This window comes from Symphalangus syndactylus, chromosome 8, assembly GCF_028878055.3.
Source record: "Symphalangus syndactylus isolate Jambi chromosome 8, NHGRI_mSymSyn1-v2.1_pri, whole genome shotgun sequence".
In the NCBI taxonomy this organism is placed as follows: Eukaryota; Metazoa; Chordata; class Mammalia; order Primates; family Hylobatidae; genus Symphalangus; species Symphalangus syndactylus.
In genome coordinates, this window is record NC_072430.2 from 56738640 (window position 1) to 56810728 (window position 72089).

Here is a 72089-nt window from a genome sequence, read left to right on the forward strand (position 1 = left end):
AATGAAACGAAGTGAGAAGGGAAGTTTAGAGAAAAAAGAATAAAAAGAAACAAACAAAGCCTCCCAGAAATATGGGACTATGTGAAAAGAGCAAACCTACGTCTGATTGGTGTACCTGAAAGTGATGGGGAGAATGGAACCAAGTTGGAAAACACTCTGCAAGATATTATCCAGGAGAACTTCCCCAATCTAGCAAGTCAGTCCAACATTCAGATTCAAGAAATACAGAGAACGCCACAAAGATACTCCTCGAGAAGAGCAACTCCAAGACACATAATTGTCAGATTCACCAAAGTTGAAATGAGGGAAAAAATGTTAAGGGCAGCCAGAGAGAAAGGTCGGGTTACCCACAAAGGGAAGCCCATCAGACTAACAGCTGATCTCTTGGCAGAAACTCTACAAGCCAGAAGAGAGTGGGGGCCGATATTCAACATTCTTAAAGAAAAGAATTTTCAACCCAGAATTTCATATCCAGCCAAACTAAGCTTCATAAGTGAAGGAGAAATAAAATCCTTTACAGACAAGCAAATGCTGAGTGATTTTGTCACCACCAGGCCTGCCCTAAAAGAGCTCCTGAAGGAAGCACTAAACATGGAAAGGAACAACTGGTACCAGCCACTGCAAAAACATGCCAAATTGTAAAGACCATCAAGGCTAGGAAGAAACTGCATCAACTAACGAGCAAAATAACCAACTAACATCATAATGACAGGATCAAATTCACACACAATAATATTAACTTTAAATGTAAATGGGCTAAATGCTCCAATTAAAAGACACAGACTGGCAAATTGGATAAGGAGTCAAGACCCATCAGTGTGCTGTATTCAGGAAACCCATCTCGTGTGCAGAGACACACATAGACTCAAAATAAAGGGATGGAGGAAGATCTATCAAGCAAATGGAAAACAAAAAAAGGCAGGGGTTGCAATCCTAGTCTCTGATAAAATAGACTTTAAAACAACAAAGATCAAAAGAGACAAAGAAGGCCATTACATAATGGTAAAGGGATCAATTCAACAGGAAGAGCTAACTATCCTAAATATATATGCACCCAATACAAGAGCACCCAGATTCATAAACCAAGTGCTTAGAGACCTAGAAAAAGACTTAGACTCCCACACGATAATAATGGGAGATTTTTACACCCCACTGTCAACATTAGACAGATCAATGAGACAGAAAGTTAACAAGGATATCCAGGAATTGAACTCAGCTCTGCACAAAGTGGACCTAATAGACATCTACAGAACTCTCCACCCCAAATCAACAGAATATACATTTTTTTTAGCACCACACCACACCTATTCCAAAATTGACCACATAGTTGGAAGTAAAGCTCTCCTCAGCAAATGTAAAAGAATGGAAATTATAACAAACTGTCTCTCAGACCACAATGCAATCAAACTAGAACTCAGGATTAAGAAACTCACTCAAAACTGCTCAACTACATGGAAACTGAACAACCTGCTCCTGAGTGACCACTGGGTACATAATGAAATGAAGGCAGAAATAAAGATGTTCTTTGAAACCAACAAGAACAAAGACACAACATACCAGAATCTCTGGGACACATTCAAAGCAGTGTGTAGAGGGAAATTTATGGCACTAAATGCCCACAAGAGAAAGCAGGAAAGATCCAAAATTGACACCCTAACATCACAATTATAAGAACTAGAGAAGCAAGAGCAAACACATTCAAAAGCTAGCAGAAGGCTAGAAATAACGAAAATCAGAGCAGAACTGAAGGAAATAGAGACACAAAAAACTCTTCAAAAAATTAATGAATCCAGGAGCTGGTTTTTTGAAAAGATCAACAAAATTGATGGACTGCTAGCAAGACTAATAAAGAAGAAAAGAGAGAAGAATCAAATAGATGCAATAAAAAATGAAAAAGGGGATATCACCACCGATCCCACAGAAATACAATCTACCATCAGAGAATACTACAAACACCTCTACGCAAATAAACTTGAAAATCTAGAAGAAATGGATAAATTCCTCGACAAATACACCCTCCCAAGACTAAACCAGGAAGAAGTTGAATCTCTGAATAGACCAATAACAGGCTCTGAAATTGTGGCAATAATCAATAGCTTACCAACCAAAAAGAGTCCAGGACCTGATGGATTCACAGCCAAATTCTACCAGAGGTACAAGGAGGAGCTGGTACCATTCCTTCTGAAACTATTCCAATCCATAGAAAAAGAGGGAATCCTCCCTAACACATTTTATGAGGCCAGCATCGTCCTGATACCAAAGCCTGGCAGAGACATAACCAAAAAAGAGAATTTCAGACCAATATCCATGATGAACATTGATACAAAAATCCTCAATAAAATACTGGCAAACCGAATCCAGCAGCACATCACAAAGCTTATCCACCATGATCAAGTGGGCTTCATCCCTGGGATGCAAGGCTGGTTCAACATATGCAAATCAATAAATGTAATCCAGCATATAAACAGAACCAAAGACAAAAACCACATGATTATCTCAATAGATGCAGAAAAGGCCTTTGACAGAATTTAACAACCCTTCATGCTAAAAACTCTCAATAAATTAGGTATTGATGGGACGTATCTCAAAATAATAAGAGCTATCTATGACAAACCCACAGCCAATATCATACTGAATGGGCAAAAACTGGAAGCATTCCCTTTGAAATCTGGCACAAGACAGGGATGCCATCTCTCACCACTCCTATTCAACATAGTGCTGGAAGTTCTGGCCAGGGCAATCAGGCAGGAGAAGGAAATAAAGGGTATTCAATTAGGAAAAGAGGAAGTCAAATTTTCCCTGTTTGCAGATGACATGATTGTATATCTAGAAAACCCCATTGTCTCAGCCCAAAACCTCCTTAAGCTGATTGGCAACTTCAGCAAAGTCTCAGGATACAAAATCAATGTGCAAAAATCAGAAGCATTCTTGTACACCAATCACAGACAAACAGAGAGCCAAATCATGAGTGAACTCCCATTCACAATTGCTTCAAAGAGAATAAAATACCTAGGAATCCAACTTACAAGGGATGTGAAGGACCTCTTCAAGGAGAATTACAAACCACTGCTCAATGAAATAAAAGAGGATACAAACAAATGGAAGAGCATTCCATGCTCATGGGTATGAAGAATCAATATCGTGAAAATGGCCATACTGCCCAAGGTAATTTAGAGATTCAATGCCATCCCCATCAAGCTACCAATGACTTCCTTCACAGAATTGGAAAAAACTACTTTAAAGTTCATATGGAACCAAAAAAGGGCCCGCATCGCCAAGTCAATCCTAAGCCAAAAGAACAAAGCTGGAGGCATCATGCTACCTGACTTCAAACTATACTACAAGGCTACAGTAACCAAAACAGCATGGTACTGGTACCAAAACAGAGACATAGATCAATGGAACAGAACAGAGCCCTCAGAAATAATGCCACATATCTACAACTATCTGATCTTTGACAAACCTGACAAAAACAAGAAATGGGGAAAGGATTCCCTATTTAATAAATGGTGCTGGGAAAACTGGCTAGCCATATGTAGAAAGCTGAAACTGGATCCCTTCCTTACACCTTATACAAAAATTAATTCAAGATGGATTAAAGACTTACATGTTAGACCTAAAACCATAAAAACCCTAGAAGAAAACCTAGGCAATACCATTCAGGACATAGGCATGGGCAAGGACTTCATGTCTAAAACACCAAAAGCAATGGCAACAAAAGCCAAAATTGACAAATGGGATCTAATGAAACTAAAGAGCTTCTGCACAGCAAAAGAAACTACCATCAGAGTGAACAGACAACCTACAAAATGGGAGAAAATTTTTGCAACCTACTCATCTGACAAAGGGCTAATATCCAGAATCTACAGTGAACTCAAACAAATTTACAAGAAAGAGACAAACAACCCCATCAAAAAGTGGGCGAAGGACATGAACAGACACTTCTCAAAAGAAGACATTTATGCAGCCAAAAAACACACGCAAAAATGCTCATCATCATTGGCCGTCAGAGAAAAGCAAATCAAAACCACACTGAGATACCATCTCACGCCAGTTAGAATGGCGATCATTAAAACGTCAGGAAACAACAGGTGCTGGAGAGGATGTGGAGAAATAGGAACACTTTTACACTGTTGGTGGGACTGTAAACTAGTTCAACCATTGTGGAAGTCAGTGTGGCGATTCCTCAGGGATCTAGAACTAGAAATACCATTTGACCCAGCCATCCCATTACTGGGTATATACCCAAAGGACTATAAATCATGCTGTTATAAAGACACATGCACACGTATGTTTATTGTGGCACTATTCACAATAGCAAAGACTTGGAACCAACCCAAATGTCCAACAACGATAGACTGGATTAAGAAAATGTGGCACATATACACCATGGAATACTATGCAGCCATAAAAAATGATGAGTTCATGTCCTTTGTAGGGACATGGATGAAACTGGAAAACATCATTCTCAGTAAACTATCGCAAGGACAAAAAACCAAACACCGCATGTTCTCACTCATAGGTGGGAATTGAACAACGAGATCTCATGGACACAGGAAGGGGAACATCACACTCTGGGGACTGTTGTGGGGTGGCGGGGGAGGGACAGCATTAGGAGATATACCTAATGCTAAATGACGAGTTAATGGGTGCAGCAAACCAACATTGCACATGGATACATATGTAACAAACCTGCACATTGTGCACATGTACCCTAAAACCTAAAGTATGAAAAAAAAAAAAAGAATTGCTCTGTCACAGGATGGATACAGAATGGGCGAGAGGGCTAGAGTAGATATGTGGCAAAACCAGTTTGGAAGCTAGTACAATAATCCAGGTGAGAGAATGGACTTAGATGGCGGCAGCTGAAATAAAGAAAAATGGATGGAAGATATTTAAGAGGAAAAATTGGTAGGATTTATGATGGATTTGATGTGGGGGATGATAGGAGAGGAAGGTTGTCAAGGTCTAGGTTTCTGATACGCACAAATAGATTTTGGTCTCATTAATGAAAAGGATGAAGGAGGTCAGCATTAGTGGGGGAAATACATGAGCTGTGTTTGAGCTTGTGCTGTGGTTTGAATGTTTGTGTCCCGCCACAATTCATGTTCAAACTTAATCCCTAATGTAATAGTATTAAGAGGCATGATGAGGGCTTAGTATTAGTGCCTATAAAAGGGCTTGAGGGAATGACTGTGTCCTCTTCACCATGTTGGGACATAGCATTTGTCCTCTCTGGAGGACAGCAACAAGACACCATTTTGGAAGCAAAGAGTGCGCCCTTACCAGACACTGAATCTGCCAGTGCCTCAGTGTTGGACTTACTGACCTCAGAAACTGAGAAATAAATTTCTATTATTTATGAATTATCTAGTTAGTGGTGTTTTGTTATAGTGCAGGATGGACTAAGATAGCTTATCACGTCGGCATTTAGATACATGGGTCTGGAACTCAGAGGATAGGTGTCATGAACAGTTGCTATTCCTTTTGACTTCCCAGCATTTAAATCCAATTCTTATGTTTGGAAAATATTTTACCCTAACAGTCTGGGAGGAAGAAGAGATTTATGTGTCATAGGCTTCTTTAATGAAATATATCTACCCAAGATTTTGAATTGGAATGAGTGACACCAGCAAGTGTGCCCTAGAAAGAATCCTATCTGTTAACAGGTGACAGTTAAAGTAAGATAGAGTTTGTAGGGCATTTGTTGTAGTGCTCATGATAGTGATGTGAGCTGCAGCCCTCAGTGCTTGGTTGTAGTGATGGTGTCTTGACTACCAAATCTGTGGTATGAGTTTGGTTATTGCTTCTTGCTGTATAGCACATGAGTCTGGTTCTCTAGCTATTCTGGGGAGTTTTGTGTTACACAGTATCATTTTTAAATTTTTTTACTTTATTATTATTTTTTAGAGGCAGGATCTTATTCTATTCCCTAAGCTGGAGCGCAGTGGTGTGATCATAGCTCACCACAGCCTTGAATTCCTGGGCTCAAGTGATCTTCCTGCCCCAGCCTCCCAAGTAGCTAGGACTACAGGTGTGCACCTATTTATTTATTTATTTATTTATTTATTTATGGAGATGGGGTTTCTCTGTGTTTCCCTGGCTGGTCTTGAACTCCTGGGCTCAAGCAATCCTTGTGCCATGACCTCCCAAAGTCCTGGGATTACAGGTGTGAGCCACCATGCCTGGTCGCAGTATTCTTCAAACAAATTTCACCTTTGCTTAAATTAGCCAGAATTAATTTCTGTTGTTTGCAATTACTGACTTGGATTGATACTAGAGGTCTAGGCTAGAGATACACATTGTGAGTCACCTGTATAGTGGTTGCATTAGAAACCATGCACATGGAGTACAGATGAAAAAAGGCCTAGGACTGAATCTGAGATTTACAACATTGAATGGCTGAGTGGAAGGAGAGGAGGCTGAAAGAGAAGATAGAGAAAATTATGAGAGATGGGAGAAAAATCATGTAGCTACTGCGATGTTTTAAGAAGGAAAAGTGATAATGCAGAGGTCAGGTCAGATAATGACTGAAACATGTTCATTGGATTCAGTGTCATGAGGTCATTGTCATCTTAGAACAAATTTTATGGCGTAATGGCGTTGGAAGGCAGGTTGGAGTAAGAAAAGAGTTAGGAGGGAGACTGAGTTTAGACAACTGTTTAGAAATCAGGTTGGCTGTGAGAGAAATATGATGTTTTAATGTCTAGGGAAGATTCTCTCTCTCTCTTTCATTTTCTGGTATAGACTTGACCATGTTTAAAGCTGATGAGAGGGATCCAATTAAATGGAAGAGATTGAATACACATGAGAGAAAAGGCATATTTGATATTTTAACGCTTCTGAGGAGGCAAGAGGAGATGGTACTCAAATACAGGTGGAGGAATTGGCTTTATGTAAGAGGAGAGAGAGCTCCACTATTGTAACAGAACAGAAGGAGGATAGAATAATGAAGATTTAAGTAGGATCATATGTTTGATAGCTGGAATTTGAAGAAGTTTCATTCCAATGTCTTCTATATTTTCTATATACTATGCGCTGGGCATTATATTAGGGGCTTTATAGAAATTATTTTATTTGATCTTCATAACTATTCCATGATGTTGGAGTTATTACAATTTCCACTTTATATGTGAGGAAACGAAAGCTTGGATTAGAAACTTGCCCAAAGTTTTGACTTAACAAATGACAGATCCAGAAGTTAAATCCATATCTGTCTGACTGCAAAGATTGTTTATAGAGTTGACTGGATGCCTACAAAGAATATATCAAAGAAAAAATCAGCAAGACTTTGTGAATAATTATTTATGGGAGATGACTTTGGATTTAGATCAGGTTAAATCAAAATTGATGGAAAGCATTTGGGTAACTCCCTGATAATAGGATAGGACTGGAAGTAAAGATTTGGGAATCATAAGCACAGGTGTGATAATTGAAGTTACTATGGATGCATGACCCCCCAAAAAAGAGAAGGATAGAGTTAAGGAAAAAAATATTGGTTAGAGTCCATGGTGATGGTGAGGTGAAGGAAATAGAAGATGAAATCTGAGGGGCAGATAGGAGAGGTGAGAGAACTAGAAGACAGTAGTGTCTTGGAAGTCAGGATTGCAGAGTTTAAATGGAACCAAATATGGAAGAGAGTTAGAAAAAAAGGAAGGGAGGAGGAGAAGACTGAGAGAAGACCATAAGATTTGGAATTAAAATGTTGTCTTGATTACCTGAGAAAGTAGTTAAATGTGATGGAGATGGTAGTTAAATTGAAAAGGTCAATTAGGAAATGAGTGGAGAGGAATTGTAGGTAGGAGACACAAGCTTCCTATTAGATAAATTAAGCAATAAAAGGAAGAAAAGGAATACCGTGCAATTAGAATGAGCAGCAGGTTTAAGTCATGGATTTCTTCAGATTCTTGATTATGGATCAAGAGGCAAAGGTGTCAATAATAGATAAGGAAAATTTTATCTTATGGGAGTACTTTCTCAGAAAATGATTTGTTAAGATAAATGTTTATCTGAGTCAAAGTTCTATAATTTTTCAAATGGAGCACTATAATTCACTGGAGTGAGAGGGAATAGGGAGAGAGGAAAATAAAATTTATTTAAAACTCTCCAGTAGATGGAGCATCTTCATTGCTTTTCCAGAAGAAAATTTTGGAATGGAATAAGATAGATGGTAGTGGTGTTGGTACAACTTAGGTATATTTTTATGAGGGTAATTAGGATATGTATAGATGTGAATTTAAACGCAAATAAATTGATTTTCAGATCTCAGTAAGGTGGTGTTTCTAGATTTCTACAAATTTTCATAAGAAAATCTAGTGTTAAATTGAAGTAGACTAACTTTTTACCTACTAAATTTTCTTGACAGTCATAGCAATGTAGTGCCAGTAAGACAAAATAGCTTTACACTTTATATTTGCTTTCTTATGTTTTCCTAAAAAGAAGTAGTTAATAAATATAAACAAATGTAATAAGAGTAAATTTGGGTTAATATCTAAATAAAGAACTCAACTAAGCAAGAAAACAAACAATCTGATTAAAAATGGGCAAAGGATCTGAATAGACATTGCTCAAAAGAAGATGTGCAAATGGCCAACAGATATATAAAGAAATGCTGAACGTCAATAATCATAGCGAAATGCAAATCAAAACCACAATAGGATACCTCACACCTGTTAGAATGACTATGATAAAAAAGGCAACAAGTGTTGACAAGGATATGGAAAAAAGGAAAAGTTGTACACTCTTGGCGGGAATGCAAATTGGTACCGCCATTAGGGAAACAGTGAAGAGACTTCTCAAAATTTAAAAATAGAACTATCATAAGACCCAGCAATTCCACTTTTGAATATATATCCAAAGAATATAAAATCACTTTGTGGAACAGATGTCTGTGCTCTCATGTTCACTGCAACATTATTCACAATAGCCAAGATATATATTCAACCTATCCATTCATTTGTCAATGAATGGATAAACACACACACACGCACACACACACACGCACACACACACGGAATTTTATTCAGCTTTAACAGAGAAGGAAATCCTGTTATTTGTGACCACATGGATGATGGATGAACTTGTGGGACATTATGCTAAGTGAAGTAAGTCAGGCACAGAAAGACAAATACTATATGACTTCACTTGTATGTGGAATCTGAAAAAGCTGAGCCCATAGAAGCAGAGAGTAGAATGGCGGTTGCCAGTGGCTGGGGGAGGGAGGGGGTGGGAATGAGGAAATATGTTGGTCAAAGGGTACAAAGTTTCAGTTAGGCAGATTGAATAAGTTCTGGAGATCTAATGTACAGCATGGTGACTATAGTTAATAATACTGTAGTGTGTCGTTGAAATTTGCTAAGAGAGTAGACCTTAAAGGTTCTCACCATACACACTCAAAAATGATTATGAGGTGATGGATGTGTTATACAAATTAACTTGATCGTGGTAATCATTTCACAATGTATGCATATGTCCAAATATCATGTACTTGGTAAATACAATTTTTATTTGTCAATTATGCCTCAATAAAACTGGAAAAACTAAGTAAAAGATTTTTCACACACACACACAAAAGAATAAATCTGCTAAATTATTACATTATCAAAACGTATGTTAGTTTTGTTGAATATTAATACCAACTAGTGAGCAATATGACAGCACACTGTAATAAAATTGGTTATGCATATCTGATCTGAGGCACTTAAGCAAGGAAAACTTCTGAAACCTTCTTTTTCGCTTAAATATTCCGTGAAACAGCTTAGGTTTTGGTGACTTGAGACAATTACTGAGATCATTTAGGGTTAAAAACATTTCTACCAGAAATATACAAAGGATTGAGGCACTTTGGAGAACTGAACTGCTTAATGATTTTATTTACACTCTTTATTTCACTTTGGATAGGCAGACAAAGCCTAAGAGCATAAATTACCTAAAGACAGCATTTTGGACAGAAAATGTACTTTATTTGAAACTGAGCAAATGAGTCAGTCTCAAAATATCCATTCAACTAGTATGTATTTGAATTGTGCTTGCTTTTTAAGATGTTTTGAAAAATGCTGAATTCAGAATTGAATTTTGATTATTGAATCGAGTATTTTTTACTCTTGTTAAAGTTAATATCAATTTTATTGCTGTACTCCAAAATATTTTTAAAAACTTGTTACAAGAGGAATAAACAGGCTTTAAAAAACACTTGTCTTCAAGAAAACAGGAGAGTCCCTGACAGGTCTCTACTTCTTTGAGGGTCCTCTAACTCCAGCATCCACTTCTGTGGTTTTACGGGGCTTGTTCCGCGCTTCCACCCGCGAAAAAGAAGCAGTTACAGCTGCGCAGGTCTCGTCCAGAGCGCGATCTCGCTCCTCTTCAGCGCGATCTGCGGCTCCCGCGGCGTGCTCCGCGGGGTCTCTCAGGGCTGGCACCAGGGGCGTGGGGGCGGGGCTGAGCGAGTCCAGGCCAGGGCTCCGGGGACCGTTTGTAGTCAGGATCCGCTGTGGCGTCCTGAGTGGAGTTTGGGACTCCAGGGAGGGAGGGTGTAGGCGTTCGGGTCCAGAGGGGCTGTTTAGGTGCGTGGGGAAGGGAGCCGCGTGTGGCGGTTTTTCTCTGGGCCGGCGGCTCTGAGGGGGAGCGTGTGAGTGGGTGGGAGGGGGCTGGCTGGCCCTGCCCCTCAGAACGACTGTAGTCGCCTTATCCCGCGGGTTGGTGCGGCCCGAGGCTGAGGGCGCGGCGGGGGATGGGGGGGATGCGGTGTTGCAACCTCGGGCGAGGGGAAGCCAGGACAGGAGGCTGTGAGGGTGGGAGTCGGCCGGCGAACTCCCACTGCGGGAAGCTCACGGGCTGTGGCTCCTGGGCGCTGAGGGGCACGGTAGACAAGAACGCCGCCTCAGGCGTATGCTGTAATGCGAATTGGCTGTCCTGTGAAAACCTCCACTTTTTTGATTCTCCGTGGTAAATTCGTAAATGCGAAATCGCAGTGTTTCTCTAGGGTTACCCGGCTGTTGGGGAAGGGCTTTCATTAGAATTTTGCTGCACGTGGTTGTACACATGCCACCAAGGGACATATTCAGAGCGTTTACTTTAAAGGGCATATCCTGTGGAGAAATCTGGGTGTCCGTGAACCCTGGAAGATCCGGACGCTTGTTGCAATCCCACGCATAAGCGGTTATGCGGGTGCCTCCCACCCCATCCCCAAAACTTCAAGTTGTGCCCCGACTCAACAACGATTTCTGAAGCGCTCGTTGGGCTTGGCCCGGGAAGGGGCTGGGAATGTCGCCATGGGCTCAGGGAGGCCTCTCTCCTTCCAGTTCTGGCTCCGCCCACATGTTCCTGTGAAGAATGCTGTATTGAAAAGGTCGTTACCAACTATATCCTGTTTTGCATATGACTTCAGAAAATCTTATAATTTTTTTTTTCATTTAATATAGTATCCAAGATGAATGACAGCCTCTTTGTCAGTTTGGACAGACTTTTGCTAGAATTTGGTAGGTATAAAGTGAAAAAATAGGTAGCTTTTTGTATGATCATTTGATATTTTAACAATGAATTGAAGTCACAAGAGAATTATTTATTTTAGTCTTCCAGTATGAGCAAGACATAAGTACTAAAGAAGAGATGATTCAAAGAATTAATAGTAAGTAGCTTTGCATGATCAAGATATTTTAGTCTTTTAATTCCTTATGGCATATAACATACAATTGCTCTGTTTAGGGCAACTTACTGTTGGCGTTATAACTTTTGTGTCAGTTCTCTCTAGCGACAAATAAACTATTTACCCTAGACAAAATAGATGTGACTTAACTGTAGTTGTTTGATAATAAACTTCTATATTCAGCATTTAATTATTTTGTGAAGAATTTTGTCTTAAGTAGAAATAACCCCTTAGGTGCAGTGGAAAAGATGTTATTTTTCTCTAATAACAAGTTATTTCAAATAGTTGAGTGAAATTTTTTCATCTTTATAGAAACCACCAGAAATCAGGGATCAAAATTGATAGATGCCACATTTTCAGGAATAATAATTCTGAAAAATAATGTGATCAGAGAAATAGCAAGGCAAATCACACAAGTACTGTATAGTATTTTAAGATCCTGCAAAACAACTATAAAAAATGGAGTTCTAAATTTCTTAATCGTTCTGAAAAGGTAGAGTTTGGTTATATTTTCTGCAATCAAAAAATACAGAATATTAATAATTTAATCTTTTCAAGAAATTATGTACATTTTATCTTGTATTTAATCACTAGTAACAGAAATAAGTGAGTTGAAAGTGCCTTTTTAATAATTGACATAGAATTGATGAATAGAAATTTTACATTTGTCAAAAACAGAAGGCTTGTATTAGTGTCATTAATGAATAAATGTTTGCACGAATTCATAGCATCTTAAGATACGATTGACCTTAGATATCACTGAATCTAGCCCTTTTATGTTAAAGATGAGGTACAAGGGACATTTATTTCTCATCATTCCGAAACTGAAATCCTTCTTAGCTTCTGGCTCTAGGATCAGGCCTGGCCCTGGTTCTCTGCATTTTTGTATACGGTCCCACCCATCTCAAGCCTCATTTCCTCTCCATTCTCTGGCTCTCTTCGTTTTAGGTAAGCTGCCATACCCATTTTTTTCCCCTATTTGTTTATTTTGAACTTATTTCTACATTAAGAAAATAAACATTTTCTCTTTCTAGAATGCTGTGAAGATATTAAGGAAAACAAAGTAACTATTTGTAGGATACACGAAACTATAAATACAACAGATGAGGAAATTGATCATTACTATAAACATAGTGAGGAGATTAAAGACAACTGTAGAAAGTGAGTATTTGAAAGAATCAGTTTTCATTACATTCTTTTATTCAGGGTTTTTGAGCTTACAGTTGAAGATACTTCCTTCAATGTAGTATTCTGTATTAGCTAATGAATCAAGTCTTAATGTGCCTTGTTATGCCACTATATAAAGGGATTATAGGAGGATCAGAAGAGAAATAGAACTAAACAGCTATAAGAGCTCACTAATTCAGATCCACTTAATCTAACTATAAACTTTTGAATAAGCTCAGTATATAAAATTCCTATTAGATAAATTTGAAACGATTTCCATTTTTGAATTTTCAAGATCTTATTTTTGTGTGAGGGAATACAGCCTGAAGTTTTTCAAAATAAAAATATTTAATATGTTAAGAATTCTTTCAACATGGCTTCAGGTTCTGGATTCTACTAGTTAACTCTAGACATTTTGAAACAAATACATAAAAAGGATAAAGACTTACTACAAATATAAATTTTCTGTGCTTAGTTTTATATGGGCATTGTAATAAGTGCTGTACTTTAGGATCATATTTGTTTTGAAATATTTTGTTATTCAAAATTTTAATAAGCCTTTTTGTTTTTCCCCCATTACTTTTTTCCCACTGGTTTTAAGAAATTATAAAAGTAACATATACCAAATACAAAGATTCAAGCAATATACACATATATGGTGTAAATAGTTTTTCCCTGCTTGCAGTTCCCGTCCCCTACTCTGTCATCCTCTGCATAGGTAATCACTCATATCCTTTTAGACCTTGAATAGTCAACATCATTATTACACACCACACACACACACACACGCACGCACACACACACACACACACACCTGTCTATATAGCGATCTTTCCTTTTTTTTTTTGAGACAGAATCTCGCTGTGTCACCCAGGCTGGAATGCAGTGGCACGATCTCTGCTCACTGCAAGCTCTGCCTCCCAGGTTCACGCCATTCTTCTGCCTCAGCCTCCCAAGTAGCTGGGACTACAGGCGCCCGCCACCGTGCCCGGCTAATTTTTTATATTTTTAGTAGAGACGAGGTGTCACCGTGCTAGCCAGGATGGTCTCCATCTCCTGAACTCGTGATCCACCCGCCTCGGCCTCCCAAAGTGCTGGGATTACAGGCGTGAGCCACCGCGCCTGGCCTATCTTTCCTTTTTACAAAAATGGAATCACTTCATTCTGCAACTTGCTTTTTAACATTTAACAATATGTAATGTAAATGGTACTATGCATGTAATTTTATATATATTTCATTCTTTTTAACAGCTCCGTGGTATTTATGGTATTGATGTAGCCTGTTATTTAGCTATTCCCCTATTAATGGAAATTTAGGTTATTTCCAGTCATGTACAGATATACTTCCACATATAGAGATCTATTGCTATAGAATGGGCTCCTAGAAGTGAAATTGCTGAAGAGTATGCACATTTAAACATTGGGTCGATAATACCAAACTGCTCTCCAAAAAGTTTATACTAATTTGTGCTCCCACCAACAATGTATGGGAACAAAATTTTATGTAGTGACAAATTGATTGACTTATTATAAAGACTATTACTTTTATAAATAGAAAATGAATTATTAAAAAAACAGCGTAGGAGAGTTCCTATTTCCTCATACTCTTGCCAACACTGGAATTGTCAGTGTTTAAATATTTTGATAATCTGATCAGCCAAAACTTATATGTTGTTGACCATTTTATTTTGATTTGGGTTTTATTGTAGTAGATTTTACCAGTGGTTTTCCTCAATTAGCTGCATTGGGTTGTGGAAAAGTACTGATAGTTTCCTCTTAGAACCTACCGTGTCGTAGATACACTGTACTTTGTAAAAGCTTAATTTCTGCTGGGTCTGAGGAGAGTCAGTAGGATCTGTTGATTTTAATATGTCTAAATTCATGAATACCTCTAGTTTATGGTTTCAGCATACTGGTTATGAGATTTAAATGTGAAATAAGAATCTATGAAAGTACTAGAAAAATGTAAGTGCTATATAATCTTTGAGAGAGGAAGGCCTTTCTAAATATGTCACCAAAATCAGAAACCACATAGGAAATGATAGATAAATATGACTGCACACAAATTAAAAAGAAAAATACCCTATAATGATGTAAAAGACAAAAGGATAAGCCAGGAAAAGTGTCAAATAAGGATTGTTTAAAAACATAAAGTACTTGTAGAAATTAATAAGAAAAAGCAAAAGTCCTATTAGAAAAATGAGCAAAGAAGGTAAACGGGTAAATACCAAAATGAAAAAATACACAAGTCTAATACATGTGCAGAAATGCTCAATCTTACTAATAGTCAGAAATATCTAAATTAAAGTAATAATTAAATGCTATTATTTTTGTCTCTGAGTTTTGCTGAGATTTAAAAAAATAACATCTAGCACTGGCAAGAAATAAGAATATCAACTCTTGTACACTGTAGGAGTGTAGAGTAGTATAAATCTTTTAGATGACATGCCAGTATATATTTTAAAAGCTTTAAAAATAAGCATGATTTTAAAAAAAAATAGAGATAGAGTCTCACTATGTTGCCCAGGCTGGTCTCAAACTCCTGGACTCAAGTGATCCTCCCACCGTGGCCTCCCAAAGTGCTGGGATTATACATGTGAGCCATCGCGCCTGGCCCAAGCATAGTTTTTGATTAAGTGATTCCATTTCTGAGAATTTTTCATAAGGAAATAGAGATCCTCTCAAAGATGTAATGTACAACCAAATGTTTATGTCACTCTTTTTTCCATACACAGAACATTTTTACAATTTATTTTTAATTGAAAAATAATTATGTATATTTAGGAGGTACAATGTGATATTTTGATCTATGTATACGTTGTTGAAAGAGGCTAATTAAGATATTCATTACCTTACCAACTTATTTTTTTGTGATGAGAATGTTAAAAAGCTCATTTTTCTAGCATTTTTGAAATATATATTATTTAACTGTAGTCACTATACAGTGCAGTAGATCACTAATTTTTTTTCCTCTACTCCAACTTAAACTTTGTGTTCTTTGATCAACATCTTCCCTTTCCCCATTTTTTCTTTACCTCAACCCCATCTCTGGTAACCACCTTTCTACTCTCTGTTTATGAGATTGACTTTTTTAGATTCTATATATAAGTGAGATCATACAGTATTTGCCGTTACCTGCCTGGCTTATTTCACTTAGCATAACATCCTTTAGTTCCATTTATGTTGTCTTGAATGACAGAATTTCCTACCTTTTTTCAGGCTGTATAGTATTTCATAGTGTATCTATGCCACACTTTCATTATCTCTTGTGGGACACTTAGGTTGCTTCCATACCTTGATATTATGAATAATGCTAAAATGAACATGGGAGGGCAGATATCTCTTCAATGTACTGATTTCATTTCCTTTGGACGAATACTCAAAAGTAGGATGGCTGGATCATATGGTAATTCTATTTTTAGTTTTTTGAGGACCTGCCATACTATTTTCTGAAGTAGCTGTACTAATTTACACTTCCACGAACAGTGTCCAAGAGTTTCCTTTTCTCCACATCCTCCCCAAAACTTGTTGTTATTCACCTTTTTTATTTTTTGAGATGGAGTTTCACTCTTGTCACCCAGGCTGGAGTGCAATGGCAGAATCTCGGCTCACGGTGACCTCCACCCTCCGCCTCCCAGGTTTAAGCGATTCTCCTGTCTCAGCCTCCCAAGTAGCTGGGATTACAGGCGTGCACCACCATGCCCAGCTAATTTTTGTATTTTTAATAGAGACAGGGTTTCACCATGTTGGCCAGGCTGGTCTTGAACTCCTGACCTCAGGTGATCTACCTGCCTCACCCTTCCAAAGTAATGGGATTACAGGTGTGGGCCACCGCACCCAGCCTTATTCATCTTTTTGATAACAGCCATTCTAACAGGAGTGAGGTAATATCTTATTTTGATTTTAATTTGAATTCCCTCGATGATTAGAGGCATTGAGCATTTTTTCATATATCTGTTGGCCATTTGTATCTCTTCTTTGAGAAATGTCTATTCGGATCCTTTGCCCATTGAAAATATCAGGTTATTTATTTTTTCTATTAAGTTGAGTTCTATTTCAGCCTTTTTATAATGATAGGAAATATTGGGAGCAACTCTAATGTTCAGCATTAGGGAACTTGTTAAATGAGTTTTGGTGTATCCATATGAATGAACATTAGGCAGCCAATGAAATTGTGATATAGGTGTATATTTATTGACATGGGAAGATGTTAACAGTAAAGGAAGGTTTTTAAAAAGCAAGGTCTGCAACTTGCTTTTTAAAGTTACAAATTGGTCAAAGCAGATTAAAAAACAATATTCATAATATTAAGCTAATTTAGTAATTGTATATTTATATATAATTACAACAAGTCTAGAAGGATGTACATCAGAAGGCTTATAGTGAATACCTTCTCAATGAACATGTATGTTTTATGGAATTTTAAAATAATTCCAATTTTTATTTTAGATTCAGGGGCACATGTGCAAGTTTATGAGATAGGTATATTGTGTGATGCAGAGGTTTAGAGTATGACTGATCCCATCACCCAGGTAGTGAGCATAGTACTCAGTAGTTTTTCACCTCTTCCCCCTCTACTAGTTTCCAGTGTCTACTGTTGCTATGTTTATGGCCATGAGTATTTATGACATTTAAAAATATTGAGAATATATGTGTGTATAATTTTTGATCTTCTAATTTCATTTTGGAGAATATTTTCTAAGGAAATGATCAGAAATTCAGACAAATATTTAATTACAAGTTCTGTTACTAAGTGATAAAGGAGGATAAGCTCTCAATGATGTTAAAATGTATAATTATAGTAACATCTGGAAACAGTTTATTCAAACAATAATAGTCATTATTCAATATTGAGAATATGATTAATAGTTATTTTCTTACATATACTTTTCTGTGCTTCCAAATTGGGCATGTATACTTTTTGAATCTGAAAAAAAGTTAGAAAAAAAGGGAAATATTTGAAAAATACTTAGACTGGAAGCCACCATGGTATATATTAATTTTTATTTTTTTTGTATTGGTAATATTCTTTCAACTTACATAATAAAAAATGTATAAGATGAATATTTGTTATATTCGTATTGTCTGATTTTGTAATTCATTTGCTCTGGTTTCTCTTTTTTTGTAATTCAGGATGATGTGACACCTGTTTTCTAAGTGTTAAAGGAGCAAAAAACCTCTCTTTAGCCATTACTCTAGTTCTTTGAATGCTTACTCCAAAAGAATTTTTTTGACCAAAATCTTAGAAATGTGATGAGAAAGAAAGGCTGATATTGGAGTGTTACAAAATGTATAATAGAAATGCAGTAGCAATATGCAATCCAGCCATGTCACATTTGCTCCTTCCCTAGTAATGGTTCAAAAACAAGTTTAATATAAAAATTCGTGAATATTGATATTTGAGCATAATAGTCCATGAATGGAGGTAGTGGGAGTGATATGAGATGGAAATACTTTTCTTGATGTAGTTTGTTTTCTCCAGGAAGAGAAATATTCATTTCTCTTTAAATGATTATGTTCATTTTTTTATTATCTCTATCAATTTGATTATCATTCTGAGTTGCTAATTACAAATATATTTTTTTCTATAGTTGGAAGCCAACATGTGATGTTTTCCGTAAACATGAAGATTATATGCAGGACCAATTTACTGTTTATCGAGAAACTATTGAAAAAGACAAGTATAGTACATATATAAAGTTTATCAATTCTATAAGTTTGTATTATTAGGACATGGTGTGTAAGAATGTCAATTGAAAAATGTAGACATTGTGTACTCGAGGAGTTTGTTTTTTTTTTTTTCGAGATGGGGTCTCGCTCTGTCCCCAAGGCTGAAGTGCAGTGGCACAATCTCGGCTCACTGCAAGCTCTGCCTCCCAGGTTCATGCCATTCTCCTGCCTCAGCCTCTCCGAGTAGCTGGGACTACAGGCGCCCGCCACTGTGCCTGGCTAATTTTTTGTATTTTTAGTGGAGACGGGGTTTCACCGTGTTAGCCAGGCTGGTCTCAATCTCCTGACCTTGTGATCCACCCGTCTTGGCCTTGGTGCTGGGATTACAGGCGTGAGCCACCACGCCCGTCCAGGAGTTTTTATTTTTAAGTAAATGTAGTATTTTGGACTCCTTGGGTGCAGTGGAAGGTCTACCTACTTGTTATAAAGCTCTCTCTATGTAACAAACCTGCACATTGTGCACATGTACCCTAAAACCTAAAGTATAATAATAATAATAAAGCTCTCTCTAACCCTAGACATATTTACATATGGCCTTAGATATAAACTGTTTCTCAGTAGCAATTATTATAGCAGAGTCCATCAATTGATGGTCTTTATGTGTGAACTGTTTAGGCAAACATCTGGGGGAACAGTTACCTGTAGAATTAGCTTATAACAAATTTGGGATATTGATATTCGAATGGTATTTTATATCAAACTTCTGTTTCTTAGCTGATTTAATGGAGTGGTTATATTCTAATAGAGAAACACCAATAATTGTATGAATTTATTTTATTATATGTATAATCACATTGTCTTGAGGATTAAATGTAATTAGTGAATGTAATGAAACAAGGCAAGAGACTTTGAACACATTATATAGCATAAAAATTTCACCTAATATAAAACATTGAAATGTTTTTATTTTTAATATAATTGGATGAGCACAGTATCTATTTTTATATTGTAACTAAAACATATGTGCAAAATCTAGAATGCAATACTCTATATATTCAAAGACAAGTCTTAAGAAAAGGTAGGGACTAAAGTTATAGATATGGACTTCTTTTTGAAATCATGGAAATACATGAGATTGCCCATGGAAATGTATGGAGCAAAAAGAGGAGAAAGCTGGAGTACACCATCATCTAGAGGGTAGGCAGAGGGTGGGATCAGTGAAGGAGACTTGCCTTGTCATTTATACATCCTGCTTCATTTAAAAAAGGATTTTAGATGATTTGACTAAATAATCATCTTGAAAGGATAGTGTTTAAAGAAACTAGATTAAAAATCAAGGCTGCAGGGAAGTAAGGAAAATACAGGAAGTTGAAGCCTTTGATGAAGTTAGAAATTCATACTATGTATCCCGCACATTTGTTAGATATAGGCATGAATTAAGCTTTCAAATTCCTAGTAGTCAAGGCATTGTGGAAATATAATCAGTGTGGGATTCATAATATTCATTTAAAAAAACAGGTCAATTGCTTAGGATAAGTAGAGACTTTTCCTGAGGTTTGAGAGAAATCTCTGGGTCCTCTAAAGGGGAAATTGTGCAGTGTGCTTCAGTGACCTCCCCCAGCCCCATACACAATATATATAACTGCTTCTTATAACATCTATCAATGTAAGTCATGACTATAAAACATTAATTCTTAAAAATGATTCTGTGAGAGGCTAAAGCAAACCAGTTAAAATATGTGCTTCTCTGACAGCGTTTGTTATAGAGGACTTCTGTGAGCTAACTGAAGGTATTAAAGTGAAAACAGTTGTCTGTTTCTTTTCTTTTTTTTTTTTATTATACTTTAGGTTTTAGGGTAAATGTGCAGGTTTGTTACATATGTATCCATGTGCCATGTTGATTTCCTGCACCCATTAACTCGTCATTCTTTCTTAAACCAGCAACATAGCTTAATTGAATTGATGCTTCAATACCAGGCATTTATAAATGGAAAATAACTCATTTATTGGTTTCATGGATAATGGAGGAAGTAGAGGCACCAGTTAGTTGCTTGTTTCTCCTAATCTCCCATCCCTGTTCAAGTCATTCATGAAAAATAGTATTGCTGGCACAGATGAGATAATAATGACTCTTGTTTAACTATGACTTAGCTATGCTAGGCTCTGCCAGAGTTTCTATATGGAGTATGTTAGAAGAGTGAGCATGAATATACAGTATGAATAGGGTGGATGTGGTATATTCATCTCACCTGGAACTGGTGACCCAGGCTTAATTTTCTTATAGGTATTTCTTCCCTGGACCATTATTCCCAAGCGATTAAATAGTAAGTGGGTCTTAATTAGCAAATATGCATTTAGAGGAATAGGAGCTTGTTTGGGGCTCAACTGCTTTTCCTTGCTAAAGGGGACAGTTTAGTAATATTCAGAAATTAAAACTTTCTTAAGATTCAGACCCACTGACTAGCACAGGGCTGTTATCCTTACTTTTCTTCTCGTGTGTGCAGTTTTTGAAGACTTGCTCTTCTCTAATCTGCTAAGGTGAGATAATCATTAGAGTATCTTTTAAGAAACTCCCCCATAGAGTATACCTTGATCCAAGAAATGAGAAAATCTTGAGGAATGTAAGGACCATATATTTTCAAAAATTTTTCTATGAATTTTTTTGAAACTAAGTATTTGATAAGAATTGGGCAAAAAGAAGATTTAAGAATATATTTTCTATAAAGAACTGGATTTAACATGTTCAATGTTTTTGATTAGAGTTGGCAAGCTTTTTTGGTAAAGGACCAGATAGTAAGTATTAATATTTTAACCTTTGTGGGCCAACATCTGCCATGACTACTCAACTCTGCTATTATGGCACCAGAGAATTTCAGATAATATGTAAATAAATGAGCTATGGTCTAATAAAACTTTATTTATGGACATTGAAGTTTAAATTTCATATAATTTTAATGTGTTATGGAATATTCTTTTGATTTTTTTCAATCATTTAAACATGTAAAAATCATTCATAGTTCGTGGGCTGTACAAAAATAGGTGGCAGATTAGATTTGGCCCATAGACCATCGTAATTTTGATTCCTGTAGAATAGAGCACAGGTCAAATAAGAAAAAAATGTTCTTTGAAGGGTTTTTTTGTGTAGGAGCTGGTTTTTTGAAAAGATAAACAAAATTGATAGACCGCTAGCAAGACTAATAAAGAAGAAAAGAGAGAAGATCAAATAGATGCAATAAAAAATGAAAAAGGGGATATCACCACCGATCCCACAGAAATACAAACTACCATCAGAGAATACTATAAACACCTCTGTGCAAATAAACTAGAAAATCTAGAAGAAATGGATAAATTCCTCGACACATACACTCTCCCAAGACTAAACCAGGAAGAAGTTGAATCTCTGAATAGACCAACAACAGGCTATGAAAATGAGGCAATAATCAATAGCTTACCAACCAAAAAAAGTCCAGAACCAGATGGATTCACAGCCGAATTCTACCAGAGGTACAAGGAGGAGCTGGTACCATTCCTTCTGAAACTATTCCAATCGACAGAAAAAGAGGGAATCCTCCCTAACTCATTTTATGAGGCCAGCATCATCCTGATACCAAAGCCTGGCAGAGACACAACAAAAAAAGACAATTTTAGACCAATATCCATGATGAACATTGATGCAAAAATCCTCAATAAAATACTGGCAAACCAAATCCAGCAGCACATCAAAAAGCTTATCCACCACGATCAAGTGGGCTTCAGCCCTGGGATGCAAGGCTGGTTCAACATATGCAAATCAATAAACATAATCCAGCATATAAACAGAACCAATGACAAAAACCACATGATTATCTCAATATATGCAGAAAAGGCCTTTGACAGAATTCAACAACCCTTCATGCTAAAAACTCTCAATAAATTAGGTAGTGATGGGATGTATCTAAAAATAATAAGAGCTATCTATTACAAACCCACAGCCAATATCATCCTGAATGGGAAAAAACTGGAAGCATTCCCTTTGAAAACTGGCACAAGAAAGGGATGCCATCTCTCACCACTCCTATTCAACATAGTGTTGGAAGTTCTTGGCAGGGCCATCAGGCAGGAGAAGGAAATAAAGGGTATTCAATTAGGAAAAGAGGAAGTCAAATTGTCCCTGTTTGCAGATGACATGATTGTATATCTAGAAAACCCCATCGTCTCAGCCCCAAATCTCCTTAAGCTGATAGGCAACTTCAGCAAAGTCTCAGGATACAAAATCAATGTGCAAAAATCACAAGCATTCCTATACACCAATAACAGACAAACAGAGTCAAATCACGAGTGAACTCCCATTCACAATTGCTTCAAAGAGAATAAAATACCTAGGAATCCAACTTACAAGGGATGTGAAGGACCTCTTCAAGGAGAACTACAGACCACTGCTCAATGAAATAAAAGATGATACAAACAAATGGAAGAACATTCCATGCTCATGGGTAGGAAGAATCAATATCGTGAAAATGGCATACTGCCCAAGGTAATTTATAGATTCAATGCCATCCCCATCAAGCTACCAATGACTTTATCACAGAATTGGAAAAAACTACTTTAAAGTTCATATCCCAAGCCAAAAGAACAAAGCTGGAGGCATCACACTACCTGACTTCAAACTATAATACAAGGCTACAATAACCAAAACAGCATGGTACTGGTACCAAAACAGAGATACAGACCAATGGAACAGAACAGAGTCCTCAGAAATAATGCCACGTATGTACAACTATCTCATCTTTGACAAACCTGATGAAAAGAAATGGGGAAAGGATTCCCTATTTAATAAATGCTACTGGGAAAACTGGCTAGCCATATGTAGAAAGCTGAAACTGGATCCCTTCCTTACACCTTATACAGAAATTAATTCAAGATGGATTAAAGACTTACATGTTAGACCTAAAACCATAAAAACCATGGAAGAAAACCTAGGCATTACCATTCAGGACATAGGCATGGGCAAGGACTTCATGTCTAAAATACCAAAAGCAATGGCAACAAAAGCCAAAATTGACAGTGGAGATCTAATTAAACTAAAGAGCTTCTGCACAGCAAAAGAAACTACCATCAGAGTGAACAGGCAACCTACAGAATGGGAGAAAATTTTTGCAATCTACTCATCTGAGAAAGGGCTGATATCCAGAATCTACAATGAACTCAAACAAATTTACAAGAAAAAAACAAACAACCCCATCAAAAAATGGGCAAAGGATATGAGAACAGACACTTCTCAAAAGAAGACATTTATGTAGCCAAAAGACACATGAAAAAATGCTCATCATTACTGGCCATCAGAGAAATTCAAATCAAAACCACAATGAGATACCATCTCACACCAGTTAGAATGGTGATCATTAAAACGTCAGGAAACAACAGGTGCTGGAGAGGATGTGGAGAAATAGGAACACTTTTACACTGTTGGTGGGACTGTAATCTAGTTCAACCATTGTGGAAGGCAGTGTGGCGATTCCTCAGGGATCTAGAACTAGAATTACCATTTGACCCAGCCATCCCATTACTGAGTCTATACCCAAAGGATTATAAATCATGCTGCTATAAAGACACATGCACATGTATGTTTATTGCGGCACTATTCACAATAGCAAAGACTTGGAACCAACCCAAATGTCCAACAATGATAGACTGGATTAAGAAAATGTGGCACATATACACCATGGAATACTATGCAGCCATAAAAAAGGATGAGTTCATGTCCTTTGTAGGCACATGGATGAAGCTGGAAACCATCATTCTCAACAAACTATTGCAAAGACAAAAAACTAAACACCACATGTTCTCACTCGTAGGTGGGAATTGAACAATGAGAACACATGGACACAGGATGGGGAACATCACACATCGGGTCCTGTTGTGGGGTGGGGGGAGAGGCGAGGGATAGCATTAGGAGATATACCTAATGCTAAATGACGAGTTAATGGGTGCAGCACACCAACATGGCACATGTATACATATATAACAAACCTGCACGTTGTGCACATGTACCCTAAAACTTAAAGTATAATAAAAAAGAAAAAAGTAAAAAAGGTTAATGTCCTTTTGCAAGAATTAACTGTCTCACTCAAGATTTGTGCCTAAATAGATGACCATCCACTACTACTGGAGCTGGACTAGAGGAGTTCTTCTAAGCCGTGATAAAATTTTCTTCATAAAATAGTTACAGGGTATATACATGATGGTGAATACAGAGTTCTAATACATAGAACATGACTTCATGTGATAATTTTAGCTAATGAAAATTGAAGATTAAAAAGATATGGTTATAGAAGTAGCTGAGCTGGGGAGAGTAGAGACTCAGAAGCCAGGGAGGAGAGAGGTTCCACAAGGAGTAAGTCATCAGAATAACCAGGTTCTGCAGTGTCAATTAGGATGAGTACTAAAAAGAGATCATTCAGTTGTACAAATTTGATCATTGGTGACCTTAGGAAGAATAGCGTCATTAAAATGGTGGGAGTAGGAGTTAAATTGAATAGAATCAAGAAGTGAATCACTCAGGTAATGAAGAAAAAGAGTCAATTGAGAAGTGTGGTGGAGTTAAGGAAAGTCTAAAGGGCAGACAATATTGAGGGAAGCAAGAATAAGAAGACATTTGATTTGCCTTTTATGCTTAATTTAGTAGACTTTAACAGTGTATTTACAAAGTTTTTAGATCTGTTGTTGTTATATAGACAGCATTTGTTTTAATTTTACAGAGAAATGTATCATGATTATATATGTCAGTATAAAGAAGTTTTGAAGCAGTACCAACTAAAATACTCAGAAACACCCTTTTCATGTGAATATTATGTGAAGAAAAAAGAACATGAAGAAATTCAAAGCAGAGTGTTGGCATGTACTGAACAATTAAAAATGAATGAAACAATTTTTATGAAATTTCGAGGTATTATTTTTGTTATATTGTTTTAATTATGATATCTTTGTAATGAAAAGAGTATAATAATCAGCTTATGCTGTGACTTTGTTTTTCAGTGCCTGCTCCCTTTCCATCACTTACTAAATGGACATTAAACATGTATCCACAATAGTATTTGTACTTATAATTTTTATTAGATAAGCATTATTTTGTATTTTAATTGTTACTGTGTTTCCTTTGTGAAAATAACATGGATTTGTTTTGTGTTTAATTAAAATATTTTAAAGGTAATTTTAAAGGTCATCTTGGATTCATTTTCATGTATATTTATGTGATCAGAAGCAAGCAACTTTGGTGAAAATAAAATGGCATATGTATTTGGGTTTAAGTGGTGTGTCTTAGGAACCAAACCAATGAAAATGTCATATTGGTCTGTCTTACCAATGAAAATTCCAGTTAAATTGCTTGATTATTACTTGTTAGAATGGAAGGTGCAAAGGAGGTGAGTTACATTTATTCATTCATTTGTCATTGGGAACCTACCTTGTGCCAGGCAATACTGAAGACGATACAGAGCCCTCTTCCAAGGAGCTCAGAGTTTAGTAGGGAAGACAGATATGTAAACAAATAATTCTAATACAGTACCACTGTAATAGTTGCCTAAGTAATTCTTAATTGGTCTAAGTCTCACCTGTTTGTCAGAGAGATCTTCCCTGATGATGAACTTGAAACTTTAATCCTCTTTCAACCTCCACAATCCTTCATATGCTTTCCTATCAGATTATAACTCCACTGTTAGTACTAAGTCTTCTTTATCCCTACATTCTACCTTGCTTTCTGTCTGCTTCATTCTAAACCATCCTTTTAACTCTTCTGCTGCTAGCTTTTTCCATGTTTTGGTTTTAGTCTCTTCTGTTTTTTGTTGTTCATTTGCTGCCCATTTGTGCTTTAACTTCTCAGTGGGAAGGGGCAAAAGTTAGTAGACGCTGAAGGCATAGCAAGGGTTTAGGGAGGTGGATGTGGAATGGGATGAGATATAAGGTTGCATGACAAACAGGAAGAGGTGAATGGAGGCAGGAAGATTTGAAGATTAGGATTTAATTATCTGTATCTAACATTTTAATGGAGACTTGATAACAATAGACTTATAAATCATGATTCACTTGAAATTTTATATTCTAGCATATAAATCATGCATATTTTAAGGCAGAATAGGAAAGCCCTGATTAATTTTCTCTGGAATTCTTGTTAACTGTCACTATTCTATCATTTTCAAATTCTCCTAAATGGATTGTAATTTAGGACATTGTATTAGCTAATAACCACGTGGAATGTCTATTAATAGTTGAGGATTTTTTACTTGAAATTGGGCACAAATCCAGTTCAAGCAGAAAGTCCAAATCGAAGATCTGCCTCTCTTTTGAGTTCTGTAGGGTACACTGATGAGCCTTACAGAGCAAGAAAAGGGAAATTTGGTCGATTTTGTTTTTCTCCAGCATACTGTTGTTGGCTTGAAATGGGTATATTTTTAATATTGTCTTTGAACAAATAAATAATGAAAGCGTAAGAAGTTAAATTTGGGCCTGAATTATGTTTTATTAGTTATGCCAAGTGACACAATGAACTTTGATTTAAAAAGCAAAAAAAAAAAAAAAAAAACCTACCCTGTGAAAATACTTAACTGAAATAATCCTAACAAATATTTTGTATGAAATGTTTTTTTAAGCTCAATATATAACATAAACAATAAATTATCTTTGTTAGTCTGCCAAATGTTTATATTATTTTCCGTTTTCAGATACTGTTTTTAATATTGCTTACTGTTTATATGGTATGTACATATAAATTATGTCACATAGTGTTAATCATTTCTGATATGGTACATATATTATAAATATAAAATTTACTTATATGACATAGTTCCTTAACATAAAAAGTGTTAATTTGAGATGTGAAACACAAGATATTCTTAAACATGCCAGCAGTCTTACCAAAAGTTCATCCGAATTGAAGAAAGAAGTAGATGAAATGGAAATAGAAATTAATTATTTAAACCAGGTATATATTTTGTTATATATTTCTAATATGTGTATTAATGTGTAAGTATAATGGTATGTTAGTTGACAGTTTTAGAAGAGCTATTTTTAAAAGAGCCTCATATGGAGAAAAGTTTAAGATAATTTAGATTACCTTTGGAGCCAAAAGGTATTTTAGGTACTGAATATATTAATTTATATTTTTTATTAATTTTATTAATATATTTTATATTAATTTATATATAATTTAATCTATTTAGGTACTGAATATATCTTGGGGAATAGTTTAGCTTTCTTTGAGGTCTGAGGAGAGAACATGAGGAAGGAATAAGATGCAACATAGTAACAGGATTTTAAAGGCATTAAAAGATCTACGCCAGTGTTTTTTAAAAAGGTAGTAAATAAAGAATTTGAACTTGAAAAATATATGACTATAATCTTTAGCGAGCTAGGCTAGAACTAGTTTAGCCTTTAAAGTTTTCTTGGATACATTTGGATGTCATCCATGAAATTGTGGCTTTTATTTACATAGCTATGATAACCCATCAAAGTCGCTTCCAAATTCTGAGAAAAATTTGAATATAATACGTGATTTTCTAAATTTTTGAAAATTCTGTTAAATATTTTATACTTATCATTCATTAAGTATGAGGTACCAAATAACAGTAATATCATTTTAGTAAACAGAAGAAAGTAGATGCCATTTCCTTTAAAATATATGGTAACTGTGTCCTTATGTAAGGAATCAATGTCTACTTTGCTTATGATTATCTGTTTTTAAAAAGATGGGAGTTCATTAAAATCTACATTTGCCAATGGAATTGTAAGGAGAAGTTAAAAGGGTGTGATTTATTGTTAATTTTGTTTTTGTTTTAATAACAGTAAATAGAAGACAGTAAATACTATAAAAAATATGAATCTTATGATTATATAGAAAAAACATAAGATAAAGCATATCTTTTTTACTGCTTTGCAAGTAATTATTTTGTTTTGTGTTCCCATTTGTCTTTTTAGCAGATATCTAGGCATTATGAAACTAAGGCTCTTTCAGAAACTCTGGAAGAAAAGAACAAAAATACAGAAAACAGAAAAGAACTAAAAGAAAGGTATAGGTTACCTTTAAAATTTTATGTGAACAGATATTTTGCATCTAAAAGTTTGATTCTATATTCCATCCCAAACCACTAATATTTACACAGTATCTGTAAATTTTGTTGTGCAGGCTATTTTCTATTAATTTCTTATGAAAATATTATTAACTTAAATATTATGAGCTCATACTAAAATCTGCTTGTTATTTAGTAAGGCTGAGGATAATGTGTAAAGAGAAATACAGTAGCAGCAGCACATCTGCTGTTCTAGAACCTGTCAGTTGTATAATTCGTCCAGTGTTTTCCATGATGGACCAGCAATAGGAGTAAAACAGAAACAATGGTGGGAATACCAAGGTATTTACTTTTTTATCACCCTGTCCACCTTGACCAATTCTTCCTTTGCTATAGAGTGAAGATGAGTCAAAGCATGCTACTAAATGTGTGGCATCATATTTCCTTGGCTTTCGTTTTAATGGTGATAAAATAGAGATCAGTGATAGAGGCAAAAAAAAAAAAATAGATGGACTCTGCCTGTTATTGTATGACAGAAAAATAGATGTATTACTATTGCTATTTCTGATCAACTTTTACTTCTTCCCCCTACTTAATATCCTTTTTCATTCTTCTGAAACTCCTTTCCTCAAATTGCATGGCCCTTAATCTGATTTTTCAACACACTCTTCTGTCGGGTTAATTTCCCTGATCCTACTTTTTTTGGATGTGTTATTTTCTCGATTCCTCCACTCCTATGTACCACATTCAATGTAAGTGTGTCTTTAATTTTATAGTGAAGTTAATTGAAAAAATAGGTAAATATACAGAATTTTACTTTATTGACCGCCTTTAAGAAAAGTTCCATGTATTGACAGAAACATATAAATATTTAGTCATTTTTAACTCAATATATATTCTGACAGTGTTTATTCTATTTCTTCAATTTAGGTAAAATTTAGTGAAAACTATTCTTTCAGTAAAAAACTTAAAAGACCCATTTATGATTATAATACTGTTTTAACAATTTCTGTATTCATGTTGGTTGATTTATTTCTGAATATATCTTTTTAAAGTTTAAAGTACCATGAAATCTGAAGCATGCTATTTGTAGTTACAAGTTTTGGCTTAAAATGTTTTTGACATGTGTAGAAAGTCTTTTGCAATGATTATATTTTAAAAATAAGAGTGGACTATATTGAGAAGAGCATTGAATTTAATCAGGGGAAGTGTGTTTTTGCTCTGACACCACTACTAAGTAATTCAGTCATTTTGGGCAAGTCTATTAAATTCTTTGGAACTCAGTTTTATTATCTGCAAAATGAGGGGTTTTATTATATAGTATCTAAATATGCCTCCTAGCATTAAAATATGTTAATTTTAACTTATCTAATATTTAATGTAATTCACCTTTCTCTTTAGAATTTTTGAAATAGATGAGCATGTACTTGCATTGAATAAAACTCAAAGCAGTCAATTATTTCTTCCTTATGAATCTCAGAAATTAGTAAGACCAATAAAGATGCATTCTTCAGAACCAAGAGTTGCAGGTATAATATCTGTTTGTTATTCAAAAACATCATTTTTTTTGTAAACACACAGAAGAAATAGAAGGAAGCAATTTTATCATTTGGTGTAGGTAAAAACAATACCGGAGACCTATAAACTCAAGAAAGTACTGCTTTGAATCTTTCTGAGAGCAAACAAAATACGTCTTCTATACCTAACTTTTTTCTCTTTGAGAAAGGAATTATTCACACAATAAATTTCAAAAAAAGTGTTCTGGCCTGGTTGCACAGCTGTTAGAGGAGGATGAAAAGTTACATATTTTTCATTTGAGGAGTTGATTATCAATATGTGTGACTTAGGCAGGTAGAAGACTTATGCTAATAGTACCTGTAACTTAGTCACTGAGTTTTTTTTTTTTAATTTTTTAATTTTTAAAATTTTTTTTTGAGACGGAGTCTCGCTCTGTCGCCCAGGCTGGAGTGCAGTGGCGCAATCTCGGCTCACTGCAAGCTCCGTCTCCCGGGTTCACGCCATTCTCCTGCCTCAGCCTCTCCGAGTAGCTGGGACTACAGGCGCCCGCCACTACGCCTGGCTAATTTTTTTGTATTTTTAGTAGAGACGGGGTTTCACTGTGGTCTCGATCTCCTGACCTCGTGATCCGCCCGCCTCGGCCTCCCAAAGTGCTGGGATTACAAGCGTGAGCCACCGCGCCCGGCCGTCACTGAGATATTTGAATCAAGTTTCATTCAGTGGCTCTGCAGATTAAATTAACTATTAGGTTGGTGCAAATGTAATCACGGTTTTTGCCATTGCTTTTAATTAAAATTTAATGGCATTTACCATTACATAATGGTTTTGGCTTTAAAAGTAATGGCAAAAATCATGATTACTTTTGCACCAACCTAATACATTGTATTAGATTAACTACACTGGCTGGTTTCTTTGTCTCCTCAACCACTCTGCCTTCTTTGGTAACCCATTATGAAGGTACAGTTTTGTCAGTTGGTCTTTTGTCATTTCATCTTCATAGTTATTGTAAAGCTATTATATAGTAAGGAATTAAGAGTTTTAAAATAATTTCATAATTCCGTATTTTAATTTAAACTAAAAATTCATGTACACTTGATTTTCTAAGTTACAAGTTTAGGTTAAATATTGGGGAAGATACTTGATTCTGTTTCCAGAATTGATTTAAAGTAGTACTATTTAACAATCTAGATATAAAAGAAGAAAGTTCTGTGAAGCAGTCAAAGCTTGCCAATATGGACTTTAGACGAAAAGAAAATGATACACAGGTAGGTGTCTCTCTTTTAGTAGTATAAATTAAATACCTGCTTGCATTAAATGTAATAATAAATGTACTACCCTTAAGACACAGAGGTGTGTGTATGTGTGTGTGTGTGTGTGTTATAAATGTATTAAATCAGCCATTAGTGCAAACTCAAGGTCTAAAAAATTTAAAGGTGTTTCAATATGGCATTCTGATTATATACTGTAACCTGTCCCCTTATTCCTAAAAATAATAGAAAAAGATATTTTAAAATACCAAGCCCTGTACATAGTAGATCCAAAACTGTGAGAAATCCCTGAAGGAAAATAACAAGATTGGATTGAAGAGGGAAATTATTGCCCAGGACATGCATAGGAGAATACCGTTCTACAAGATAAAGGTATATGGATGATGAGTAAGGTAATTGGTTGCGTTACCTCAGTGGTAGTTAGTTTACTTAACCCTGTTCATCCTATATCCACTGCATCTTTGGCCAGCCATCAGCAATGGAATGACTGCCTCCAGGTGGAAGCACTGAATATGGAAGTTTAGGTGAGAGAGATAGGCAGGTCCCCTGGGTGGTTCTTGATGCCCATGAAGAACAAGGAGCATCCCACCCAGAGAGCTAACTGCTGGTGGCACACTTTTTTATCTTTCCCCATTCTTCCTGAAAATAGTCCAGAGGGAAAGCCTCAATGAAAAATATAATTGTTCTTCCACTGGTAGTGGTGACCAAAGTAATTAGTGAAACTCAAGTATAAATATGTATAACTTATAAAAATTTTAAAATCTTGTACTGAAATTCCAGATGATGTCAATATGGGATAAGGGTGGAAAGATAAATGAGAAAAATAAAAGTTTACTAGAGTTCTATTTTTTATTTAAGGATAGAGGTAGGGAGAAGATATGAACACTGATGAACTCTATACGTTGTTGGAAAAATGTAAATTTACGCATACATATTAAACATTTAAGGGTAACCACCAGAAGAGAAATGGAATGTGTTAGTTTTAAAACAGTAGAAGAAAAAAGATAAAACAAAATTAATTAGACCAACAAAAGACAGTAATGGAGGTAAAAATAAAACAGCTAGAAAGCATCGTAAATAGAAAACGAATAAGGTGCCAGAAATAGTTCTGAACAAATTAGTAACCACAAAAATGTGACTGGGTTAAACTCCCATTAAAAGACAGAACTACTTCTATGGGATATATAAACAAAATACAGGTATATGCTATTAAAGCAGAAGAGTGGAAACAACTTGACATTGAGGCTGAAAAAAAAGGAAAATGTATCAGGCAAATGCAAACGAAAACAAGGCAGATGTAACAGTGTACAAAATAGAGTTCAGGGTGAAAAGCATTAATGGGGTAAATATACTTCATATTTTTAAAAAGAACAATTTACCAAGAAATTATAAAAACCATGATACACTAAATTATTTCAGGTTTCAAAATATGTAAAGCAGAATTTGACGGACTTTCAAAGAAATGGTTGAATACACAGTTAAAACAAGAAGCTGAATATAGCTCTCTCCAAAAAAAGTACTGATTGTGAGTTTAGGGGTTGAGTTTGGCTACATGTGAAACAATACAAAACCAAACCAGTGAAATAATAGCATCTTAAACAAGATAAACATTTATTTTTCTCTTACTTGCCATAAAATTCTAAAGTAGGTCATTCAGATTCAGGACTGATAGCATCATCTCAACAATGTCATTATTTCTCAAGCTTCATCTATGTTTTCTTTTCCTGCTATTTTTCATGCTATGCTTTTACCTCTAGGTCACTTCATGGTCAGAAGGTAACCATGTAAATTTGCCTTCCAAGGCAGGAAAGAAAAAGGGGAGAAGGGCTAGCCGAGTCAGCCCCATTTTTAAGAATTTTTCCTAGAAGCTCCATAAACAATTTATGATATTTCATTGGCCAGAACTTGGTCATTTGGGTACCTCTATCTGCAGGAGAGGTTGAGAAACAGGGTTTTTTGTTTGTTTCTTTGTTTTCTGAAGTAGAACACAAGGATAAATTAGATTTTGGATAGGATAGGCAAATGGCAGTTTCTGCCACAGAGGTAAATCAAATAGGTGAAAAATAAATAAGGATTTAGGGAATTTGAATAGCACAATTAGCAAACTTTGTGCCCAACATACGCAGAATACAGTTAAGTTTTTATTTGCAATATTCACCAAAATTGACCCATTACTAGAATAAAAAGTATATCTCAATGAATTCTAAAAAGTTGCTATTTTCACTTACCATAATTTAAAAAATACAAGTCAAACACAAAGATAGCCCTCTCCCAAAAAACTAGCAAGATAAAGAGGGGGATCTGTATGTCCATATGTCAAAATGTCCATTATTTTTCTTCTTTCATTGAGGTATAATTCATATACTATGAAAGTTACCACTTAAAAGTGTAGATTTAGTGGTTTTTAGTATATCATAAGGTTGTATAACCATTATCACTCTAATTCCAGAATATTTCCGTCACCCGAAACATTTGTAAATATTACCAAAATATAGTAATTATAACAGTGTGGTGAAGGAAAAAGACAAAGTGATCAATGGACTACATAAAAATAAAAAACATATATGACAAGAGACACTAACAAAGTTACAAGACAATAACAGAATGAGCAAAAGATTGGTATCCACAATGTATACTATATAAAGAAGTACATAGTAACTCTTACAAATTAAGAAATAATAAAAATGGACAAAAAATAAGAAGGCAATTTATAGAAAAGGAAAGCCAAAAGATCACTAAACATAACAAGAAGCCAGACCCCAGGAGTATGGGGAAATGCAAATTAAACCATTGAAATGCCTGGTTTTACCTATCAGGTTAGCAGACTTAAAATATTTGCTTGGTAACATTTAGTGAGGTCAAGAATACTGGAAGTGGAATTTGGTACAACCACTTGGGAGGACTGATTCACAGTATAAACTTATTACAAATAAAAATGTATATACTTAGCAATTCTACTGCTTGACATCTACTCTAAACAAATATTTGAAATATTTATACAGGTATTTGTACCAGGAGACATATAGAGACATGTATTCTCCTTGCAGGTGTGTCCAATCTTTTGGCTTACCTGGGCCACACTGGAAAAAGAAGAATTGTATTGGGCCACACATAAAATACACTAACACTAACGATAGCTGATGAGCTAATAAATAAATAAATAAAATAAGACCTTGAAAAAAATCTCATGTTTTAAGAAAGTTTACCAATTTGTGTTGGGCTGCAGTCAGAGCCATTTTGGACTGCATGCAGCCTGCAGGCCGTGGGTTGAACAAGCTTGGTTTAAAGCATACATCAAAACAGTAGCATCACTTGTTCTTTAAAGGAGGTTGACACTTTTTCTTATAGTTGAAGAGCACGGTAAGATGACAGAATTAAGATCAATGTCTGTTATAACAAAAATAAATGAGATAAACTTTTCTGTTAAAACTATATTTTCATTTCGAGTCAAATAACAAAAAGCAGGGACTCTCTAAAATGAGTGATTCAAGGAGAACAAAAGGCTTGAAACAAACATTAATAAAACAATGGTTTAGATATTGATATTAAACAATTTGTTTTTGAGACAAAGTCTTGCTGTGTCACCTCCAGGTTGGAGTGTAGTGGCGCGATCGTGGCTCACTGTAGCCTTGAAATCCTGGGCTCAATGGATCCTCCCACCTCAACCCCGCCCTCCCTTCCCCTCTCCCCCCAGTAGCTAGGACATCAGGCTACCAAACACAGCTAATTTTTAAATTTTTTGTGGAGATGGGGTCTCACTATGTTGTACAGGCTGGTCTTAAACTCCTGGTGCTCAAGTGATCCTCTGGCCTCAGTCCCTGAAAGTATTGGGATTACAGGCATAAGTCAGCACTCCCAGCTAGATATTAATATTAAACAATTTAAAGTTAAAATGGAATAATAGCTCTTTCATATGTATATAAAAAGGACAGTTTCAGCTTTTAATCTTTTAATTTGTTGTTTTGCTTTCCTGTGTTAAATTTGAGAGGTTATAGAGAATGGAGGGACACAGAAATCAGATAATCAGTTGAGAAAATGGTAAGATTTAGTTGATGAGTCATGAATATGGGTGGTATAAATTTTAAAAGGTTTATCTTAAATACAGAAATACTACTACAAATCATTACTATACTTGTCAAAAACATTAAATTCTTAAACTTTTTTGTTTCTCAGTATTCAACTTAATGTTTTGTATGTAGTGGTTTCAGTTAATGTGTGTAGTTGTTGATGTTGATAATGATGGTAAGGATGAAATGCTAATGAAATGAGAGTTCTGAGTTGCTACGACAAGCAAAAATTTTTATTGCTTTGTGTAGCCAAGTCAGATGCTTAATTTCTTTCTTTCAGATATTTAATGACTCTGCTGTGGATAACCATTCAAAATGTTCAGATATTACGACTATCAAAAGTTCACAAAAGTTTATGCAAGTCAGGTAACTTTTAAAAATAAGAAAATGCTTTAATCTCTGAAATAATTTATGGATATCAACTCAGAAAAAATACAAAAATTCTATTTATTCCATTTTAGATTGTTAACCCCACAGAAACAATCAAATTCCAGTCAGTGGTCAGAAAAAGGAGATAAAGGTATTTGCCATTTATATTTTTTTCTAAGAAGTAGGGGTAACAAATTGTATCAGGTTTTTATATTAGTCGAATAAATTGTTTGGATTATTTGCATCTCTGGTTAACTGACCATGCATGCCTGGCTTTAAAATACATCTTCTGTAAATATAAAACAAATACATTTTATTGTAGAATATTTGGAAAACAAAGATATAAAGAAAACAAAAATATCACCACTCAGACATAATGAACATCATAAATACTGGTGCCTACCATTTTTTTCTATGCATTTTTATTCTTTTTCCCTCCAAGTTTGAATCATTTTATATACATAATTTTTAATTCTTTTTTCCCACTTGATATACTGTTGAGGTTATTTCTCTATGTCAGTAAATAGATTTTATTTGTAATGACTGTATAATGTTCCATTGGGTGGATATGCCATAATTTATTTAGTCATTCTTTCATGTGGAATATTTTGGGGTTTTTTTCAGTTTTTTTACTATTATAAATAATGCCTCTATATTCTTTTATGTTAATCTTTTAATACCTTGGACTATTTTCTTTGAATAAAGTTACTGATGGATCACAGGATATATATATGAATTTATCATCCTCAAGTCATCTGGCTTTTCTAACTTTGGCACACCCTTGAAAATATGAACTCATTCTCTCTATGTATATACACACATATGTGTATACATGTATGTATATGTATATTAACATAATCACATGTGAGTGAATGTATATATAATATATACCACACAGATGGATATATATTTTTGGTAAACTAATAATGCATAACAATTGCTCTATTAAAGTATATAAAAGTCTACATCTCTTTTTGTCTGATAACTGACTTTTGTTTTGAAGTTTTAAAAATGCCTTATTCTGACAGCATGAAATAGATGTATATTTAGAATGTTCATTTAATATACTATGAGTCCTTTTCTCTCACTCAGTATAGGATTCACCCAACACAATATGCTTATTCCACACAGATGTTCCTTCTGGGAGAAAAAAATTATATATTACCTGTGCAGGTGATCTGTTTTACCTGTTTATAATCTATATATGCCAAGCTGAATGAGTGTTAGATGAGGAGGAATAGCTAATCTCTAGGAACATGGGGAAATGAATATATCTCACATAGCACTACCTGCTGTTGAGCATATATAGTGAGGCTTCATACCTAAGAATGAATACAATTATTTTGGAACTTAAATATTTTTTTCAGTAATTTTCAAACCCAGATTTTGAAGAAATTAATATGTGGTAAAAATAATACTTATGACCTAAATATAAGAGACAAAAATTATAAAGCTCTCAGAAGATCAAATAGAAAAACATCTTCATGACTTCAAGATAGGAAAGGATTTCTCAAACATTAAAAAGTCCAATCATGAAAGAAAGATGGAGAAATTTGGCAATATTAAAATTAAGAATTTCTGTTTATCAAAAGATACCATAAAAAGAGTACAAGGGCAAATAATGTATTTGAAGTACATAAAACTTTCAAAAGAGTAGTTTCCAAAATATATAAAGAACTTCTACAAATGAAGAACAAAAAAGCAGACAACCCAATTAAAAATATGTGCAAAGTATAAAAGTATACACTTTAGAAAAGAGAATCTTTTGTGGCAGATAAACATATGAAAATCAGGTAACTCAAAATAAAACTCCAGTGAGGAATCATTACACATCCACCAGATTAGCAAAATTCAAAAAGTCTAACAATAATAAGTAGGAGAATGTAGGACAATAGGAATTCTCCATAAACTATTGGTGGGAGCTCCATTAATAAATGACTACATATTGAGACCATACCTAGATTATAATTGGAGCTAATCATTTTGTCTGGTGACAGTGAATGATTTCCTGGAGTAATTCAGAATGAGAAATTACCACAAAAAAATTGGTACAACCGTTTGGAAAAATTTGGCATCTAGTAAAATGAGAGATATACATACCCCATACCTCATAGTTCCAATCCTAGGTATATACCTAGAGAAATAGAAGTACAGACATACAGGGATATATGTAAAACAATGTTCATAATATCATTGGTTGTACATGAAAGCAGAAACACTTCAAATATCCATTTACGGTAGAATGGATAGATATATTGTGCTTGTGCAATGGAATACTTTACATCAGTAAAAATAAGAGAACTGTGTCTTTGTGCAACAATATGGATGCATCTCACAAGCATATGCAAAACAAAAAACCAAAACATAAGAGCATACATATGTTATTTTATTATATAACACTTAAAACAGGAAAAATAGGCTATATTATTTAGATGATAAAACAATATAAAGCAAACTAAGGAAATGATTGTCACAAAAGTCAGGATAGTGATTACCTCTGAGGAGCAAGACATGGTGAATATGAAACCTTTTAGAGTGTTCATGATGTTGTATTTCTTTCCCTGGGTAAAGAAACATGGGTATTCTCTTTATAATTTTGTTTGTTAAACTGTTCATATTATGTTTTATTCTCTTATCTGTATGTATTATGTTGAACCATATGAAGTTGCCATTTTTGTAGGTTAAAACAGCTAAATATTAGCAATTTCAAATGGCTAGACTAATGTTTTATTTTACAATAAAATTACAAAAAGAAAAATAGTTTGTTCTCATATGACAACAGATGCTGAGTATGGAGATAAAGGGACAGTAAGACAAGTAAGAGAATCAAAATGTACTTCAAAAGTAAGTCAAATGTTTGATCTCTAATTTCTAAGCAAAAATTCCAATTTAAAATATTATGTCTATTTAGATTTCAGATTTAGTACGATGATTTATGTGAGATGTTGTTAGCTTGGTGATCAGGTTTCTAGAGAGTTACAGATTCTATTTTTCAGATTAAAAGATGAAGCCACAAAAATTTTATATGAAAATATACAAAAATATATTATTCGGCCATAAAAAAGTGAAATTTAGTTATTTGCAGCAACATGGATGGAACTGGTGGTCATTATGTTAAGCAAAATAAACCAAGCACAGAAAGACAAATATCACATCTTCTCACTCATATGTGGGAGCTAAAAAAGTGGGTTTCAAGTTGATACAGGATAGATTGGTGGTTACCAGAGTCCAGGAAGGGTAGTGGGGAAGAAGGAATGTAAAGAAGCTGATTAATGGATACAACTATATAGTTTGATAGAAGAAATAAGGTCTTGTGTTAGATAGATCAGTATGGTGACTACAGCTTACAGCCATCTATTGTACCTGTCAAAATAGCTAGAAGAGAATAATTCAAAATTTCTAGCATGAAGAAAAGACAAATATTTAAGGTGATGGATATTCCAAGTACACTGATTTGATATTTACAAATTACATGAATGTGTTAAATTATCACATGTATCCCAAAACTATGTACACTATTATGCATCAATAAATTTTTTTAAAAATTAAAAAACATATACAAAAAGTTATCATTAGTAAGTGACAATATATATTGACCACAACTAAATAATGATTGATGAAAATAATTTTGTTTGGTAAGATTGAATGATTCGCCACGGCAATTCAAGAGCAGTGGTTGCCATAAAAGTATCTTGAAAACATTATTTAAATAGTGGAACACTTTACTGATAATAGATGTAAACAATGTATATCAAGTTCAGTCTAACTATTAAAGGTTAAAATAAGAGAAACAACAAGTAGTATTTTGCTGTTACTATCACAGGTAATAAGCACATTTTAATTTTTTTGATGAAGGGACCCAAATTATTTCTGTAATGGAATTTGGCATAACAAGCATATTTGAGAAATCATATCTCTATTCTACAAAATGACATAAAGGAAAATTAGTATTCAGATTCTCAATTATTGTAGAGAAAGTAGCACAACAGATTTATAAGGTCAAAAAAAGTGTGAAAATGTAATTAATCAATGAGAGCAAGATTGCTTAAAAGTACATCATTTTTCACTTTCAAGGAGATAGCGTATGTAATTGTTCACCCAAAGAGCATATTGTGGAAATTTTAAAGAAAAGTCATTCCTAGTCTTTTTTTTCCATCAATTCCAATATGTTCTGGCTGTCATTTACTTTTTCAGGTAGAAGCGGAAGATGGAACTGGAAAGAAAAAAAAATTGGATAAATATTTTTCTATATTTTGATATATGTTTTAGTATTACTTTCACCAGTTATTCTTATTTCACATATTTTGTCTGTGAAATGTTAACATCATGGATTAATAAGGTATTTTCCACCTCATGTATTTTTATGTATGTCATTAATGTAGCAGCATTTGTTTTATAGTTTTCTGTTACTTTGAATTTGCAGGCTATATATACTGAACATTTTGGGAAGCCAATAGAAAATGATAGTGACGAAGTAGAAGAGAGAGCTGAAAATTTTCCACGAATGTCTGAAATTCCTATATTTTTAGGAACTCCTGAAGCTGTGAAAGCACCTGAGTCACTGGAGAAAATAAAATTCCCTAAAACCCCCCCGTTCGAAATGTAGGATTTTAATGAATAACTATTGATAAATTATCTGTATGTTGAATTATATAAATAACTGATAGGAATAGTAAAATGCTTAGTACCTGTAACTTTAACAAGTTTTTATTATGTAGTATTTCAGACATACAAAGAAGAGAAAGACTAATATAACACACCTCCATTTACCCATCACCCTGTTTTAACAATTATTAATACTCTGCTGTTCCTGTTTCATAGACCCTCTTGCCCATTTTCCTGCAACATTTAGCTGAAGATGGCATAAATCCCACATACTTATAAAGCAATAGTGTGTAGATTTAAGATTTTTCCAAAGGATAAAGAAAATTTAAAATGTCAAGCTAAGCCTAGCATAGTGGCATGTGCTGCAGTCCCAGCTATTGGGAGGCTAAGGGTGGAGGATCCCTTGAGCCCAGGAATTTGAATCCAGCCTGAGTAACATAGTGAGACTCTATTAAAAAAAAAAAAAGTCAAGCTAAAAAGCTATTGTCACATATGGTAGATTGTAGACTTATCATCAATTAATATTCCATCAGTCATTTCTTCATATGTTGTAGTGTCTGAAGCAAGACTTGCCATTTTTATTAAGCAAGCTCTTTAGGCATAAATATCTCTAACATGATTATTAGATTTTGGAAACCACATATTTGTAGTTTGCAGCCAAGAAAAAATAGTGCTGCACTTAACCTTTATGTTTATTTAGTCCATTATCTTCCTTAACAACCCTGAGGTTTCTCTAAAACGTATGTCAAGCAGAATTCACTGCATCAGGGTTGTTTTGCATCAGACCTGTACTCTACTTCCATATTTTAAATTGCTAATAAGAGTTATTGATTTGAATGTCATGCTGTTGACTCAAGCACAGCACATTCAAAATGGAAGTCATCATCAAACCTGAGAACTGTAAAAGAATGTGAGCTCATACGCTAAGACCTTTCCCCATGGATGAGAAAACTATGATCTGTAAAGATAAGTGACTCATTTACGGTAATAGAGATAGTTATGGCAGTATCATCAGATTTCTATTAAATTTAACAAACAACAAACTGTGCAAGGCACTGCTCTAGACATTTTATAAATACTGCTCATTTAATATTCACAACAGCCTTATTAGGTGTAGGTACATTATCATCCTTATTTTACAGAAGAGGAAACAGAATCACAGGTGATACAACTAATCAACGTTAGAATGGAAATTTAAGCCCAGGCCGTTCTGGCTCTAGAATCCATGCTTTTAACCACTGGTGTAAACTGTCTTGTCTAATTATTTTTCCCAGATCATATTATAATTTAACTTCCTTGTACATCACTGTAATGGCTGGCTTCTCATCATACTAAAATCTTGTAACTGGCATTCAAAATCTTGAAGACAGTATAGTGTCAAGGTTAAGAGCTTGGACTTTGAATCGTGATTGCTGCATTCACCTGCCACTTCTGGCACTTGTTATTCTTTTAAGCAAATCATTTAACCTTTCTATGCTTCAAAATTCCCTACTGTAAAATGGAAATGATAGTAATAGTATCTATTTCATAGGGTTCTTGTGAAGAATAAGTAAGTTATGCCTTATTTAACTTTATTTAACATTAGTCTCCACCTCATACAATCGTTTCTCCATAGGATTGTCACTTCAATAACTACTTCCTACGTTTCCCTACTATGCTAATTCTCATCTCTATGCTGTTGCTTATGATGCTTACCAGTATTCAGTGTTTAATAATAGATTTTTAACATTTTGATGATTTCTTATTTCTCAGTAACAGAAATAGAAATGCAGTACCTGAAGTTCAAACACAAAAGGAATCCCCTGGACTTTCTTTTCTTATGAGTTATACTTCTAGATCACCTGGATTGAATTTATTTGGTTCTTCAGTATTTGATACAGAAATCTCATCAGATCAGGTAATATGAGAAGCCAAAAGTTTTATTTCTAAAAATTGTGCTCTGGAACTTTGAGTAATTTTAGTTCTTTAATACAAAACTGTCTTGGGGCAGATTATCAACAGAAGCATTTAAAAAAAATTCTGAGTATTGATGGTATGACAAAGTTCCTTATTACCTTTTTGTTTTCAACTTCGAATGCCTCATATTGACATCTGTTCATTAAAAACAGATCTCAGGATAGGGATAATTTAAATCAGCTAAAGGCAGTTTAAAAAATGAATTTGACTTTATAGTTAATGTGTCTAACTTTCAGACAAACTAGAATTCTCAACATAAAAAATGTTCCATATTATAAATTGGTCTTTTCAACTACATGTGTATACATAGTAGCATTATCACTGGTTAATTTTGAAAGAACTAATATTGGTTTCTACTGTTCAGTGATATGAATCATGATAAAGTGCTTATTTCTGTATTTAGAAATTAAAGCTGAAAATTGAGACATGCTTTATTCAAAACGTAGAAACATTACAGTGTAGTGGTTAAAACTAGACTCTGAAGCCAGACTACTTAGGTGTGTACCAGATGTGGGATTTTGGGTAAGTGGCTTGGTTTCCTTATCTGTAAAAGGAAATAATAACTATTATCATAGGGTTTGTGAGTATTAGAGTTTATACACATAAAGCATTTAGAAAAGTACCAACCATTTAATAATCCTACATAAGTTTTAATGTGATGTGAGTAATATTGTTATTGCTTATTTAAATTAATTACATTTAGCTAATTTTATGTGGATTAGAATATTTTATTTGCATATATCTGACATTAAATTGTGGAAATTACAATTTTATTGATGGATGATATAGTACTATACATGTTATAGTATTTTACATCTTCAACTTTTGTCTCATTTTTTATTTAAATGCTTATTTTGGAAACAAGTAATTCCTAGGAGTATGCTGGGCATAAAAATAGACTATAGTTACTTAATTCTCATTTACAATAATAACATGAATGCAAAATGCATGTATATAAATTTAATAGGAAACATGTACACTTTGAATAAGGAAAACTACAAAACTACTGAAAAAAGTTAATGAATATATAAACACATGCAGTACTTGTACAGGAAGAAAATCTTGTAAAGATAAATTTCTTCCCAATATAATTTATAAATATAGTCCAATTCAAATCTAATTATAATCCTGGCAAGATTATATTTAATTTTTTGCTTTGTTTTTGTGGTGGTGGGATTGGGGAAGGAGATTGGCAAAATAATTAATAACTGTCCTGGGGGAAAGTGGTCAAGAATAATCAAGAAAATATTGAAAAATAAGATTGATGATAAATTAAAATGAAATTCTAAAAAATTCAACCCCAAAAGGTAGAAAAGAAACAATAAAAAAATACACACAGTAAAAAAATCATAAAACAAATAAACTTTACACCAAATAATCTTGGTGTAAAGATTTTTGTCTTTTAATGAGTGGTTTTTAATAATTACATTGTGTGAATGGGCTAAACACTCATTAAAAGACAAAGATTGTAAGAATGGAAAAAAAAAGCAAGACCCAAATATAAGCTATCTATAAGAAACATACTTTAAATATAAAGGCAAAGACAGGTTGACAGTAAATGGATGGAAAATGATGTATCATGAAAACTAAGCATTAGAAGGTCACAGTGGCTATATTAATATCATTTCTGGTAGTCTTAAAGAATATTGCTAGAAATGAGAGGGACATTTCATAAAGATAAAAAAGTCAATTCATAAGGAAGATATAACAGTCACAAATGTGTAAAGCCTAATAACAGCTTCAAAATACATGAAACAAAAAGTGACAGAATTAAAGAGAGAAATAGACAAAAATTCAAACATAGTTGGAGGTTTTTAATACTCCTCTTTTAGCAGCTGGTAGAATTAGACAACACAATCAGTAAAGATCTTTAATAAGATCTGAATAACATCATCAATCACCTTGATCTAATTGACCTTTATAGTACATCACATCCAACAACTGTAGCATATATATTCTTTTCAGGTTCTGATAGTACCTTCAGCAAGATACACCATATTCTGGGCCATAAAATGAGTCTTAATGAATTTAAAAGGATTGAAATCAGAGTATGTTCTCTGACCACAGCAGAATTAAATTAGAACTCAATGTGATGTCTAAGAAAATCCTAAATATGTAGGCCATAGATCAAAGAAGAAATCATGAGATAAATCAGAAAAAAATTTTATTTATTTAATTATTTTTAATTTTTATGGGTACATAGTAGATGTATATGTTTACGGGGGTACATAAGATATTTTGATACAGGCATGCAATGTGAAATAATCATATCATAGAAAGTGAGAATATCCATCCCCTCAAACATTTATTCTTTGTCCTACAAATAATCCAGTTATACTCTTTTCGTTATTTTAAAGTGTACAATTAAATTATTTTGACTATAGTCACCCTATTGTGCTATCAAATACTAGATCTTATTCATTCTTGCTATGTTTTTGTACCCATTAACCATTCCCACCTGTCCCCAGTCCCCGCCCCCCAACTTTCCCAGCCTCTGGTAATCATCCTTCTACTCTCTATCTCCATGAGTTCAATTCTTTTTATTTTTAGGTCCCACAAATAAGTGAGAATATGTTGTTTGTCTTTCTGTTCCTGACTTATTTCATTTAACATAATGACCTCTAGTTCCATCCATGTTGTTGCAAATGACAGGATCTCATTCCTTTTTCCTTTCTTCCTGTCTTCCTTTAAGTGAAGGTGATTTTCTCTGATGGTGTGATTTAATTTCTTGCTTTTTATTTTTGGTGTATCCATTGTCTCTTTTTCGATTGAGGTTACCATGAGGCTTGAAATTCTATCTTTTTTTTTTTTTTTTTTGAGATGGAGTCTTTGCAGTTGGCACAATGTCAGCTCACTGCAACCTCCACCTCCCGGGTTCAAGTGATTCCCCTGCCTCATCCTCCCGAGTAGCTGGGACTATAGGCGCATGCCACCATGCCTGGCTAATTTTTTTTTTTTTTGTACTTTAGTAGAGATGGGGTTTCACCATGTTGGCCAGGATGGTCTCAATCTTCTGACCTCGTTATCTGCCTGCCTTGGCCTCCCAAAGTGCTGGGATTACAGGCGTGAGCCACCATGCCCAGCCTGAGAGTCTATCTTTTAACTCATTATTTTATTTCATTTTTAATTTTTTAAATTTCTTTATTTTTATTATTATACTTTTAAGTTCTAGGGTACATGTGCACAATGTGCAGGTTTGTTACATATGTATACATCTGCCATGTTGGTGTGCTGCACCCGTTAACTTGTCATTTACATTAGGTATATCTCCTAAAGCTATCCCTACCCCCACCCCCTACCCCACGACAGGCCCCGGTGTGTGATGTTCCCCTTCCTGTGTCCAAGAGTTCTCATTGTTCAATTCCCACCTATGAGTGAGAACATGCAGTGTTTAGTTTTCTGTCCTTGTGATACTTTGCTCAGAATGATGGTTTCCAGCTTCATCCATGTCCCTATAAAGGACATGAACTCATCCTTTTTTATGGCTGCAAAGTATTCCATGGTGTATATGTGCCACATTTTCTTAATTCAGTTTATCACTGATGGAATTTCGGTTGGTTCCAAGTCTTTGCTATTGTGAATAGTGCCACAATAAACATATGTGTGCATATGTCTTTATAGCAGCATGATTTATAATCCTTTGGGTATATACCCAGTAATGGGATGGCTGGGTCAAATGGTATTTCTAGTTCTAGATCCCTGAGGAATCGCCACACTGTCTTCCACAATGGTTGAACTAGTTTACAGTCCCACCAACAATGTAAAAGTGTTCCTATTTCTCCACATCCTCTCCAGCACCTGTTGTTTCCTGACTTTTTAATGATCGCCTTTCTAACTGGTGTGAGATGGTATCTCATTGTGGTTTTGATTTGCATTTCTCTGATGGCCAGTGATGATGAGCATTTTTTCATGTGTCTGTTGGCTGCATAAATGTCTTCTTTTGAGAAGTGTCTGTTCACATCCTTTGCCCACTTTTTGATGGGGTTGTTTGATTTTTTCTTGTAAATTTGTTTAAGTTCTTTGTAGATTCTGGATATTAGCCCTTTGTCAGATGGGTAGATTGCAAAAGTTTTCTCCCTGTCTGTAGATTGCCTGTTCACTCTGATGGTAGTTTCTTTTGCTGTGCAGAAGCTCTTTGTTTTAATTAGATTCCATTTGTCTATTTTGGCTTTTGTTGCCATTGCTTTTGGTGTTTTAGCCATGAAGTCCTTGCCCATGCCTATGTCCTGAATGGTATTGCCTAGGTTTTCTTCTAGGGTTTTTATGGTTTTAGGTCTTACATTTAAGTCTTTAATCCATCTTTAGTTAATTTTTGTATAAGATGTAAGGAAGGGATCCAATTTCAGCTTTCTCTATATGGCTAGCCAGTTTTCCCAGCACCATTTATTAAATAGGGAATCCTTTCCCCATTGCTGTTTTCGTCAGGTTTGTCAAAGATCAGATGGTTGTACATGTGTGGTGTTATTTCTGAGGCCTCTGTTCTGTTGCATTGGTCTATATGTCTGTTTTGGTACCAGTACCAAGCTGTTTTGGTTAATATAGACTTGTAGTATAGTTTGAAGTCAGGTAGTGTGATGCCTCCAGCTTTGGTCTTTTTGCTTAGGATTGTCTTGGCTATGCGGGCTCTTTTTTGGTTCCATATGAACTTTAAAGTAGTTTTTTCCAATTCTATGAAGAAAGTCTTTGGTAGCTTGATGGGGATAGCATTGGATCTATAAATTACCTTGGGCAGTATGGCCATTTTCACGATATTGAGTCTTTCTATCCATGAGCATGGAATGTTCTTCCATTTGTTTGTATCCTCTTTTATTTCATTGAGCAGTGGTTTGTAGTTCTCCTTGAAGAGGTCTTTCACATCCCTTGTAAGTTGTATTCCTAGGTATTTTATTCTCTTTGAAGCAATTGTGAATGGGAGTTCACTCATGATTTGGCTCTCTGTCTGTTACTGGTGTATAGGAATGCTTGTGATTTTTGCACATTGAGTTTGTATCCTGAGACTGCTGAAGTTGCTTATCAGCTTAAGGAGATTTTGGGCTGAGACAATGGGGTTTTCTAAATATACAATCATGTCATCTGCAAACAGGGATAATTTGACTTCCCCTTTTCCTATTCGAATACCCTTTATTTCTTTCTCTTGCCTGATTGCCCTGGCCAGAACTTCCAACACTATGTTGAATGGGAGTGGTGAGAGAGGGCATCCTTGTCTTGTGCCAGTTTTCAAAGGGAATGCTTCCAGTTTTTGCCCATTCAGTATGATATTGGCTATGGGTTTGTCATAAATAGTTCTTATTATTTTGAGATACGTCCCATCAATACCTAGTTTATTGAGAGTTTTTAGCTTGAAGGGGTGTTGAATTTTGTCAAAGGCCTTTTCTGCATCTATTAAGATAATCATGTGGTTTTTGTCGTTGTTTCTGTTTATGTGATGGATCACATGTATTGATTTGCATATGTTGAGCCAGCCTTGCATCCCACGGATGAAGCCAACTTGATTGTGGTGGATAAACTTTTTGATGTGCTGCTGTATTCGGTTTGCCAGTATTTTATTGAGGATTTTCGCATTGATGTTCATCAGGGATATTGGTCTAAAATTCTCTTTTTTTGTTGTGTCTCTGCCAGGCTTTGGTATCAAGATGATGCTGGCCTCATAAAATGAGTTATGGGGGATTCCCTTTTATTCTATTGATTGGAATAGTTTCAGAAGGAATGGTGTCAGCTCTTCTTTGTACCTCTGGTAGAATTAGGTTGTGAATCCATCTGGTCCTGGACTTTTTTTGGTTGGTAGGCTATTAATTATTGCCTCAATTTCAGAACCTGTTATTGGTCTATTCAGAGATTCAACTTCTTCCTGGTTTAGTCTTTGGAGGGTGTACATGTCCAGGAATTTGTGCATTTCGTCTAAATTTTCTAGTTTATTTGCGTAGAGGTGTTTATAGTATTCTCTGATGGTAGTTTGTACTTCTGTGGGATCAGTGGTGATATCCCCTTTATCATTTTTTATTGCATCTATTTGATTCTTCTCTCTTTTCTTCTTTATTAGTCTTGCTAGCAGTCTATCAATTTTGTTGATCTTTTCAAAAAACCAGCTTCTGGATTCATTGATTTTTTGAAGTGTTTTTTGTGTCTCTAGCTCTTCAGTTCTGCTCTGATCTTAGTTATTTCTTGCCTTCTGCTAACTTTTGAATGTGTTTGCTCTTGCTTCTCTAGTTCTTTTAATTGTGATGTTAGAGTGTTGATTTTAGATCTTTCCTGCTTTCTCTTGTGAGTATTTAGTACTATAAATTTCCCTCTACACACTGCTTTAAATGTGTCCCAGAGATTCTGGTATGTTGTGACTTTGTTCTCATTTGTTTCAAAGAGCATCTTTATTTCTGACTTCATTTAGTTATTTATCCAGTAGTCATTCAGGAGCAGGTTGTTCAGTTTCCATGTAGTTGTGGGGATTTGAGTAGTTTCTTAATCCTGAGATCTAATTTGATTGCACTGTGATCTGAGAGACAGTTTGTTGTGATTTATGTTCTTTTACATTTGCTGAGGAGTATTTTACTTCCAATTATGTGGTCGATTTTAGAATAAGTGCAATGTGGTGCTGAGAAGAATGTATATTCTGTTGATTTGGGGTGGAGAGTACTTTAGATGTCTATTAGGCCCACTTGGTGCAGAGCTGAGTTCAAGTCCTGGATATCCTTGTTAACCTTCTGTCTTGTTGATCTGTCTAATATTGACAGTGTTGTGTTAAAGTCTCCCATTATTATGTGGGAGTCTAAGTCTCTTTGTAGCTCTCTAAGGACTTGCTCTATGAATCTGGGTGCTCCTGTATTGGGTGCATATATATTTAGGATAGTTGGCTCTTCTTGTTGAATTGATCCCTTTACCATTTTGTAATAGTGTTCATTATCTCTTTTGATCTTTGTTGGTTTAAAGTCTGTTTTATCAGAGACTAGGATTGCAACTCCTGCTTTTTTTGCTTTCAGTTTGCTTGGTATATCTTCCTCCATCCCTTTGTTTTGAGCCTATGTGTGTCTCTGCATGTAAGATGGGTCTCCTGAATACAGCACACTGATGGGTCTTGACTCTTTATCCAATTTGCCAGTCTGTGTCTTTTAATTGGGTCATTTAGCCCATTTGCATTTAAGGTTAACATTGTTATGTTTGAATTTGATCCTGTCATGATGTTAGCTGGTTATTTTGCCCATTAGTTGATGTAGTTTCTTCATACCATCGATGGTCTTTACAATTTGGCATATTTTTGCAGTGGCTGGTACTGGTTGTTCCTTTCCAAGTTTAGTGCTCCCTTTGGGAGCTCTTGTAAGGCAGGCCTGGTGGTGACAAAAATCTCTCAGCATTTGTTTGTCTGTAAAGGATTTTATTTCTCCTTCACTTATGAAGCTTAGTTTGGCTGGATGTGAGATTCTGGCTTGAAAATTATTTTCTTTAAGAATGTTGACTGTTGGCCCCTACTCTCTTCTGGCTTGTAGGGTTTCTGCTGAGAGATCCGCTGTTAGTCTGATGGGATTGTGGGTCTGATGGGATTCCCTTTGCGGGTAACCCGACCTTTCTCTCTGGCTGCTGTTAACATTGTTTCCTTCATTTCAATCTTGGTGAATCTGACAATTATGTGTCTTGGGATTGCTCTTTTCGAGGAGTATCTTTGTGGTGTTCTCTGCATTTCCTGAATTTGAATATTGGCCTGCCTTTCTAAGTTACGCAAGCTCTCCTGGATAATATCCTGAAGAGTGTTTTCTAACTTGGTTCCATTCTCCCCGTCACTTTCAGGTACACCAATCAAACGTATATTTGGTCTTTTCACATGTTCCCATATTTCTTGGAGGCTTCGTTAGTTTCTTTTTACTCTTTTTTCTCTAATCTTGTCTTCTTGCTTTATTTCATTAATTTGATCTTCAATCACTGATATCCTTTCTTCCACTTGATCGAATCGGCTATTGAAGCTTTTGCATGTGTCCTGAAGTTCTTGTGCCATGGTTTTCGGCTCCATCAGGCCATTTAAAGTCTTCTCTACGCTGTTTATTCTAGTTAGCTATTCGTCTAACCTTTTTTCAAGGTTTTTAGCTTGCTTGTGATGGGTTAGAACATCCTCCTTTAGCTCGTAGAAGTTTGTTATTACCGACCTTCTGAAGCCTGCATCCGTCAACTTGTCATTTTCTGTCCAGTTTTGTTCCATTGCTGGCAAGGAGCTGCAGTCCTTTGGAGAAGAGGCACTCTGGTTTTTGGAATTTTCAGCTTTTCTGCTCTGGTTTCTCCCCATCTTTGTGGTTTTATCCACCTTTGGTCTTTTATGTTGGTGACCTACAGATGGGGTTTTGATGTGGATGTCCTTTTTGTTGATGTTGATGCTATTCCTTTCTGTTTGTTAGTTTTCCTTCTAAGTCAGGCCCCTCAGCTGCAGGTCTGTTGTAGTTTGCTGGAGGTCCACTCCAGACCCTGTTTGCCTGCGTCTCACCAGCGGAGGCTGCAGAACAGTAAATATTGCAGAACAGCCAATATTGCTGCCTGATCCTTCCTCTGGAATCTTTGTCCCATAGGGTCACCTATCTGTTTGAGGTGTCTGTCAGCCTCTACTGGGAGATGTCTCCCAGTCAGTCTACATGGGGGTCAGGGACCCACTTGAGGAGGCAGTCTGTCCATTTTCTGAGCTTGAACACCATGCCGGGAGAACCACTGCTCTCTTCAGAGCTGTCGGTCAGGGACATTTAGGGCTGCAGAAGTTTTCTGTTGCCTTTTGTTCAGCTGTGCCCTGCTCACAGAGTTTGAGTCTATAGAGGCAGTAGGCCTTGCTGAGCTGTGGTGGGCTCCGCCAGTTCAAGCTTCCTGGCTGTTTTGTTTACCTACTCAAGCCTCAGCAATGGCAGACACCCCTCCGCCTGCCAGGCTGCAGCCTCGCAGGTCAATCTCAGACTGCTATGCTAGCAGTGAGCAAGGCTCCTTGAGCATGGCACTCACCAAGCCAGGCACAGGACGGAATCTCCTGGTCTGCTGGTTGCTAAGACCTTGGGCAAAGTGCAGTATTTGGGCAGGAGTATACTGTTTTTCCAGGTACAGTCTGTCACAGCTTCCCTTGGCTAGGAAAGGGAAATCCCCTCATCCCATGCACTTCATGGGTGAGGGGCACCCTGCCCTGCTTCAGCTCGCCCTCTGTGGGCTGAACCCACTGTCCAACCAGTCCCATTGAGATGAACCAGATACCTCAGTTGGAAATGCAGAGATCACCTGTCTTCTGTGTTGATCTCGCTGGGAGCTGCAGACTGGAGCTTGTCCTGTTTGGCCATCTTGGAAGTGACCACAAAATCTAAACTTCTATATGTTAAAAAATTTTAAGGGCAAAATGACAAAGATGTAAAATATTTGCACTAAGATCGCAAATAATTAATTAACATCTCTAGAATATAAAGTGCTTATATGTACCAATAAGGAAAAAATTACTTTCTCAATAGAAAAATGAGCAAAGTCCATTTGACAAATAGATAATTCACTGAAAAAGAAATTCAAGTGGCTTATAAAATCCACGAGAAAACAGCTTTCCTTATTAATTGTCAAAGAAACATGAATCTGTGCATAACAGTGTTTATTCACGTGTGACTTTTATATAAGAAACAAAGTTGGGACAACTTACATGTCCAGTATAAAAGGATAGTTGAAACTGTCTGGTTTGTCTATTTGGAGGAATATTATAGAGCCATGGAAAGAGTCAGATTTTAGAAGAATAATGACATGGACAAATGCTCACAATGCAATGTGAAGAGGAAAAAGGTGCACAGAAAACTATGCTATCATGATCTCATCTTTTTTTTAAAAGCCTGTTTTACTGAGAAAATAGACTTTTGACAGCAAAACTTGATCTGAACTGACATGAAGCTATCCACTTCCTGTTACTTTTGTAGGCAAAAAAAAAAAAAAAACAAAACCCAACAACCTGATTTGTTAAAAGCTTTCAGAATAAAGCAAAATATCATATTAAGATTCTAAAGTAGGAGCTATCTTTAGTACAATGTATTTTGCCTGAATCAAATCAATAGACCTTATTTTAATATAAGTAAATGACAGGTTTTGAAGATAGATCTTTTTAAGTATAAGAGTGTGCTATATAAAGGTACCATATGTCTACTTTAATTCTGTGTATTAGAAGAACTAAGCTTTAGATTCAAATATATATACTATATATACTGTCCTACTTATTTCACAAGTAATATTTAATGGAAATTATTTTCCAGTTTAATGAACATTATTCTGCAAGAAATCTAAATCCTCTGTCATCAGAGCAAGAGATTGGTAAGTTGTTTGAAGTTTGCTACCTTTAAAAACATGTTAACTCATTAGTACAGTATTTAGTTTCTCTAACTTATTTTCTTAGGTGCTCATTTTATTCTTAGAAATTACTGTTATTTCTGCACTACTCACTGATATTCTTTTCTTTCTTTTTTCAAGCAATTAGCTTTTCTTACTACTCTATTAAAACTTACTCTCTCCAAGGTTATTGACCTCCCAATTATCAAACATTATGGATATCTTTTATTTATTATCATATTAAGACTCTGTGCAACATTTGATATAGTTGGTTAGTTCCATCTTTTTTCTGTAATTTTTGGATTTCCTTTTCTCTCTTTGATACTTTTTATTGGATATTCTTCATTTTTCCTTTGATTGATTAATTCATTCAACATACTAATATAAATGTGTATGTATATTATATTTTATATCAGGTATGCTTTGGGGCTCTGGTGACAGTGGACAAGAATGAAAAATTCTCATATGGTGTATGTTCTAGTGGGATAAACTGAAAATAGACAAATAAATCAATGTATAATTTATCAGATAGTACACTAAACAACAGTTGTTATGGGCTTGAATAGTCAGACTCACATATTATGATTTTAAATCTAATATTACCTTTATGTTATAGAATGATACAAGATAAGAGATAATGGTAGGTACAGCATCCTTGTTTCATTGAGAGGATCACCAACTACCCAAGTAATACACCTTCTTTTACCACTGCCACCCAAGGAACATGTCAGGCTGCTATGGACAAAAGGCATGTTGCATGTAGGTCACCTTGAAACACGAGAGCTGTAACTTCAATTTCACACCAGTCTTGTGTATTATTCTAGTCATGAGGCCCAAGGCCTGTATGCTAACTCATAGCTCCTCTAATTCAGGTGCAGTCTCACACAGCAGACTAGATAGATAAAAAATCCTGGGTTTACCTTAATTCTGTGAAAACAGTGCTGTGGGAAGTCAGGCTCCAAAGTCATTTTCCAGGTGGGCCCGAATCTTCCCAGGCTTGATGTTAATTTTTTACTTATTGTTGGTGATAAATACTACGCAGCAAAGTAATGTAGAGTAAGGGAAATAGGGAATACTTGGATTGGGAAGGTGATTGCTGTATTGCAAGGGAGTCAGGAAAGGCATCACTAGAAGTCAACATTGAGCAGAAGGAGATGCATATACAAGCTACTGGGGAAAGTGTTCCAAGCAAAGGGCAAAAAGGTCTTGAAATGGGAACATATTCAGTATGTTCGTTGAAAATTAGTTAAATTGGTATGATTTATGGAATAAGGAAGGAGAGACTGGTGGGAGATTAAATCCAAGAGGTGGATGGAGAGCAAATCATGTGGGACCTGTAGATCATTAAGGACTTAGGGGCTTTTTTCTGAGTGAAATGGGAAGCCTCTGGAAGGTTTTAAGTAAAGGACTGAAATGATCTGACAGGTTTTAAAAGAATTATTCTGGCTGCTATGTGGAGAACAGACTGTATGGAAACAAGGGCAAAAGCAGGGAAAGGTCAGGAAGCTATAAAATGATACAAAGTGAGAATTGATGAGTAGTAGTAGAAGTGGTGAGAACATGTCAGATTTTGGTTACAAAGTTTTCTGAAGATAGAGCTGGAAGAATTTGCTTATGGACTGGATATAAGGATTGAGAGAGAGAAACAAAGATTGTGCCATGTTTTGACATGAATAACTTGGAATGGAGTTGCCATTTATAGAAATATGGAAGGCTGTAAGAGTAATTTGAGATTGAGGAGCCAGGGGTTTCATTTAGGAAGTGTTTTAATTGAAAAGCCTATTTATTAGATACGTAAGTGAAAGTAAAGTAGGAAATTGTACATATGAATTTGGAATTCAATGAGATGGACACACAGATTTTTGAATTTTTATAAATGGTATTTAATGCTATGAGATCAGAATGAATCTACCAATTGTATTTATTAAATGTCTACCATCTAAAAATTTAAATCTATTTACATCCTCTTTTTTTTTTTGAGACAGAGTTTCGCTCTTGTTGCCCAGGCTGGGGTGCAATGGCACCATCTGGGCTCACGGCAACCTCCGCCTCCTGGGTTCAAGCAATTCTCCTGCCTCAGCCTCCCAAGTAGCTGGGATTACAGGCGCCCACCACCATGCCCAGCTAATTTTTTGTATTTTTAGTAGAGACGGGGTTTCACTATGTTGGCCAGGCTGGTCTCAAATTCCTGACCTCAGGCGATTCACCCACCTCAGCCTCCCAAAGTGCTGGGATCACAGGCGTGAGCCACCGCACCCAGCCCACATCCTCTTTTTTGACATTCTCTTTCATTTGACACTCATTCACTTCAATGTTTTCAAATATAATACATACAGATAATGACCAAATTTATATCTTGCTGCACTGACTTCTAAACTCTAGGACCTTATTTCTGATTGTACAGTTTAAATTTCTTTAGACATCTTTTGACATTAAAAACTCAGTGTAGATGAAATTAAACTTGCTCTCTTTTTGACGTCCCTGATGGTATCTCCATTATTCTGGCTTTTAAGGTTTGGAGCATAGTAACAATTTTAACTTCTTGTGACTGTGACTACATTCAACTAGTCATCAAGTTTTATCAGTTCTCTCTCTTAAATATTTATTTTTATTTTCTATTTTCATTGAAACCATTATATTTCAGAGTCTTACTGTTCACCTGGACTGTTACAATAACATCCTAATTGGTGTTTTCCATTTTTCAGCTTACCTATAGATCACAGCTTAATTAATCTTCAGTGCCCATAATGTTGGCCATGTCACTGCCCTAATCAGATACCTTCAGTGACTCCCCCACTGACTATCAAATTATGCTTCTACTTTTCTAATTTAGCTCCAACTACCTGTTTCGTTTTTTATTGGCATATAGTTGTACATATTTATGGGGTCCATGTGATATTTTGATACGTGCATACAATGTGTAATGATCAAATCAGGGTAATTGGAATATCCATCACCTCAGACGTTTATCATTTCTTTGTGTGGGGAACATTCCAAATCTTCTCTTCTAGCTATGTCAAAATACACTATAAATTCTTGTAAACCATACTACTACTCTAGAACTTATTCTTAAATTCTATACTAGAACTTATTCCTTCTATCTAACTGTATTTTTATACTCATTAACCAGTCTCTATTCATCCCCCAACATACCTTTTAAGGCTTTTATCTTATAAGAGTAACCTGTGCTTTGACTAGACTCTGGAACTCAGTGTGTCTCAAGTATGCCCACACTTTCTTACCTGCTTTTTACTTCTTGCAATCCCCAACTTCTATCTCTTTCTATCTTTTGAGATAGAATTCTCTTCCATAAAACCTTTTATTTATCCCCTCAATCTTCTTTTTCAAAAAGATCTCTCCCTCTCTTTTCTGAATATCTCTTCTTTTTTATACTTTTTAGCATTCTACCATCATTATTTATAAATAGATATAAAATCTCCTTTAGATCACGGGTTTTTTGAGGGCAGGGATTTTAAAATGTACCTTTGAATTCCCCATAGCACCTATAATGCTGCCTTGCACAGTAATGTGTTCTTTTATTTACAGTGATCATATGAGTTTTATGAAGACTTCATATGAACTTCTTGTGAAATTAAAAACAAAATCAAATTCATTTATTCAAAGGGAAATTCAAGATTTTAGTTCTTTTTGGATCTGTGTTTACATTATACCTGTTTTTCTTTAAGTCATATGGCTGTGTACTGAGAAATACACATAGTCAAAAAAATAAAGTGAGAAAGGGAGAGGGGAAGAACACAAGTATCTTGTAGTCAGTCTGTCCATCTATCCATCTGTCTGTCCATCCATCCCTCCATCCACCCATCTTATGCTGGTTGACTTGGTTCTATTTAGGGTAAAATAATTGAGATGTTTAAAAATAAAAATAAAGTTATTAAATATATGAAATTTAAAAAATATATGAAACATTCAAAGTGATACAAAGTAAATTATTTTGCTTAATATGCTATTTGATTAATTCTATATAAAAATAGATATTAAAAAAACTTGTTTCAAGTACATATTTCATTACTATAGATTTAAAATTATTTAATGATAATTAATTTTAAATTAGAATTAGGATGTTGAAAATATATTTGTATATTTATAATTTTATTAATAAGTAACATAATAAGTGAAAAACAGTATTTTTCCTTAATGGCAGTTCTGGGCTTCATCAACCAGAGCTACATTTAAAGCTTATTTTAAAAATTCCTTTTAGAACTCTTTTTAATGTTCTGTCAGTTTCCTTGAACAATGCTACAAACAGTATATTGTAGTGACTCAATAAATAATAGTTGAATAAGTTTAACTTATACAGTATCTCTCAGATTCAGCATTTTTTCCTCCATTACCATAGCTATGATTGTAGATAAGGTCAACATTTCATTATGTCTTCACTGGACAATAGACTTTTATTTTATTTTGGTTAGTCCCACTTCTAGACTCTCCTGTTTCAGCCTTTATACCTATTCTCTCCTGAGTAATACTTACAAAGCAGTTCAAATCATGTCATATCTCTGCTTGAAAATCTTCAATGAATTCTTGTTATCTACTAAATAAAGTCCAGATTCCATAGTGGGATATTCAGCAATCTTTCCAAGGCTCATCTTCATTAATTTCCACTTAATACATCTTTATTATTTCTCACTGCTCCTGCTAAGCTGAATAGATTTCTGTTACTCTAATGCATCCTATGCATCTCTGTTTCTGTGCCTCTGTATCATTCTCTTCATTTGAGGTGTTTTATTCTACTTTTTACTTTTTATACTAGTTCTTTATACACTAGAGTTCAAATTACTTGAAGATAGGGTTTAAGTTTGAGTCTGTTTTAACCTTCATAGTACCAAGGACAATGCCTTGCACTTAAGAGGAATACAGTTAGATACCTGTATTCCTGTGTAACACTGATTCAGTGTTACCATATTTATTGTATGCAGTATGCTATAATTCAGTAGGTTATAAAAATTTTATATAAGATGAAGAGCATGATACTGTAATGTTTATCTTCCTTAGGAAACTTATTTGAGAAGCCAGAAGGAGAAGATGGCTTTACATTTTCTTTTCCATCAGACACTTCAACTCATACATTTGGAGCTGGAAAAGATGATTTTAGTTTTCCATTTTCATTTGGACAGGGTCAAAATTCAATACCTTCTTCTTCTTTAAAAGGTTTTTCATCTTCCTCACAAAATACAACACAGTTTACTTTTTTTTGAGCTAGTCATTAATTCCTTAAATTATTTTACTGTTCTGTGTTCATGAGGGCATAAATTTACATTATTGCTTAAAACATGAAGACTGCTTTCTTTTGTTGATTAAAGAAGTAATTGTTTGATTATATTTATTGAAATATTGAAATACTGAATATTTTGGATTTTGTGTGTGCTGTTAACTAATCATTATTTATTTTGGTTTTGATTTTGTGAGCCGTGGTCCGGTAGAACTTTTATTAATCTTAATAGAATTTGATGCTTTTTTCATTACTCTTTATTTTAAATATTAAGCCTGCTTCTCCTTGGAACCTAAGGTTTTTTTCTGGAAGTATTGTTGATACTTTGATAAGAACAAGAACTGCAGTAGTAACTCCAGAGTTAGTGCTGAAGTGTACTTTAGCTACCAAAAATTTCTTTTAAAATTATTGGGTATCACTTCTGCTTCACTATGTAGTATACAGAGTGGTACTGTAATAATAATTTCAAACAATTTATGTTAATAACAAAATCTGTGTTATTTTCTTCTAATATAACACATGGTACAATTCTAATTTTATGAGTTATGCTAATGCTTTCAATGGCTAAAAATTAAATGTGAAGGGCAAGAGTAATTTCTGAAAATTGGATTGTTGTATCAGTGGTGATCCTGTTAATTTTTTTTTTGCTTAAATATTTTTTGAAGAACATTTAAAATTTTGTCTCCTTCAATAACAAAAATTTCATCTTTATGTTTTGTGTTCAGTATTTCTCAATTAATTATATAGCTTAAGTGAAGATATTTAAGATTTGATGAACTTCTATAAACATTTTGCTCAATATCATTGTATTTTGTGCTCTGTAAATTAGCTGTATTGAGTTACCAAATAATAAAGTGTTTGACTCCATATTTTGATATGACTGTTGATGGATTTTTAAACCTAACCCCTTCTTTTCTCATTCTGCCCCACATTTGGCCAAGCTGATCAGAAAGCCTGGTTGCTCCCTCCTTTGGTGCCAGTAGGAAGTTCAAACCACACATGGGAGCCCCCACCCAGCCCACCCCCTAACTACCATAGAAACCCAAAGCCAGTCTTCTTTCTCTACTTCTCAAGCTATTTTTCAGTTCAGCTTAGGAGGCCTGCCCCGCTTTCCCCAGAAGGCCTTAATATACGACTAGAAAAATCTTTTCATGCCTTATTGGGATGTGTGGCATCATCAGTTTCAATATGCAAATCAAATTTTGGGTAAGAGTCTATACTGCTTCTTCAGGGTGTCTACAAATTATCACAGTTGTATTACATTAAGCTGTCTCAAAGACTTAAAAAGAAGGGCAATCTAATTAGTGATAGACTTTAAGAAAATTTTAGACTCTGTTAAAAAAAACCCATCAAACCTTCAACAACTGCTTAAAAGATGAAAATTTCAGTTAAAAAACTGGATTTTTTTTTTCTTTTTTTAACAGGTATTTATCTTATTGACTCTATGATTAAATTAATTGGTAGTTTTTATATAATAAAGGCATTGGCTATACATGAGACAGGAGAAAAAGTTATAATTTGTTTATTTATTGAGAAATTCAAAACTAGTTTTAGCCTTGAATGATTCAGTGATTCCATGATTTATTTTTACTTTAATGTCTAGCACACTAGTATGGTTAGATTTATCATGTATCAATAAGTGATACGAACTAAGTATTTTAAAAGTATCTACCTTGCACATGGCATTTTGACAGCATATAAAAGGCTAGAACACAGACGTGGTCCTGTACTCTAGGAACTTATAACTTGGTTGAGTAGACAAAACTTGAGAAATAACAGAAGCACCTTATAATAACGATTATAACTATAATATAATAACTATATTATAACTATAATAATATAACTAATATAATAATATTATTATAACTATAATACTATAATAACTATATTATAACTATAATAACAACTATATTATAGCAGTAATATAACTATATTATAGCTATAATAATATAATAACTATATTATTATAATGTGACTTTTGTTATAGAAGAGACCAAGTGTTTTAAGAATGAGGGGAAAAAGGGTCATCATGAGCTAGAAAACCTGGGAAGGATTCACCGAAGAGGTAAAATTGAATTAGCACTTTACAGGTATGTAGATTGTAAAATTTTCAAGTGTAAGATTGATGCTTTTTTAGCCTTTCGTGTTTTAATTACCTAACTAGTTGCTAGTCTTTAGTAGGATTGCATTAAACAATTATTGAATTAATAGAATTTAACTGAATTGGTAAAGGAGACAGAGCTTTCTAGATAAGGGCACTAATATGATCAAAAGAAAAATGCAATCACATGTTTACTATTAATATGTGTAGAGGAAATTAAAGAATAGACCTAACTGGAATGAAGAATAATATCAGGAAATTGAGTTTAATAGATATGATAGGACTGATTTATAGAGGATCTTGAAGTGTTTTGACTTGGTTTCTGAGGCCAATACGGAACTTATATTTTAATGTCAGAGTTTCAAGAGAAAAGAAATGACTAGGAAAATTAAACTGACAATACAGCCAGAGTTAGGAGAAATTAGAGTTGGATAAACCAATTAGGAGTCAATTGCAGTGGTCCAAGTGTGTAGTGATACGTTCCAGGTGATAACTACTGATTGTCTTGTGGTTTCATACTGCTGACACCTAAAATTGGAAAAATATATCTTGTTTAAAAGAAATACATTTGATTGAACATCATCTGAGTGTAAGGTAAAAGGAGAAAGGAACCAGAGTTGTTTGTGTTTGAATATCATAGTTCATCCAACTAATGGAGGCATATGCAGTGTTTCGAATACAAATCACAAAAATAACTTTGTGTAATCAAATAGCCTTATAAAGATAACTTTTCAAGACAATTATTACCCTAGAGATAAATCAAATCTTCTATTACCTTTAAAATAGGAATTTGTTCCCACTTCTATTCAATGAGATTTCAGAAATAAGGGGTCTAGTCCCAGAGCTCTCTGTTAAATTTAGAAGAAAAATAGACACTGCATATCTAATTTTGTTTAGGTCCAAAAAATCTATTTTAATATGGTTAGATGAATTTTTTCTCTATGATTAGAAAAGATATTCTAAGAATATAAGAGTAATACTCCAAAATCAGTTAAGACTTGATTTATTGTCACAAGAGGTATATGTATGAGCAGACAGTGGTTCCTGGAGTGTAACTGCTTCTCAGTGGACAGGGCTAGGATCTGTCAGTAGACAAAGCCAGGAAATATATGTATGTATACTATATCTACATACATGTTTGTTGGTGTATCTAACTACTGAAAACAAAACACGAGTTTAGACTGATAACTCCAGCAACAAGAGGTTCATCTAGTATTCCCCTTTTGTTTATTTGTAACTGCTTTCTCTGACAGTGAGAAACCTGGCTGTCATTAACTACAATTTATTTGCTTTCTTTTTCAGTTCTAGTATACATGTAAAGTTATTTCTAAATTGGTAACCCAAACGCTGTGGTAAAGAAATTTATTAACTAGGGTATGTTAGTTTTCTGTGACTGCTGTAGCAAATTACTATAGGCTTTTTGGGTTGAAACAATAGGAATTCATTCTCTCATAGTTCCAGAGGCCAGGCATCCAAAATTGGTGTTACAGGTCAAAAATCAAGGTGTGAGCAGGGTCATACTTTCGACGCTCTAGGCTTCCCTCTTTAAGCTTTTGGTGCCTGCTGGCATTTCTTGGCTTGTAGCTACATCACTCCAATTTTCAAAGCCAGTCAGTATTCTACAGAGAAATAGAACCAATAGCATCTATCTATAGTATCTATCTATCTGTCTGTCTATCTATCTATCTATCTATCTATCTATCTATCTATCTATCTAATCTATCCATCCATTCATCTAGATTTATTTTAAGGAATTGATTGTTAAGATTATAGAGGTGGCAAGTCTGAAATCTGTAGGACAAGCTGGCAGGCTAGAAATTCAAGTAAGAGTTGATGTTTCAGTTGAGTTCAATATCAACAGAGCAGACTAGGGAGGCCGGGAACTCAGGCAGGGTTTCTGTGTTGTAGTCTCAAGGTCAAATTCACTCTTTAGGAAACTTCAGTCTTTGCTCCTAAGGCCTTCAACTAATTGAATGCAGCCTACCCACATTATGGAGAGTTCTGCTTTACCCAAAGTCTACTGACTTAATCATATCTAAAAAATACTTTGCATCAACATCTAGAATGGTGTTTCACCAAACAACTGGGTACTATAGCCTATCCAAATTGACATAAAATTAACCACCACAGCCAGCATCTTCAAATTTCTCTTTGACCCGCCTTACATGGCCTTCCCTCAGTATGTGAAATCTCTCCCACTGCCTCCCTTTTATAAGCATACATGCGATTGCATTTAGGGTCCATCTGGATGGATAATTCAGATAATCTCCCCATTTCAAGATCTTTGCCTTAATCACATCCACAAAATTTTTGGTCTCCACAACCCTTATCATAACCAAACATCCTACTGGTAATAACTCTTTCATCCAATTGCCAATCAGAAAATCTTTGAATCTGCCTACAACCTGGAAGCAACCCCAGCCTCTGCTTCCAGTTGTCTCGCCTTTCTGGACCAAAGCAATGTTCATCTTACATGTATTGATTGATGCTTTATGTCTCCCTAAAGTGTATAAAACCAAGTTGTGGCCTGACCACCTTGGGCACATGTTCTGAGGATCTCCTGAGGGCTATGTTATGGGCCATTGATCACTCATATTTAGCTCAGAATAAATCTCTTCAAATATTTTACAGTTTGATTCTTTTTGTTGACACTTTGTGATGTGCAAGTCTATGGGTTTTGACAAATAGAATCATGTATCTACCATCATAGCACCATATACAACAGTTCCATCATACCCCAAATTCCCTAGCATTGACTTTTGTAGTCAATCCCTTCCCCTACTTCCAAAGCCTGGAAACCAAAGATTTGTCTTCTATTCCTGTAGCTTTGTCTTTTCCAGAATGTTATATAAATAGAAACATGCAATATTTTTTATATTAAATGCCAATTATTCATAACCAGTATATAGAAATACAGTTGATTTTTATATACCAACTGTGATCATGCTGAACTCAGGAGGTCTAGTAGCTTTTTTTGTAGAATCTTTGGGATTTTCTATATAAGCAATTATGTTGCTTACAAACAGAGACTGTTTCATTCCTTCATTTCCAATATGCCTTCATGAATATATTCAAAATATGCTACAAGGCTATAGTAATAAAAACAACATGGTATTTGTATAAAAACAAACACATAGACCAAAGAAACAGTAAAGAACCCAGAAATAAATCCACATATTTACACCCAACTGATTTGTGACAAAGGTGTCAAGAACATACATTGGGGAAAGGACACCCTCTTCAACAAATGATGCTGGGAAAATTGGATATCTAAATGCAAAAGAACAAAACTGAGCCCCTACTTGTCACCATTTGCAAAAACAACTCAAGATGGATTAAAAACTTAATGTAACACCTAAAACTGTAAAACTACTAAAAGAAAACAGGAGAAACACTTCAGAAGGTTGGTTTAGACAAAGATTTTGTAGCTATAACCTCAAAAGCACAGGCAACCAAAATGAAAATAGACAAATGAGACTACATTAAGCTGAAAAAGCATCTGCATGGTAAAGGAAACAATAAACAGAGTGAAGAGGCAACCTGTTGAATGAGAGAAAATATTTGCAAACTATTCATCTGACAAGGGACTAATATCCAGGATATACAAGGAACTCAACAGGAAAAAAATCCCATTAAAAATTGAGCTAAGGAATACTATGCAGCCATAAAAAATGATGAGTTTATGTCCTTTGTAAGGACATGGATGAAGCTGGAAACCATCATTCTCAGCAAACTATCACAAGGACAAAAAACCAAACACCACATGTTCTCACTCATAGGTGGGAAATGAACAATGAGAACACATGGACACAGGAAGGGGAACATCACACACCGGGGACTGTTGTGGAGTGGGGGGAGGGGGGAGAGATAGCATTAGGAGATATACCTAATGCTAAATGACGAGTTAATGGGTGCAGCACACCAACATGGCACATGTATACGTATGTAACAAACCTGCACATTGTGCACATGTACCCTAAAACTTAAAGTATAATAATAATAAAATTTAAAAAAAAATGGGGAAGAAAAAAATTGAGCTAAGGACACACACAAATAGACACTTCTCAGAAGAAGACATACAAAAGTCCAACAGATATATGAAAAAAGTATTCAACATAAATTATCATCAAGGAAATGCAAATCAAAACCACAATGATGTATTATCTTACTCCAGTTAGAATGGCTATTATTAAAAAGACAGAAAATTACAGTGAGGTTGCGGAGAAAAGTTAACTCTTATACACCGTTGGTGAGAATGTAAATTAGTACAGTCACTCTGGAAAACAGTATGGAAGTTCCTCAAAAAACTGAAAATAGAGCTACCGTATGATCCAGCAATCCCACTATTGGGTATTTATCCAAAGAAAAAGAAATTTGTGTATCAAAATTTGCATATCCACCTGCACTAAAATGTTTATCACAGCACTATTTACAATGGCAAATATATGGAATCAAGCTAAGTGTCCATAAGTGGATAAATAAAATGTGGTATATAGACATAATGGAATACTAATTGGCTATAAAAAAGAATGAAATCTTGTCATTTGCAGTAACATGGGTGGAACTAGGAGGTTATGCTAAATGAAATAAGCCAGGCCTGGAAAGGCAGATACTGCATGTTCTCACTCATATGAGAAAAATTGATCTCATGGAGATGGAGAATAGAATGGTAGATATCAGAGGCTGGGAAGACTGTGTAGGTAGGAGGTGGGGATAAAGGGAGGTTAGGAGGCGAGGATAAAGGGAGGTTTATTTAGTGGATACAAACATATAGTTAGATAGAAGAAATAAGCCCCGATTATCAATAGCAGAGTAGGGTGACTATAGTTACCAACAAGGTGTTATATATTTCAAAGAAGCTAGAAGAGAGGACCTGAAATGTGTTGCTAACACACAGAAATGATAAGAACTCAAGATGATACCATAAATACATGGACTTGATCATCACACATTGTATGCATGTAACAAGATATCACATGTACCCCATAAATATGTACAAATATTATATGTCAATAAAAGTATTTTAAAAAGTTTGACTAGATATAAATTTTTCAGCCAGTTTTAATTAATTTTAATTGACAAAAGTTATATATATTTATGGTGTAAAACATGATATTTGAAATATGTATATATTGTGGAACCACTAACACAAGCTATTTAGCATATGCATTATCTCACACACTTATCTTTTTTGTGGTTAGAATGCTTAAAATCTACTCTTCACAGTTTTCAAATACAAAATACATTGTTATTAACTATAGTCATCATGTTATACACTAGATCTCTTGAACTTATTTCTCCTATCTAACTAAAATTTTGTATTTTTTTTACCAATATCTCCCCAACTCCCACGCCTCCAATCTACTGTCTGCTTCTATGAGTTAAACTTTTTCAGATTCCACGTATAAGTGAGATCATGTAGTATTTGTCTTTCTGTGCCTGAGTTATTTCACTTAACAGAATATCCTCGAGAGGGTGGAGACAAGATGGCCAAATAGGAACAGCTCCAGTCTACAGCTCCCAGCATGAGCACGCAGAAGGTGAACGATTTCTGCATTTCCAACTGAGGTACTGGGTACATCTCACTGGGGATTGTCGGACAGTGGGTGCAGGACAGTGGGTGCAGTGCACCAAGCCTGAGCCAAAGTAGGGCGAGGCATCGCCTCACCCGGGAAGCACAAGGGATCGGGGAATTCCCTTTGCTAGCCAAGGAAAGGGGTGACGGATGGCACCTGGAAAATCGGGTCACTCCCACCCTAATACTGCACTTTTCCGATGGTCTTAGCAAACGGCACACCAGGAGATTATATCCCACACCTGGCTCAGAGAGTCGACGCCCACGAAGCCACACTCATTGCTAGCACAGTAGTCTGAAATCAAACTGTAAGGCAGCAGCGAGGCTGGGGGAGGGGCGCCCGCCATTACTGAGGCTTGAGCAGGTAAACAAAGCGGCCAGGAAGCTTGAACTGGGGGGAGCCCACCGCAGCTCAAGGAGGCCTGCCTGCCTCTGTAGAATCCACCTCTGGGGGCAGGGCATAGCCAAACAAAAGGCAGCAGAAACCTCTGCAGAGTTAAATATCCCTGTCTGACAGCTTTGAAGAGAGTAGTGGTTCTCCCAGCACACAGCTGGAGATCTGAGAATGGACAGACTGCCTCCTCAAGTGGGTCCCTGATCCCCGAGTAGCCTAATTGGGAGGCACCACCCAGTAGGGGCAGACTGACACCTCACACAGCCGGGTACTCCTCTCAGACAAAACTTCCAGAGGAACGATCAGGCAGCAACATTTGATGTTCACCAATATCTGCTGTTCTGCAGCCTCCGCTGCTGATACCCAGGCAAACAGGGTCTGGAGTGGACCTCCAGCAAACTCCAACAGACCTGCAGCTGAGGGTCCTGACTGTTAGAAGGAAAACTAACAAACAGAAAGAACATCCACACCAAAACCCCATCTGTATGTCACCATCATCAAAGACCAAAGGTAGATAAAACCACAAAGATGGGGAAAAAACAGAGCAGAGAAACTGAAAATTCTAAAAATCAGAGCACCTCTCCTCCTCCAAAGGCATGCACCTCCTCACCAGCAATGGAACAAAGCTGGATGGAGAATGACTATGACGAGTTGAGAGAAGAAGGCTTCAGACGATCAAACTACGCTGAGCCAAAGGAGGAAGTTCGAACCCATCGCAAAGAAGTTAAAAACCTTGAAAAAGGATTAGACGAATGGCTAACTAGAATAACCAATGCAGAGAAGTCCTTAAAGGACCTGATGGAGCTGAAAACCAAAGCACGAGAACTACATGAAGAATGCACAAGCCTCAGTAGCCGATTCAATCAACTGGAAGAAAGGGTATCAGTGATGGAAGATCAAATGAATGAAATGAAGTGAGAAGAGAAGTTTAGAGAAAAAAGAATAAAAAGAAACAAACAAAGCCTCCAAGAAATGTGCGACTATGTGAAAAGACCAAATCTATGTCTGATTGGTGTACTTGAAAGTGACAGGGAGAATGGAACCAAGTTGGAAAACACTCTGCAGGATATTATCCAGGAGAACTTCCCCAATCTAGCAAGGCAGGCCAACATTCAAATTCAGGAAATACAGAGAATGCCACAAAGATACTCCTCGAGAAGAGCAACTCCAAGATACGTAATTGTCAGATTCACCAAGGTTGAAATGAAGGAAAAAATGTTAAGGGCAGCCAGAGAAAAAGGTCGGGTTACCTACAAAGGGAAGCCCATCAGACTAACAGCTGATCTCTCGGCAGAAACTCTACAAGCCAGAAGAGAGTGGGGGCCAATATTCAACATTCTTAAAGAAAAGAATTTTCAACCCAGAATTTCATATCCAGCCAAAGTAAGCTTCATAAGTGAAGGAGAAATAAAATCCTTTACAGACAAGCAAATGCTGAGAGATTTTGTCACCACCAGGCCTGCCCTACAGGAGCTCCTGAAGGAAGCACTAAACATGGAAAGGAACAATCAGTACCAGCCACTGCAAAAACATGCCAAATTGTAAAGACCATCGAGGCTAGGAAGAAACTGCATCAACTAATAAACAAAATAACCAGCTAACATCATGACAGGATCAAATTCACACATAATAATATTAACTTTAAATGTAAATGGGCTAAATGCTCCAATTAAAAGACACAGACTGGCAAATTGGATAAAGAGTCAAGACCCATCAGTGTGCTGTATTCAAGAAACCCATCTCACATGCAAAGACACACATAAGTTCAAAATAAAGGGAGGGAGGAAGATCTACCAAGCAAATGGAAAACAAAAAAAGGCAGGGGTTGCAATCCTAGTCTCTGATAAAACAGACTTTAAACCAACAGAGATCAAAAGAGACAAAGAAGGCCATGACATAATGGTAAAGGGATCAATTCAACAAGAAGAGCTAACTATCCTAAATATATATGCACCCAATACAAGAGCACCCAGATTCATAAACCAAGTGCTTAGAGACCTAGAAAAAGACTTAGACTCCCACACGATAATAATGGGAGATTTTAACACCCCACTGTCAACATTAGACAGATCAACAAGACAGAAAGTTAACAAGGATATCCAGGAATTGAACTCAGTTCTGCACCGAGTGGACCTAATAGACATCTACAGAACTCTCCACCCCAAATCAACAGAGTATACATTCTTTTCAGCACCACACCACACCTATTCCAAAATTGACCACATAGTTGGAAGTAAAGCTCTCCTCAGCAAATGTAAAAGAACAGAAATTATAACAAACTGTCTCTCAGACCACAGTGCAATCAAACTAGAACTCAGGATTAAGAAACTCACTCAAAACTGCTCAACTACATGGAAACTGAACAACCTGCTCCTGAATGACTACTGGGTACATAATGAAATGAAGGCGGAAATAAAGATGTTCTTTCAAACCAACGAGAACAAAGAGACAACATACTAGAATCTCTGGGACACATTCAAAGCAGTGTGTAGAGGGAAATTTATAGCACTAAATGCCCACAAGAGAAAGCAGGAAAGAGCTAAAATTGACACCCTAACATCACAATTAAAAGAACTAGAGAAGCAAGAGCAAACACATTCAAAAGCTAGCAGAAGGCAAGAAATAACTAAGATCAGAGCAGAACTGAAGGAAATAGAGACACAAAAAAACCCTTCAAAAAATCAATGAATCCAGGAGCTGGTTTTTTGAAAAGATCAACAAAATTGATAGACCGCTAGCAAGACTAATAAAGAAGAAAAGAGAGAAGAATCAAATAGACGCAACAAAAAATGATAAAGGGGATATCACCACCGATCCCACAGAAATACAAACTACCATCAGAGAATACTAAAAACACCTCTACGCAAATAAACTTGAAAATCTAGAAGAAATGGATAAGTTCCTCGACACATACACCCTCCCAAGACTAAACCAGGAAGAAGTTGAGTCTCTGAATAGACCAATAACAGGCTCTGAAATTGAGGCAATAATTAATGGCTTACCAACCAAAAAAAGTCTGAGACCAGATGGATTCACAGCCGAATTCTACTGGAGGTACAAGGAGGAGCTGGTACCATTCCTTCTGAAACTACTCCAATCAATAGAAAAAGAGGGAATCCTCCCTAACTCATTTTATGTGGCCAGCATCATCCTGATACCAAAGCCTGGCAGAGACACAACAAAAAAAGAGAATTTTAGACCAATATCCCTGATGAACATCCATGCAAAAATCCTCAATAAAATACTGGCAAACCAAATCCAGCAGAACTTCAAAAAGCTTATCCACCAGGATCAAGTGGGCTTCATCCCTGGGATGCAAGGCTGGTTCAACATACGCAAATCAATAAATGTAATCCAGCATATAAATAGAACCAAAGACAAAAACCACATGATTATCTCAATAGATGCAGAAAGGGCCTTTGACAAAATTCAACACCCCTTCACGCTAAAAACTCTCAATAAATTAGGTATTGATGGGACGTATCTCAAACTAATAAGAGCTATTTATGACAAATCCACAGCCAATATCATACTGAATGGGCAAAAAGTGGAAGCATTCCCTTTGAAAGCTGGCACAAGACAGGGATGCCCTCTCTCACCACTCCTATTCAATATAGTGTTGGAAGTTCTGGCCAGGGCAATCAAGCAGGAGAAGGAAATAAAGGGTATTCAATTAGGAAAAGAGGAAGTCAAATTGTCCCTGTTTCCAGATGACATGATTGTATATCTAGAAAACCCCATTGTCTCAGCCCAAAATCTCCTTAAGCTGATAAGCAACTTCAGCAAAGTCTCAGGATACAAAATCAATGTGCAAAAATCACAAGCATTCTTATACACCAATAACAGACAAACAGAGAGTGAAATCATGAGTGAACTCCCATTCACAATTGCTTCATAGAGAATAAAATACCTAGGAAACCAACTTACAAGGGATGTGAAGGACCTCTTCAAGGAGAACTACCAACCACTGCTCAATGAAATAAGAGAGGATACAAACAAATGGAAGAACATTCCATGCTCATGGGTAGGAAGAATCAATATCGTGAAAATGGCCATACTGCCCAAGGTAATTTATAGATTCAATGCCATCCCCATCAAGCTACCAATGACTTTTTTCACACAGAATTGGAAAAAACTACTTTAAAGTTCATATGGAACCACAAAAGAGCCCACATTGTGAAGTCAATCCTAAGCCAAAAGAACAAAGCTGGAGGCATCACGCTACCTGACTTCAAACTATACTACAAGGCTACAGTAACCAAAACAGCATGGTACTGGTACCAAAACAGAGATGCAGACCAATGGAACAGAACAGAGCCCTCAGAAATAATGCCACATATCTACAACTATCTGATCTTTGACAACCCTGACAAAAACAAGAAATGGGAAAAGGATTCCCTATTTAATAAATGGTGCTGGGAAAACTGGCTAGCCATATGGAGAAAGCTGAAACTGCGTCCCTTCCTTACACCTTATACTAAAATTAATTCAAGATGGATTAAAGATTTAAATGTTAGACCTAAAACCATAAAAACTCTAGAAGAAAACCTGAGCTAAAATACCATTCAGGACCTAGGCATGGGCAAGGACTTCATGTCTAAAACACCAAAAGCAAAGGCAACAAAAGCCAAAATTGACAATTGGGATCTAATTAAACTAAAGAGCTTCTGAACAGCAAAAGAAACTACCATCAGAGTGAACAGGCAACCTACAGAACGGGAGAAAATTTTTGCAATCTACTCATCTGACAGAGGGCTAATTTCCAGAATCTACAATGAACTCAAATTTACAAGAAAAAAACAAAGAACCCCATCAACAAGTGGGCAAAGGATATGAACAGACACTTCTCAAAAGAAGACATTTATGCAGCCAACAGACACATGAAAAAATGCTCATCATCACTGGCCATTAGAGAAATGCAAATCAAAACCACAATGAGACACCATCTCACACCAGTTAGAATGGCGATCATTAAAAAGTCAGGAAACAACAGGTGCTGGAGAGGATGTGGAGAAATAGGAACACTTTTACATTGTTGGTGGGACTGTAAACTAGTTCAACCATTGTGGAAGTCAGTGTGGCGATTCCTCAAGGATCTTGAACTAGAAATACCATTTGACCCAGCCATCCCATTACTGAGTCCATACCCAAAGGATTATAAATCATGCTGCTATAAAGACACATGCACACGTATGTTTATTGTGGCACTATTCACAGTAGCAAAGACTTGGAACCAACCCAAATGTCCAACAATGATAGACTGGATTAAGAAAATGTGGCACATATACACCATGGAATACTATGCAGCCATAAAAAATGATGAGTTCATGTCCTTTTTAGGGACATGGATGAAGCTGGAAACCATCATTCTCAGCAAACTATCGCAAGGACAAAAAAAACAAACACTGCATGTTCTCACTCATAGGTGGGATTGAACAATGAGAACACATGGACACAGGATGGGGAACATCACACACTGGGGCCTGTTTTGGGGTGCGGGGAGGGGGGAGGGATAGCATTAGGAGATATACCTAATGCTAAATGATGAGTTAATGGGTGCAGCACACCAACATGGCACATATATACATATGTAACAAACCTGCATGTTGTGCACATGTACCCTAAAACTTAAAGTATAATTAAAAAAAAAAGTAATATCCTCTAGGTTTATTCACGTTGTTGCAAATGACAGAATTCTCTTCTCTTCTGAGGCTGAATAATATTTATTGTATATTTAAATATAAATATACATAATATTATATATAATACATATATCACATATTATTTATTCATCTCCTAATGGACAGTTAGGTTGATTCCATATCTTGGCTTTTGTGAATAATGCTGCAATGAACATGGAAGTGGCCATTATCTCTTCTACATACTCATTTCTTGTGTTTTGGATATATACCCAGTAGTGTGATTGCTGGGTCATATGGTAGTTCTATTTTTAATTTTCTGAGAAATCTTCATACTGTTTTTCATAATGGCTGCACTAATTAACATTCCCACCTACAGTTCCCTTTTCTTCATATCCCCCAAAACACTTATCTTTTGTCTTTTTTGATAATAGCCATTCTAACAGGTATGAGCTGATATCTCATTTTGTTTTTAATTTGCATTTTCCTCATGAATAGGGATGTTGAGCATTTTTTCATATACCTATTGGCTATTTGTATATCT

The 72089-nt window shown here is 35.5% G+C and overlaps 1 protein-coding gene across 6 annotated transcripts; it reads left to right on the top strand.

The window, feature by feature from the left end:
• Nucleotides 1-10481: 10481 nt before the first annotated feature.
• C8H14orf39 (chromosome 8 C14orf39 homolog) lies at nt 10482-58464 on the top strand. Of its 6 annotated transcripts, none has more exons than XM_055287798.1 (18): nt 10482-10562; nt 11421-11477; nt 11570-11626; nt 12679-12805; nt 18403-18492; nt 25219-25406; nt 25496-25538; nt 27317-27437; nt 28430-28521; nt 29923-30050; nt 31228-31304; nt 35655-35740; nt 35836-35894; nt 38526-38587; nt 40167-40345; nt 42101-42245; nt 52534-52591; nt 57620-58464. In XM_055287798.1, the coding sequence occupies exons 2-18, from the start codon at nt 11429-11431 to the stop codon at nt 57820-57822; spliced, it is 1764 nt and encodes a 587-aa protein (XP_055143773.1). In that variant the 5' UTR covers nt 10482-10562; nt 11421-11428; the 3' UTR covers nt 57823-58464. The 6 variants fall into 6 exon arrangements, with proteins under 6 accessions (XP_055143773.1, XP_055143774.2, XP_055143772.2 ...); XM_055287799.2 differs by lacking the exons at nt 10482-10562; nt 57620-58464 and adding exons at nt 10907-10944; nt 53223-53326; XM_055287797.2 differs by lacking the exon at nt 10482-10562 and adding an exon at nt 10909-10944 and having other exon boundaries at nt 28433-28521.
• Nucleotides 58465-72089: the final 13625 nt, after the last annotated feature.

Coding starts and splice junctions, on each gene's coding strand:
- C8H14orf39 (XM_055287798.1), top strand. CDS start 11,429: ATGAATGACAGCCTCTTTGTCAGTTTGGACAGACTTTTGCTAGAATTT. Junction 11,627..12,678: donor GATGATTCAAAGAATTAATA/GTAAGTAGCTTT, acceptor TTCTCTTTCTAG/AATGCTGTGAAGATATTAAG. Junction 18,493..25,218: donor GAAACTATTGAAAAAGACAA/GTATAGTACATA, acceptor TTAATTTTACAG/AGAAATGTATCATGATTATA.